The sequence below is a fragment of the Helicoverpa zea genome, chromosome 3 (genome assembly GCF_022581195.2).
Source record: "Helicoverpa zea isolate HzStark_Cry1AcR chromosome 3, ilHelZeax1.1, whole genome shotgun sequence".
NCBI lineage: Eukaryota > Metazoa > Arthropoda > Insecta > Lepidoptera > Noctuidae > Helicoverpa > Helicoverpa zea.
The window spans coordinates 6,393,640-6,463,445 of record NC_061454.1 but is presented as its reverse complement, the minus strand read 5'-3'; the positions used below and the strand labels follow the sequence as shown (position 1 = coordinate 6,463,445).

At 36.8% G+C, this 69,806-nt stretch overlaps 1 protein-coding gene across 1 annotated transcript; it reads right to left on the bottom strand.

The window, feature by feature from the left end:
- Positions 1-29,363: 29,363 nt before the first annotated feature.
- Positions 29,364-50,244, bottom strand: LOC124646032 (neuroligin-1-like). Its single transcript, XM_047186049.1, has 13 exons — positions 50,034-50,244; positions 48,583-48,800; positions 44,493-44,648; positions 43,183-43,371; positions 42,314-42,399; positions 41,789-41,953; positions 39,347-39,467; positions 37,220-37,416; positions 35,603-35,725; positions 33,840-33,985; positions 33,216-33,343; positions 32,714-32,866; positions 29,364-32,635 (listed from the first exon to the last, which is right to left on the bottom strand). The coding sequence occupies exons 1-13, from the start codon at positions 50,222-50,224 to the stop codon at positions 31,761-31,763; spliced, it is 2,748 nt and encodes a 915-aa protein (XP_047042005.1). The 5' UTR covers positions 50,225-50,244; the 3' UTR covers positions 29,364-31,760.
- Positions 50,245-69,806: the final 19,562 nt, after the last annotated feature.

Genomic DNA, 69,806 nt, shown 5'->3' with positions numbered 1-69,806 from the left:
TTTTAAGACCGGTTCGTCGAACGCAGTAAGGGCGCGGGTGCGGCGTGGGATTCTAGAAGGATTTCTATTCAGCAGATGTACCTACATATGTATTAAGGACCGTAATTCTTTTAGAAAAACAAGCCATGTAAAAGGTTATGGTAGAGAGTTTAAGAAAACTATATTTTTTTACTAAATAGTGTATTCTTATTTAATACGAGTACCTTTTTTTAAGAGTTAAATGAATACGAAAGTGTTATAAACTCAGAACCATACCAATCACTTCATTTCTTGAATTCTATTTTAGGTATCCAAACAAATGTACACAAAGTTTTCCCTCAAATCTAGCTTTGCCTTACAAAGTAATTCAATAACGGGTAACCTAATTCATTCTAGTCGGTTAACTTAAACTTGGCACGCCGTTACTTGTAACTTACTGTCGAAACTTTAGTTAACAAGGTAAATATTGCTTCTTTAGTACAAAGGCAGTTTGATCTGTGGGAACAATTCCACGCTGATGTCAAAGCAAGGAAGACGGAATGAGCTTGAAGGCATCTGGGAAGATAAACACATACAAATCGGAACATTGTATCTGCGAATATGTACATTTTATATTAGTAGCTCGTCAACACAAATAAGGGCTCAATCCCCCATACAGAATATGATTGTACATTTATCATTCATCATCCGGAAGCGGCGTCTGACTTGCGAAAGGTCTGAACTTAATAAATACTGCGGCTTCTGCTCAAATATTTGATACCTTTGGAATAAAACATTTTACTGCGTATTGCGGTGAACATTACGTATTAAGCATAGTATATCTAATCGTATCTCACATATCTTGAACTTGGCTGTTCAGAAAGTACTTCTTGATTTAGTGACGAAGTTTGAATACAAAAACAGCACGCCTCGACATTCCGACACCATTTATTTCCCACTTTGGCTGGTCTTTTTGTCATCGATAAAGGGGCACTGAAAAAGTTCAACTCGTGCATTAGTGTGTTTTCGAACGTGACCAGGAGCAAAACTCGTTTACCAAAAAAAATATATATTTTGTAGGCCTTTTACAACTTCAGTATTTGAGGCTCTATTTAGTTGTTAGAAATGAAACGATGCCGTAACTTCCATATAATATTGGCGACCTTACATGTAAACACATGGTATGCGATTTCATTTTCTTGAAAGAGAAGTTGGGACTTAAGAATAAAAATCAATGTTATAGCAAAATGTAGGTCGTATTCGAAACTATAACCGTATTTAGCACGGCTCTTACACATCTCGGGAATGAGATTAGTGCAGCTGTCTGCGCGGTCACGTAGACATCGTGTCGAGTGTCAGCGAGAGGCGATGTGTGGCGCGACTTGCGCCTCGGGCTTATGCCGGTGCACGCGCCTCGCCTCGAACGCCTCGAGACCTCGCGCCGCGCCGCCCGCCGATGGGTTTGCGACTCCCACTTCCTACAAAATTCACTTGTCAATAATTTGTCGTCGTCGCCCAAGGATAAAGTGTAATCCTGCAGAGAGCATTGTTGTCATGTTTACAGATTTTTATGTTACTTTTACCTGTTTATTGAAAGTTTCTTAACTTCAGTTTTATGCTGCACAACATTTTCATAATATTTACGGTTTATGCGCGATGTATTTTATGTTTATAGAAAATGTTATTTAAAATATTAAATATAATTACATATCTTCAAAATAGCTTGAAGCACCAATAAGATTTTATAATTTTACTAAGACTTATTGATCAACACAGCTTAATCTCCCAAATGTACATAGCATTGGTGTGGCCATACCTAGTTACATTTTCCATTTTGTGATAAAATATCTCGCTTTTCTACTTCTACAAGTGGGTATAACGACTGTATACTTACCATTAATGCGAAATGAATGCAATAGCACAAATTCGAGTAATAATACTACCATTAAAATTTAACAGTGTTGAAAATTGGCGCAATCCATTATGGTAAATGACCGCCCGTGATCAAATTGTCGCAAAATGAACATCACTAGTACATTTCATCTCCATTTTATTGGCAATTCAGCGAAGGGTGTAATTTTATCTTATTATAGAACCTCACAGTTCACCGACGCCTATCGGCAAATAACTGTTTACCGAACATCTGTGTAAATACATTTATGTATAAACATGTACCTACATTGGCAACTCCACAAATAACTACAGGCGGAGTAATCAATTAACAGCGCATAGTGTGCTACTACTACAATATCCTTTCAGATCAGTGCAACTGCCAGTCCAATCACATTAGCCGGATTCATGTATTCCAGATAAAGTTAGCAAATCGTGTAATAAATTGCAAGTAACCGCCATATTAGTCTGGGCTACTTCGCCTCTGGCTTTATCAACGTAAGTAAAATTTTAATATTGAAGCTCCAAGGTAGATGGCTAAAGTTCTGTTCATCGAAAGATGCGAGTTCTTTGTGTATACCTACTGTCTGTCACGGGAGGAAAAAGAGGAAAAGTTGACGTCCAATCTGCTGCTTACTTTCAGAAATGAGAGCGTCGTCGGCCTGAAGACGCACGTAAAACTTTTGTCCTACCTATTTGCTGTGTATTTTTTCTTTGTTGAAACGAATTTTTAATGCAAGCTACTCATCTGAAATTCAGATGTAACAGCACTCATATTATTAACTGAGAGTTAAAGTTTAACTTTGAGCGAGATTTGACCCCCAAACATTCACTTAGGCGTCGTGTAGTGAGCGTCTTTTCAAGTTTACGAGCGCAGTTTCAGCTGCGCTATAAAATCGTCTTTACGTGTTAGTTCATAGTGTCACAACGATCTCACACAATTCTCGCTTTTTACGTCATTATTTGATGAGTCGTTTAGGTCATATCAGTTGGAGGTACTTACCTACGTATATATTAAGAATATATCATAATAGGAAATACAATAAACAGATAGGTACTTACAGTTATCCAACATACTCGCCTATGTTTTGAAGTAGGTAATTCCTTCAAGATGTTCTGGGAAAGTGCAGTTAACCTTTAGCCGCTAACCCCTCCGGTCTATAATTCATGTTAACTTACTTAACATGTCTAAGAATTTTCGCTGGTTCTATGGGTGTATAATGTATAGTAATTAACATAAATTTCCGGTAAGTTTCTTCAGTTTATTTATACAAAATCATAACTTTTTGTCCATCAACTGTTTATTAGAGAATACACACAATGACAAGGAATGAAATTATTTAATAACCGCTTCATTAACATTAATTTCTTCAATCAACAAATTATAAACTGCGTAAGAATGTGCGTAGAATCGTCAATTGCTTGGTTTCTCGGTTTGTCTGAAAACTTTGAAGCGGAGAAAGACATCCCAACAAATTTAGGATTATTTGACAGTACGACAATGGGTATTGTCTATCTTTAAATGGGTTGGGCTCAAGTCTGGGACAATGGGCTCATTTATTCCTTCCCTTAGGCGTAGACACAAACTACGGCTATAGGATTAACGGGTTGAACACAAGGAAATAAAATTACTTTTCGTGGACTGCAGTACTCGTGAGGAGGTATTTATTCTGTAGCGACGTAATACAAACTACTGGAAATCTATTTCCCCGTCCCGAGTTAAGTTTATTAATTGCATGAAGTAACCTGAGTATCGGAATTTAAAGTCTTAAAAAAAAGCTTAGACTTTAAATTATGGGCTAAAGTGTTTTCTTTCTAATGAATGAGAAAATCTATCAAGAGTATTATTTAAAAAAAGCAAATAAATAAATAAAAATAATGGTGATATTTTTGTGATGCACACTAGAACTCCAAAACATTTCTTTCTTCACTTCATACAATATGTTGATATATATGTTACCCACGTTATGTATGTTCACGACGGTTAAGTAAGTGTCACCTAAAATCTTGAGCAAGCTCAGATGAGTCGTAAAGATAACTTATGTAGAAGCGAGATTCGAAGCGATGGTGATCGCTCGACTCTAGCTCATTTTGATGGATATAAACATTGGAGACGTCGATGTGGACCGACTGATACATATCTTCAGTGGGAACTCATAAAACGCACCTCTTCAGCTAAACCGTCACAATTTCTTCCATCATTTTGAGGAACCCTTGTCACTTCCATTACGTTTCCGGCGTGGGAGGTCGTTCTCAACCGGCCGTCCTTCATTTACTGGAGTTATGGCCTTCTCATATTTCCTAAGTGGCGTGTACTTTAGTCTTGACGAATTTGGAGTCTCAACCAGATCGTACATCACTCTGTGGCGCTGCTACCTCACGAACAATTCAAACAGTTAAACCGTCCGGCGGCAGCGACTTGCTGAGGCTTTACTACATGAATTAATCATGATAACATTGCGAACTCCTGCCATTCGCTCTTATGAGTCTAAGGTGGTAAATATTAGATCACGTTAAACTGCTCAAGTTAACTGTTTGTAACTAGCTACTACCGACCCACTTGGGCCTTTGTTCGCAAGATAAAGACAGATTTTACGGCTTTCCTACTCATCCTTTATAGACTTTCAACTTATACGCTTTGTTATGTGGGTAACAATGAAAGAACGAAAAAGGTTTAGACACACATTCAACTTAATTATCTCTATTCGCTTTTTTGATACTGTAAATTGTGAGCCACAAACAAATACTAAAAAATAAAAATGTTTTCACATGTAAGTAAACAGTAGACGGACACATTACTGCGTACTTAGCAAAGCTCTAAAATAGTGGTATTATTAGCCACTCCAGCTCCGAGGGGCTCACAAAAGGCGAAAGTAGTAAGTTTATCCTCTCTTATACAAGTGAGGCACAAAGACAATAATTTATAGTGAGTCACAGCGAGTACAGGCACTAAGCCGCACCAGATTAACCGACTCAGGCCAAACCACACGCGAATTTAAACATAAAGACCTCTTTGTGCAGCGCTCGAAACGTATTTATCATAACATCCAAATGGAAGCTTAATATTAACTATGCTGCTATTTAAATACCCTGTAATATTAACAATCTGTTAACAGTGTTAAGCGGCCCCTTATTTACAATTAAACCGACTTGACAACATTTATTCCGATTTCTGTTGTTTCTTTATGAATTAACGTTGCAAAGCTGTTTCGATATTTTAAATGTTGAAAGCCGCTCAGGTCAATTGGAATTATTTGCTATACTTTGAACATGCTGACTTTAACAAAGTTAAGGTATAATTTAAAAGGGTTATTTTAGCCTTTGTAATTGAGTTCAATCATTAGAGTGACTTTGATGAGCCGCCGCCGATAATGCCAATATTGCCGGCGGCGATGGACCAACAAAGCTGATGCTAATATTATTATTTATTATAATTATGTTTAGTTAGTCACTGATGGCGTCTATTTTCGCTACGCCGTAGCGGATGCTACGACTGCGTATCCTGCTATTATGAGTTAGCGTAGCCAATTATCAATTATTATGTATAAAATACCTATTATTTGCTAGTTAGTCTATTTGATGTAAGTTACGAGCATGTAAATTATAATAATCTTGAGTACAGTGTGCTGCACTCCTCACCGCTGCCACTGCGGGGAAGCTGTCAACAGCCTCGGTCACCACGGCCTGTCGTGCAGTCGGAGTGCGGGCCGCATACCACGACATGCGAATATCAACGACGTGATCCGTCGGGCTCTTGTTGCCGTCGGCGTGCCAGCCGTACTTGAACCAAATGGTTTGGCACGCGACGATGGCAAGAGACCAGACGGCATGTCGCTATTTCCGTGGAAGATGGGTAGGACTTTAGTGTGGGACGCGACCTGCGTCGACACTCTTGCGCCATCCCATCTTCCTAGAACTGCGTGTTGTGTTGGCTCCGCCGCTTCACAAGCAGAGGACCTCAAACGGCGCAAATATAGTAGCCTTATCGGGAATTACATGTTTGAGCCGTTTGGGGTTGAAACTCTCGGGCCGTGGGGTCCGAGTGCTCACGCGCTTGCGAAGGAAATTTCTAAGCGCCTTGTTGACACTTCTCGTGACCCAAGGGCTGGCTTTTATTTCGCACAGAGGTTGAGCATTGCCATCCAACGTGGCAATGCTGCCAGCCTTCTGGGTACATTACCCGGTGACAGCGATGAGGAGCAATTTTTTGATGCAATGTATTAGTTTTAAGTTGTATATATAAGTTTATTTTTAATTTATAAAATTAATGTAAACAATCTTGAGTATATTTTACAAATGAACAACGGTATATAATCATTATTTAGATCAGACAGAAAAAGTCGCGTCACATGAAGAATGTTAACAATTTCCTCAAAACATATTGAATACCAAAACCGAACAAGGCAAACATATTGAGTTCACAAACATGAGCATTGAAATATGTAAGTGAAAACCACCGGCAATCCCTTTATCCTCATAAATCTGAAACAATAACACAGTGGGTACAGCCGGTAATACGAATTACGAAATCAATTCCATTTAGGCAGGTAATCGTGAAGGAAGCAATTCTGAGTGATGTATTCGAGGTCGTTCGTTTCAGTGTGTCGATACCAAATGAAACTTACGAGTAGATACAGTTTATTGTTGCCTGACAAGGGTCGACAAGTGTGTAAAACAATTTGCCGAGTGAGTTAATTTAGAAGACGTTACGAAGAATTTTGTTTGCTTCTATAAAACTAATTAAACTATTATGGATAGTGTGAAGTGGACATGGGTATAACGTTTGAATTAAATGGCCTGCTTTCTTAAATGTTTATTGCACCGATTTGGGCTTATATAAATGTTAAACTCACTGTTAGTTCTACATTATGAGATCATGTAGTTGATACTAAAATAACTCACTACAGAATAAACATTGCATAAACTAGCAAGTACTGAAGTTACACCTGACAGGATGATATCAGACTCAAGCGTATAAATGTCGCGCTCTGCTTCGAATAATATCACTTTCAACAGTAATGATACTAAACATAGATACGTACGGTTAGCACAAGAGAGATAGCTCGCTGAATCCGAGCGTTAATAAATAACTACCGAATGAAAAGTTATATCAGAACCACATTTCGTACATAAATTACAATTTCTCGCTAAAGTTTTACGTGCACGAAACTCGTGGTAAAATACATATATACACGCAGTCATACGTACTATTATATTACGTTCTTTCTATACGTTCATTGGTTTATTTAAACTTGTCAATACGTATTCATGCCACTCCCAGTTTAATAAATAACCCATTTCAGTCAATTCAAACATATGATTCTTTGTTGTTCAGTAGTAACAAGCTTTTCATTTTTTTTTTAACGGTTTTATGAATTTCATAAAAAAACACTATATAAATCTATTTACATATATTGACATATAATAGCCCCACTTCTGAGAATTAATAAATAATAAATAAAATACATCAACTTAGGTCTCAATTATTCCATCCAGCCGCATTTAAGATCAGTATAAAGCAATTAGTAATGACAACACATTAAGCTAAACTTTGACTTTAAAATGCATAACTCACTGTAATTAAGCTGAAAATCAGCACTTTTCATCCGTTAGGGTTACAAATAGAGACCCAAAACGCAACCCTTCACCACTTCCTGTGTGTTTTTGCAACGAAGAAAAAGGTGCGCAGCAACCTCCCCAGCTTATGAGTTTATAATGTAAACACCACAGAAAGTACATACAAATGTAAATGTATGTAGAGGTATATACAGAAATATTCGTTGGACTGTAATTGGTTTTCACATCAAATAAACATGACGCATTTATTATATTTGTTATAACAATTAATAAAGAATACTATTATTTCATAAAATGTGCACAAAAGACTTGGATCCAAATCTGTAAATAATTGTTATGAAGATACTCGTCTATTATATAACTAAGCTAATAACATTTATTCAAGTACTATTAAACATAATTGGCATTTCATGTGAGAAACTAGCTCCTGAAGTTTCTTGTTACTGTACTTGTGTAGTAACGCATTATATAAAGTTCGTACTACAAATTGGTCCAAGTCCGCACTGCACTGCCGACACAGTTTCTATCGCGAGGCTACACGTCCCACTGAACACTATGCGACTTACTGCATACTCTGCACTGGACTCCCAACTATTAGGGTGCGTCCACATCAGGCGAATGTGCCGCGAATGCGTTTGCTAAGCGTGTGAGCCTCTTTAACGGAAACTCATTCATGTAAAGCACGAGCAAAAATGCACGCACACAGTCTGCGGATAGCTCGCAAACGGCCCGTGAGCTGCGCATTCGCCAGATGTGGACGCACCCTTACGGATAAGGATGAACCTACCAGAATAAATCCGAGAGGCCTTTAACAAACTCTTCGCAGTCACGTGAACAACATAGAAATATTTGGAATTCTTTTCAACGTCACCCGATACAGAAGGACCCTTGAGCACAATGGACTAGTTATAACTCGCGTCATAGAGTCAGTGGACTGCGAAACAGACCCTCATTATTGCGTTATCAGTGTCTAGTGGGACCCGGCACTATGCGGGTCAATCACAGAATGCGGATCCAGATATAATAGTGCCTTACCCAAAATACTTTGAAGAAAAAAATATATGGTCGGATTGAACGACGCGATACCCAATACGTGCTTTGATTGTCTTCCTAACAAATTACTGCGTCTACAAAGACAAACAACCCAAGTATACAAACATTTGCGTAACAGATATTTCGGGGTTAATTTATGCTTTTAGCTTTGGCTGACTTTTCTTTAATACATTTTGTAGACGGAGTAAATTGTAATTCCTCCAAATAAATTGTACGTATGAGAAACATCTTCTTGAGTTGAAATGTCTATATCAGCTTTAAATCACATCAAGTCATGTATAAACTTAGACATTTTATTACTGTTAGAGACCATAACAATTGAATCAAGTTGCAAAACATTTATAGAGCGAAATTCACATGTGTATAATCCATCAGCGAACAAGCCTAACATTATATTAATTAGCACTAAGATTGTATATGAACAACAATTACACGTAATCATTACGGGGCATATTTCTGAGAACTAATTGTCCTTATTCAATTACATCTGTTAATAGTTGAAGTAACCCATCTATTTCTCCAATAACTGGGACCTTCATCTCGTGATTAATGATAATCTACTTACGTATCGATGTAATACGTTACACAGATTATATAAACGTGACTACATGAAACACTACCTTCGATAAACCCATTCATTTATAATAATTATTAGTTTATCGTTAATCAAATTTGTAGAGGGTTCAAGTATTAGTTCTTAATTGCTTTCTATTAAATTAAAATAATCTTGTTACAAACAGTAATTTGCTTTTTGATTGTTTAATGTTTTAATGGAGGATCATTGGATGCTGTCTATTCACTTATACGATAAAACCTCTTAACTGATTTCATTATATGATCATCTTTTCGGATAATTGAATCAATAAAATTAAAACATAGATTTCGAAACAATTTACTAAGCACGTCAAAAATGGTGATGGTAAAATAATATACCTACTGCTATCAAAAAATCGTTTCAATTTATAAAAGAGCATTAGCTACTCATTGTTTTAAAATGACATAAAAATATGATACCGACCTAGATTCGTAGCTCTGAAGTGGATAAAATAATAGCCATTCAGTAAACCTCAATTTCAGGAGCCATTTTAACTAGCCACGGAGACTTTATAACAAGGGTATTATTTTCATATAACTAATGTATAATGAATAATTTAATAAAGAGAAAAGTGAAATATGACGTTGTAAAATTCCGTATTATCTCGGTCAACCGGACGAGGCATGTTTCACGGTAAAGGTCGTAGCACACATATTAACTCGAAAAAGGATCACCGTATCAACGTGGGCCGGTCAGTATCACCTTTTATGAAGCGTCCTACTACAACGCAGACTAATCGGAATCATAGCGTAATCGCCTCGCCTCGGGACAATAGGTCGATATAATCAAGATCCGTTTCCAAATTGATATGTGTGCAACAACCTTAACACGCAGCTGAGAACGGATTCGTTGTGACGTCATGCGTCTTATAGACTGAGTCACATTCTATCACTCTATGAGGCATTTAATGAACATGTTAATGAACTTCGTATTTAAACCGTTATTATTATGTTAAGGAACTCGTAATACTTTCCTGGATTTGGTTACTAGATTGAGCCGGGCCTTTATGATTTTTCCATAGAATATCCCTAACCTCGCTTACACACTAGCGGATTTACCGCTCGATTTTTCCGTGGTTGTAAGGTTTGTAAGGATGGAGTCGTACACGAGCAACAACAAACAATTCAATGGATAATTTGTCTTTTGTTTGGTGTAGAGCGTATCCCTGCATGTACGATCCGATTGGAGAAAACTAGTGGAAAATCTGCAAGTGTGCAAACGATATAGTTGGGATTAGCGCTTAGCTTTAAACTGTAGCAAAGGCAATTTAACCATTATGGATAGACCGTGCATGAAACACAGGTTGATAACTACTTTTAAACACCTTTAAAAATTAAAAAGAACAGTTTAATTTATTATGTTCATTCACAAAATAATACTCATAGGAGATTATATTGCTCTATAACTTATAAAGGGTAGGGCACATAAAAGCTTGTAGACCGGACGTTCGCCCTTTTTCGGGACAAGTCATGGAAACCGAATTTTGCTAAAATGTGGTCCTATTTCAATATTAAGAACTAGCGAGCTTAGATACGAAGGTGTGGAAGGGTTGGGGTCATTGACCGTGAGATGTAAATTCCCTGAAAGTCCTTGCTACAAGATTTAGATAGTTTATCGCTGTTTATGTAAAGAGGCACAGGACATTTTGCTGTTTACATCACGTAGTTTATATTGCCTCTTATCTATACTTGTAGAGATAATATTGATTTGTTTGTACCCCAAAGGCTTCGACACTACTGAACTGAATTGCAAAATTCTTCCACTGTTGAGACGCTAGCATATCCCCGAGTAACATAAGCTATATTTTTTCTCTTTACGTGCAGTAGCTCCCACGTTACGCGGGTGAAACCGCGGAAAAACAGCTTCTCATAAGCGCGTACATGAAATCAAAGTCAAAGTCAAAGTCAAATCATTTATTTCATTTAGGCTTTCACAAGCACTTATGAACGTCAAAAAATATAAATAAAGTTGATTCTAGTTGCCCATTCCAAAAGTAGCTCCCTATGGAGAAGAACGGGCAAGAAACTCCATGGTTACTCTTTTTAAAAATAATAGGTATTATGAAACTAGAAAGATCTGTAAAGAGCAAAGAACTATTTAAGCAGCATCAGCTAACTTACATATTATTACAGTATCAACTTTCTCCCTCATAGTTCAAGATGTTCACAATTATGAGTAAGACGAATAAGCTCTCCATTTCATACAATTTTCACATTTTCATACCCAAGCTTGGAAATGAATGTATTTAGCAAGTACTGAAAAATTATTATTTAGTAGAGAGTATTGAAATATTTATGTTTCTGTTGTTTATAAATGCATGTAAAAGCTGTGTACGCTTTTAATTGTCATTAATAATGATTATTGTATTAAAGATTTTGATATGCTTTGCTACTGATGCGGTTTATATAAATAAGTACCTTTTTTATTTCACAACGAATAACTGAAAATACGTTATAATTCAGTGTACCTCTAGATGTTCTAATACCTAAATCATCGAGCAGTTTGGCCTTATAATCACCTATTAATGGCTATTGGTTATACCACGGTGTGATTACTTATTAAAGGCAATTAGCTCTCGCAATCCGATGCACTAACTAAAGTGGATTAACGGTTTCAGATCATCTAAATTAATAAATACCGACATCGATCTCGAAGCTCTTGTAAAAGTACCAGCACACTGCAAACTTTTAGTCGGCCAATTTATTGTTTGAGTTCATTAATCAGTATGAAAATAAATCAAGATGCTTTTAAAAAATAAATTTGGCCATCAGCCGGCTGTTTAGTTTAGTTTGCACTTTTAAGCATAATAATTTAAATAGATTTACAGAATGTATAAAAAAGGTACCTAAGATACTATCTGTTTATACATACTTCTTCTATCACATTTAACAATACAACATCTTTTAGGTACTATTGGGCAAATAACCTAATATCTCCAAGTAAGATAAACATAACATGTTGAAAACAAAGCTCAAATCGGAAACACTGACTTGATATAACTGAGTAAGCATGGTTAATATTTCACCCTACAATACACCTACCTACGAGTGTTTGCTACAAGACCGAGACATTAACAGGCAAGTATTATTATTTATGACATCAAAACACCACTACCTCTTAATATCCTTTGTTACAAGACTAGCTTCAGGTACTTTTATCATATTAAAAGTTTCTGAACCTCCATAACGGACAAAACAAGTAACTTTCAATGAAAATTAAACGTTATTCAAGTTTTCTCCTCAGTTTTCCTACAACTGCGCTTATATCACTTGAAGAGTAAAAACTTCAGAGTTGGAAGTAGTGGGTGCACTATGTAAGACAAATACGACGTACAAGTGTTCCGTTGTTGTTCTACTTACGTGTGAACTTCATAAATAAAATGATAACCGACTCTTAATAATAATGGCGTCCACGACCGATTTCGGCCACGGCGGCTGTTCTCATTTTAAAGAGATCAGCCAGCTGCGCAGGACATATTATAGTGCACGAGCATTTGCGCAGATACAGGTGCACTCCCTATTCCTTCACTCTCGTAGCCCGATGGGACGGCAATCCGACACGACCGGAAAGAGGTCAGGCGCAGGATCGACATTTACGTGCTCTCCGGTGCACGGGTGAATCAATCACCAACTTCCAGACTACGGGCTGCTTTGTATCTTAAAGTGGAATCAGCAAACCATTACCTACTGGCAAAAGGAATACATGTAGAAGAAAAAAAAGTATTCACCTTTCAACTCTAAATGCTTATCAGATCAGATAAGGATCCACTTACTGACAGTTCATACTTATGTTTATGTACATCATTCGCTTTTAAATCTCAATAATGGCGTACGTGTGTGACGGCCAAAACAAAACAAGGATAACTCAAGCATGCTTACCATGTAACTCAAGATTTCATTCGTTTCGTTATTACTTCTTTTTATACAATTATTAAGTTATTCTTAAATATATTTAATACAAAACATCGACATAAACACGCGAGTGCTGCACGTCGATTTTATAAAATTCGAACAACAACTCGCATTTCACTTCGCTATTCACTCTCACTTCGCATTCGATTCAGAACGACCTTGATTTTGCATTCTGTAAACATCACCTAATCACTTGCGAAGTGAAGTGAGCTCGACATCGACCAATGCTGTGCTAGTGACTTCCCCACTCGACAAAATGTCAACCGAGATTAATCAGTTTTTAATTTTATCAGTTTTTGACACAGAATTTTAGCTAAATATGATGTTTTAATTATAATTTCTTATTGTACGGAATTTGAGGCAGCTTTTAAGTATAAAATAAACAGAAATCTCTAAATTCGTGCTGTGAATATAATCTATGCTTACCCTACGAAAAAAAATACTGACGGCGCCAATACCATTATTAATCTGTGGACAATATTTTCTTCTCTTCTGTCTTCGTATTGTGTTTAAGCTTGTTTGTTTTTGCCAGTTTTCGCCGTAATTGTGATAAAATCATGAAGTAAGTTTATATTTCTTGTTATAAAGTTAAAAATAATATTAATTAAAGAAGTGTTTATTTTATTAATCCAACAATAATTTCAGAACTTAGAACACTTAGAACTTTATTTAAACACTATTTTAACTATAATTTATTCTATTTTCACTCGTAAAATAGATGTTTATAATTTGACACTTTGAATCGGGTTCGAGTGCGAAGTGAGCGTCGAAATCACGGAGGAATTACCTTATAGAATGCCACTTTAAAGTCATCTCATACTTTATCTGTCAAAATCTCGAGTTCAATTTAGTTCCACTCGCAAACACGCTCGCAAGAGTAGCGCTAGTGTAGATTCAAATTATCAACCGAGTTTTAGAATGCCAATCACGAAACTCACGGCGGATTCAGATTCGAAGTTCAAAGTGAAGTCTTATAGAATCGCACTGCTGGACAGTAAAATTATCGATAAAAAAATTGAGCGCTCACCACTCTATCCACTAACAAAAATAATAATTATTTTTGCTTTAATTTTCGCACAAATTGTTTGTGTAGCCGAGTTCTGGACGATATAGAATGTTATAATTTAATAATAACATAGAAACAAACGGTTAGAACCTTTTCAGGTATCCAATTATGAAGTGCCTGAGAACATAAATCAGAATTATTTACCTATTCTTGTTGTTTTCCAGCAAAATAACCGTAGAAACGAAATACATATATTGCGCACATATAAAACTCACCTTTTTTATTTATTCCATTGAAAAATTACTGAAACATTTTTGTAAGTCTTTCATCATTAGAATACATTATTGTCGAGTAGCACAGGTTATATTAGGTATATATTTATCCGGGTACGGGTAAGTGTTATTCTCGGGACGCAGTAAAACGTGTGCGTCGTTGAATTTAAAGATTTTAATTATGCAGATAATTAGAATAAGACATTCTATAATTGTGTATGGTAAATAAAAATTTGTGTATGCAGCCATTGTGGAGAAATTCACCAAAAACTGATTCCGCTGGGCGAACGTTGTCCTGGCGGAACTTTTTTTAATCCATAGACTTTAGAAGAAAAGAGATGTGTCCAAAAATTAGTGTGTATAATTATTTATGTATGAATGAAATCAGTGCTTGCATAAACTTCGGAAAAATTCAAGTTTCCGCGACGCGAACGTTTGGTCATTAGCTAGTTTTCATATAAAGCGCTTACATAGAGAGCTGTAGATTTTTACATACGTTGTTTTGAATTTGTTTATATTTGTTTAAAAAACAGATTTAGAAAAAGTCGTAGGGTTTAAAAGATAAAAATATAAACGTAAAATACACTTATTAGGTCTTAGTTCTTAAAGTATGCAGTTTGGAGTCTAGATTTTCACGGTTACACAAACCTTGTAAGTGTCTGCAACATGTTGCCAAGTATCAATGATGTTCCGTTAGTAATTAAAAAGTTATACGATAATTTACCATGAATAGATCACTGTTTACAAAGCAGTCGAATATCACGACGTTCTAAAGGAATTGCATGGTAAAATGTATGCCAATAATTTGTTTAATCATTCAACTATTCACTTGCAAAATTTCATGTCATTAAATTCAGTAATTAAAGAAAGACAATTATAATACTGACGAAGCATCGAAAACCTACATAATCCGACCAAGTTCGGATAGCTATAAAAAAGCTGTAACTGATTTATTATAAAATGCTTACAACTATGGCTTTAGTACAGCTGTAAAATTATTTTGCCATAATTTTTGGTCCATGACAAAACATTGGTACCTAATCAAAAATCATAACATGTAACATTGTTTATTGGGGAAATATTCACACGCACGCCTTAAGTATTAAAACGCTTGTTAAAGTGCATTTAGCGTCGGGAAGATGAGCTCTCAGGGTCAACCGTATTGCGGTTAATGTTGACCATAAAACATTCCCGCAGTTAGGTTGTGTGCACCCCGCCCTTGTGATTCCCGCTGATGTATTTACGTACCACGAATTATATGGAAGCTTGTTTACATTTTAATGAAAGGCGTGGGCTTGTAAATTCTCTGTTTATGCCCGCACTCGCGCCTGATCCCACAATTCCTCGTAGACTCGCGCGCTCAGTATTAAAGTTACGTCATGTGTAGACATCATGCCTCTCTAATTTAATACAATATAGTCTCAAGCTATTGACTATTATATCGACTTCCATAAAGAAACGGAGTTATTGAAAGGCTCCGCAGTAACAGCGGGTGAACTTAAAATAGAATGCGGAATATCTTGCCCCGTGACCTTTTTTCAGGAATTTTATTTCGAAACCTCAAAGGAAAATCAGTAAGAAGCACATTACCGATAACTGTCGGCTTCGTTTCACAATAATACTGGTTTCCCTAATCTGAATATTAGTCTGTAGCAACGTCAACTATATCATAACGGAAAGGCACTTTCCGTAATGCACAAACTTGCCATTAGAGAACTTCGTAAGAATAAGATTTAAATGGAAGCCTGAGAATAAAGGGTGTTCTTAAATCACTAAGATTAATTTTCTGCGCACATAATTTATATCAGCAAACCAGGACGCGGGTCGACGAGACCATGAGGCAATTTACAAACTCGAAAATCGCGGAAGTTCGTTAATTATTCGGCGGGAGCGGGCTGGGGCGCGCCGGGACTCACGGTTATTGACAATTAAGACAAGGCCCGACCGCTTCACGCGCCTTATTGCTCTGCTTGCGGTCGCCCACTGCTACCCGCGCCCAGATATTCACTATTCAATATAGTGCACCTATAAACTATGAGGATTTAGAAGGGTCATGCCACTATGCTCTGCTTTACAACCATTCTCAATATTAACGATTATTATGACATCAACTTGATGTAGGCTCTTATGGACCTACCTTGATTACCTTACCTTATCCTGAGATAAATTGTAGCCTAATTAACACCTTCCACAAAGCAGACTCTTATACACCGCCAACAAGACATGCGAAATACGGCTTAATTACATCCACGTCGACATGAAATAAGCATTTTCAAAAAACTTTCACAAAAATGAGTCGTCGTCTCATTCAGTTCCCGGTTCAGTGTCAGCTATACATTACGCACACAGTAGGCCGTCGACTCTCGCTATAAGTAAGGGAAGCAGGAAACTGGTTACTGGCGTGCGGTAAACCGGTAGGCCACATTTAGGCTCAACATTCTAACGCAAATACGTCGCGAAAGGTAGAATCAATGGTAGAATATTTATTATTTTTTAAATATCTATACTATGTATATGGTATTTTATATAGCATATATGATAATATATAGAACCGGTAAGGGTCTTCTTCATAAAAAAATAGATTTTGAGAAGCAATGACTTTTAAACTAAATGTGGCATTACACTTCCACAATTAAAATGATTATTTTTGACTACAAACAATTTTAAGCATTCAGTCATAACGTGTCGATCGCCGCTTGACTGAAAAACACAAATATGAGAGGCGAGCGACGCTACAAACGCACGAGACACGTAAGTTCAATGTAAACAACTAGCGTGGCTCCGAGAATCCCTCTCAAAGTAGGCCATGTATCGTATTATGGGTGGCTCCACTCTGTATTCATAGCGAATCTGGGACAGCGAACAAGCCAAAATGGCGAATATAAAAATGAGTTAAGTGATAGTAAACGACGCTCTGCCTCCAGATCCGATATTATAACTTCGCTGTCTAATAGATTCTAAAAAGAAACTTAAGACGAACATATTTAGTCTTGCCCTAAAAGTTGACCAACTTGTGCCATTTGTCGGCAGAAGGCTTCGGTAAATGTTATCTGTCTTGTTTATTAGTTACATTTGTACTAAGTATATTAATCGTAATGTGTTGCCATGTCGCTCTCGCAGAGTAAACAACATTATTTCGTTTATATCACTGCAGTGTTCGCATTTGAAATGGTAATCATCCCGTCGAGAGTTAAAAGAACATGTAACAATTCAAAATTATAGGGAGATTCTCAACATTTCATGTACATAATTATCATTCATATGCATACATTTGCCGCGAAATGTGAAGGCGCTCTTCAAAGTACTATTTTAAGCATGGAGCAATAAAATAAATAAGTAGAAGACAATTTCGCTGGGACTGAGCTTAAATCAAATAGGAACGGAACGCATAAGACGGAAGTTTATTACACAATTGACAAGTGAAATCGACGCCCATAAAATGTTACAACGACCGTAAAGATGTGTTTCAAGTTAAGCTAAAACTGTATAATGCCGAGGAAAATACAATGTCTACTTTAGTATGTACTAAGCCTGATAGTTTCAACCCTAAAACGGAGTTAAATGAAATTAACAAGTTCACGACGAGATTTTATTAATAAACAGGTAACGCCTTGAATTACTTACATAAAACGAAACTGGAGCCCTTCAAAAAAATTGTCAGTTAATGGTTCCAATAAAAAGTTTTTCGCAAAGCATGAATAATTCAACTCTTACATTTTGATTTTATAAAATTTGCTCCCTGAAAGTGTTCGTATGTATTGTAACTTATTATTTTGTACTATAATGGTCGATTCTGCACCCTTGCTGCTATAATGCCCGATTTGTATCATCACAGATCGCATTCTAAAATATAAAGAGCTTAGGTGCTTGTTCTTCACAATTACCTGATTTAGTTTATAAATCCGTAACGCAATGATACAGGGGATTTTTCCCAGTGAGGGAGAACCTTAAAAGAAATGTACTGTATGCTAACTATTGTTTTTCTTGATTGTCTTAACCTGTAGCAGGCCTCTGTCACTCGACGTACTTGCGCGCGATAAATGCCTACCGCTCGCTGGGTTACCGGTAGCCCCACGCGGCTCAGGGCTTTCAATAGTCACACGCGCCGCGCGCGTTCCAATATTATTATTTTTATTTCGTGGCATGTTATGCTGTTGGTTTTTATTAGGTTTTTTAAGCTACCTAACAAACTGATGGATTATTTTGAGTTGTGTTGGTTTATATCTGACTATTGTAAGATTTAGAAACATTTTATATTTATGAACTTATCTAGTAATTCTATTTTTTTTTAATAAATTAATACTTATCTACTTTATGACTTTAACAACAGAGATCATTAGGTACTTATTTTACTTTAGATACCTACTTAGTTATATGAACTGTATTGTGAGTTTTGTAGCTCAAAACACATCTCGAGTGTAAGTAGGTATATAGTTCTGGTCCAACTTAATGACGACTCGGAACATTACGCGTGTCGCTACGCAGAAACCAATTTTAGGTATGTATCAACACTCGACGGAGTCGTACCATATGGGGTATGGCCAAGGGCGGATCCAGCTTCGGCACCAGGGGGGAGTCACACAGTCGTGGTCAAGTCACAAAAAATATTATATTGTAGCGTATAAATACAATAAGCGCGATCGTAGCGAGCTCGAAATTTTTACGAATGTGAAGAAAAGTGTTTTCATGTAGAAAATGGCCCGAGCAGAGTGAGCGCAATTTCTCGTATTTATACTACACACACGTGCTAAACAAAAAAGCGCGAGCGAAGCGACCGCGAAAATTTTTGTTCAGGTCGAGGACTAAGGTTAAAAAAGTGTTTTTATGTAGAAAATGGTCCGAGCTGAGCGAACGCGATTTCCTGGATAGAATCACAGACGTGAAATTGAAAAAAGCGCGAGCGAAGCGAGCGCGAAAATTTTTTTTCAGTTCGAGGACTAAAAGTAGATGAAAACGCTTTCTTGCTGTATAACAAATAGACAGCACAAATACAAGAAAGTGCGATCATAGCAAGCGCGAGAATTTTTTCAGGTTGAAGACTAAACGTTTGCAAAGTATTGTGTACGTAGAAAAGGGCGCGTACGTTTTTTTTATTGCAGCAACAGTAAAACATTTTCTGTAAAAACTTCAATTGTCTTACTATTGGTAAGGGTTCATGAGATCAGGGCCGTCTCTAGCTCATGTAGCGCCTCGGTGCAATCATCACCCAAGCGCCACCTATGTATCTATTGAAAGGAATATAAATAAGAACGTTCGAACGAAAGTCACTTTTTTGGTAGGTAAAGGACTTATAAAAATGTTTCCGAATCATTGTAGGCTCAAACTGTTGGCCAGATTTAAGTTATGAAAGTCGAGACAGGACTACGTTATTGTAAAAATTAGCGCGAGCGAAGCGAGCGCGCAAATTTTTTAATTTTGGGACACAAAAAGTTCATAAGTTTTAAAAAGCGCTGTAACAAGCAGTCGGAAGCGCAAACTGTTTTGTTTTTGAGGACTCCATTAATATTGTTTTTTGTTATATTTGACTTATGAAGTTATCAAGGCAAGGTATATATGATATTGCGCGAGCGAAGCGAGCGCGAAATTTTTTGAGCCTACGACACAAAAGCACCTGATTAAATACATTGTAAAGCAACAAGTAGCCGCGACCGCAGCGAGCGCTCTTTTAAATTATTTTTTTAACTTTTTTAAATTATTTGTTTGAAGACTCACAAATCAGACTGGGAATTACGTACAAATAAAAAGGAACCGTGATTAGAGCGAGTGCCATTTGTGTTGGTTGATTCGGTGCGTCATTAAAAATAATAAATAATCAGAAATACAGTACAGACATAGTCATTTACTCGCGAGCGTAGCGAGCTAGAATTTTTTCACTTAGTTGGAGGATGTTAAAAGTTAAAAATAATCAAAATGATCGATCCAACAAAGCGAAGGCGACTTTTTTGTCAGTATCATGATACAATGTGGAACTTCCTTATCGAACGGGTGTAATTTCTTCGAAATTTCCTGGTGGTGGGGCGTCCCGCGGCGCCCCTGAGACCGAGGCGCCCGGGTTATTCGCACACCCTGCACCATAGGTTAAGACGGCCCTGCATGAGATACAGCATGTAATGTAGACAACCCGGACAGCGGATTCTTAGTAACAGGGTCCCGTTTCCTCCTTTTGGGTACGGATAAAGAGTAAATAAAGAATAGAGAGCGAGCGTTGCGAGCACGAATTCTTCAGCAAAACTACTCTACCTGTAACTATGTAGGTATCTACCTATTCACTCGGAATAAAAATTATCTTATACTTATAACAAAAACTGAAAACATCGTGTTTAACCATTTCAATTATTGGTCCTCTTAGGTCCTGAACCTGGCCCAGGGGGGGGTCATGACCTTGTGACCTACCCCCTGGATCCGCCGTTGGGTATGGCACTTGTGCTCGAAAAATAGTTGGAAACCGCCTTTGATTTTGACGAAAGCTTTACTTACCTATGCTTACGTATTAGGTAATATTTAGTAATATGTACCCATACTCCATTTTAGTAGGCAATGCAATAGTTAACTAAAGAAAAATATTCTTGATATTACTTTTTATTTAAAAACTCAGTTTTAAAAAAGGCTATCTTAAAATAAGCGTAACTTTGTTTTCCTACTTAAATATTAATAAATTGTAAGAAGCAACCCTAAGCACGGCCACGGAACGGTTGCGGTCACTGAACTGTGCGCTATCGCATTGGAATAACGATCAAGCGCTCGAGCTTTTAAGGTTCATTTTATAACGCAGCTAGGAATTTGTAGGTAGTTGGGGAACTTGTAGGTGCTTATAACAGTAGGTATGGACTTTTTTGTATGGAGTGATTTATCTGTTACGTAGTAACTATTATATAATCTGTGCCTGTAGTCTGTCACTGTACTTATTAAATAAATAAATAAATAAATAAAACAGTTAATATTTCACTTGTGTACAGTATACCTGTATTATTTGAATACTAAATTCAATTTCCTGTAGTAAAGAAGACGAAATTATTTACACAAGTAGAAATAACTTGGTGTTTCAATTATTCTATTTCAATTGTCGAATAAAGTCATGATATAACCTGCGCCCGAAGCAAAAAGATTAATATAGACTGGATGAAGCCAGATAGCTGAGTCACAATCTCCACTTTATAAGGACAAGGAGGGGTGGTATTGCCTCACGTAATTATGTACCCTACCTACGTACCTACGTGGTCGGATTATCTTGGGTGGAAACACGATTATTTTGTCTTGAAAATGTGTAGATTAGATCGCCCGATCCGTGAATACGTACTGTACGTGGCTTGGACGCATTAAGGTTACAGCTGATATTGCGCAGAGCATCTATCTTATGTAGATAGTAATATAGATTTTAATATCAAGGTCACACTATCACAAAGAATTTATTTAATCAAAGATCATCCCTTTCTTTCATGCAATATGGCCCGACATACGACGCGTAAACAACCAACTACGATAGGGATAAATTCAACGTATAAAATATTTACGTTAATTAGGGCGTTCTTCAATAAATAATTCGTCTCCGCAACTTTCAATGCATAAATTAAGTCGGTCGATAATGAAATTATAATGATTTCCAAAATGGTTTTTGGAAAATTTGTCCACCGTCCACCCCATCATTAATACTAAAATCTTAATTGAAGTCACGTAGCTTTCGACACGACAAAGTGGGGATTTCATTAAAAATAAATAAAAAGGCACAAAACTTTCTCTTTTTATCTTATTGGATAGGAATTTCTGGAATTAAATTGAATGGTGTCGTGTTCATCATTAATCACGGGGGCTCTGGCTTGTTCGCGATCCTCTCTTATGAACTTTTTCTTTTTCATAAAAAGATATATTCTTGTTTATCAGTTTTTTGTGTGAATATTATGCTGTTTTATTTTGAGCCGTGTAAATCTGTAAAGGGAAATACAAAAAGGAAGTTATTTCGACAAAATACATGTATGTCACATGTTTTAAACATTTTGATGTGAGACCTAATAAATTATGCACTCAGCCGAACCAAACGATACTGGTATTACGCGAACGCGACGACATCAGCGGGTGGTTCTATACAATATACTTGTGTGATGTGTGTTATACACATGACATGTGAAATGATGAGCAAATACTAGTTTCAGTTCATGTCAGCAGAAATAATTTATCACTATTCTCATTTGTGTTTCTTTCTCATATTTATCTTGCAATGACGTACTAATACTTACTCGATTATTAATAAAAAGTTTGAATCATAAAAGTTATTTATGTATAAGTCATCTCGATTCCCCGTAAAGCGGATTAGGAAAATTCATTGCAAAATAAAACTGTGTTTGTATTTCATAACCATGATACAATCAGTTACATTTGTAATACTTCCAATATTCACTTATACCAGGATATTGCAAAACTAAAATCAACATTCAAATATTACTATATTCAATAACGTTTTAGTTAACTATGCGATATTGTCTGTTTATTTGGCTGAAACTAGTACTAAATTGAACAACCTATATAATATGCAATTTGTGCTGTTGTAATTATTGTTTGGCTTTTGATGCAATTTTATCCTATTACGATGATATTAGCTGTTCAGCGTGTTATTGCGAGGGTAGCATTCAAATATTGCGCTGAAGTACACATGTAATATCAAAGAGGTAAGTATACGCTGCAGTATTTATATCATACTAGCTTTTGTCCGCAACTTCGTTCGCGTGGAATAGTGACTACCAGCAGATTTTTGATTTGACCAATAGATGGCGCTATATGTCCGGAATAATTTTATTTTTATTTTTTTTTTTGTAATAAAAACTATCCTATGTCCTTTCTCAAGTTTCAAACTATGTCTGTACCAAATTTCACGCAAATCGGTTCAGTAGTTTAGGCGTGAAGAAAAGACAGGCAGACAGACAGACAGACAGAGTTACTTTCGCATTTATAATATTAGTTTGGATAAACAGACAAACAGACAAAAATTTCAAAATGGTGGAAATGGGTTCTGTTAGTTATCTTTTAACATGCTGACTATTTTTTTTTGTCCATTTCTTCAATGTACAAAAATTACTATTCTACAGATTTATTATATGTATAGATTGTTATAAAAAAATTATAACATAAATTCCAACGTAGTTTATTTTACTAAAAATTCCCAAAACCTATCAAAAAATCACAATACCCTTATTGTATACACAATATTGACTGAACGTGATTTCTACTTCCAATTTCATATTCGGTGAATTGAATTATTGCATATTTTAAATACGCACATTCCATTTACATCCTCAAATATATTTCAATTCATTAAAGTTATCTATCTGAACAAACAATAAATCAAATTCAGAAATCAATTATAGTTTTATATATTACCTACATACTAGATACTTATGTTTTTAATTTTCTTTCTTTCTCAGAGAATAATACTCGTGACAATATAGTTTTTATTAGTTGAACACAAAGTGCGGTCCCGATAGGTATTTTCTAATGAATATATTACAATACTGGATAATGCGGTTTTATGTATTCATGCACAAAAGTTATTGTACTGGGTAACTTTACTATTTTATTATTACGTGACTTTTGTTTTTCTCAGTAGGGAAAATGTACCTCTGGTATTTGACAATCGTAGATTTTTGCATCAAGGATAAGAAGCGTACCTGATATTCAGTAATACCTACATAGTTATGTTCTTGAGAACGCCTTTTCCAGATTAGTTAAATATTCTAAAATTAATAGTTTACTCCTTGATATAAAATAAACGTTTTTTCAAACTTTCTAGCAAGATCGTGATAATTTCATAAAACAATATTCTTCGTCCTTCGTCGGCTATTTTCTATTAATAAATCCTAGCACTTAACACTAATCCCGGTTAGATGTTTCTGTCATAACGTTTGAACAATTGTGTCCAGTCCAAGACCTTTTAAGATGGTTCTTATTTTAAGAATAAATATAGAAATATTTTAGGGACACAAATTCCGCTCAACAACAAGCTTCGTTCACAGTATTAAAGAGTCATCCATGTGTTACATCTAGTTTGTCTATTTTTGTGATTCTCAAATCGGATCAGAATCTTTCCCCTTGCCAAGTTTACTGTTTATCCTTAGCAACAGCAGTGACAATATACAAACGATATTCATTTGTTTAACGGCAGTTCAAAAATTTGGAATGTATAGCTAAACTTATGCACGTGGTACGAAGGTGGGTACCTATTTACCTTATTTGACGTTAATTGTCACCTAGGGCGACTTTAAGAACGAAAGTGATAATATGGAGAAAAACTATTTTCCAATGTACAAATTCATGGCAGAAGTCAATGACCTTGAAGTGTGATCCAAACTCTTGAGCGTAGCGAGTTAATCTCATCCGAGCGATAGTTCATCAGGATAGCCATGAAACCAGGATCCGTTCTGAGATTATCGTTAAGAAATTCAGTGAGGCGATAAAGCGGTCAATTGTCTTCTCGTGGCTCAGCCTCGTTGAAGGCGCATCACGTAGGGTCGTATGCCGTGATCAGTTTTCAGCGCACCTGCAACCGCCGCTCGCATACTAATCCACAGAAATATTCATATTACGTGATAAAATTACCTTCAAAACTATATAACGAATAAAAATATCACCTAAACATCTTTTGTTCTAAAAGTGTCACAACTTTTATAAAACCAAACAATAATGTTCCGATAGTCATTGTCAATGAAATACAGAAATGTTTTTATGTCTTTTGTCGTATTGTTTTCAGCTATCCGATAAGTAGTAGGATTATCCTTATCAACAAAAGCTTATTAAATATTTTATGACAAAGTTACCTATAATAATATTTAGCGCAAAATTCGTTACTGACAATAAATGGTATCCCGTCTTTGATGTAATTAATCTGAGAAAGGATATTGTTATTTATTCATACCTTTTACAGAAAGAAGCACAACTTCACCTGTAGGCAGCTATAGGAGTTTTAAAGTAAAAATTTTAAAACTCTCTACAAATTCTATCTACTTAACTGTTTATTTATTCAATTTGAAAGGATAACCTTTGTTACGACGATACTTGAACAATTTATGTAATTTGATATAGGCTGAAAGAATAAACAAGTGAAAAACTTTTAGCTCGCCTAAAACTGGCCACGTCCACCTCATTTTGGGGCTTTTTTGTGAATCTTGGGCTAATAATAGTACCTACCTAGAATGAATCTGCACGATTATTTTTTATACTGAATACATACATGGCTGGACCCTACTAGATTTAATTTAACTTGGAAAAACTAAAAATATGGCTCTTGCTAGTTGCAAAGCTCACAGTAAAATGGATTAAGTGTTTTTCCGCAGTCTGTGAGTGTAAGTGAGTGCGCGAGTGACTTTCAGTTGACACAGTTAAATAAAAACACACAATGTTAATGCAATACTGTCTCTCGCGCTTTGTAAATAGATCGCTCGCAAATTTGTGAGGACATCAAAAGCGACGCGCGTAACCTGTGAAATAAAAGTGAGTGTTTGAAGAGCCGTGAATTATGTAACGCGCAGCCGCCTCGCTGTCTTACCTGCACAGTACTCATTTACTCGCATGCGAGCAAATGGCTCGTAATGGCCGCTTTTTTATACCTTCGCCTTACTTTAAGTGCAAATTATACAAATTAAAAAGATCTAAAGGAGAAACGTTTGACACGTTCTAATTATCTTACCTGAATGTGGTGGGTACTAGGTACGCATTTACAAAACTTAAAATTAATGGTTTCAGTATTTTGGGTGTAATATCAATTAATTTTCATGAATTCTCATTAAATTGATCTTTAGAAACTAATTATAGAATCAAACTTGCCATCCAAAGTCAAAATAAATAAGTACCTACTTGTGAAGTATAAAAACTTAAACAAGTCTATAAAAGTCAGCCTATTAGTCCGAAAAGTAAAGTACGAAGATAAGTGGGTAGAGGTACCTCCTTACGCGAAACATCTTATCCTATGTAATTGCTGAAGAGAACTTCAAGCGGTGCAGAACTGTCCTGATCAGGAAGCAAAAGTCTTTAGACACTTTGCAAAGCGAAGCTTTTTTGAAATTCTAATGCGTTGCCTAGTCTTTACAACTTTATTTCAACGCGTTGACGGTCTTAAGCGTACCTAGTTGGGGAACACTTTACAACTATTTTATCTTATTGTCGCCGCTCCAGTGTTTTGTATAAGTGCGCCTTGCCTTCAATTTGTGTTCCGATTCGTTATTTAAATAATAAATCAAGGTATTCTATTTTCAAAGGTGAGTTTCTATTTGAATTAAAGCCACCTTTCGATTATCCTCATAACATCGTACAGCTAAGTACACTTTACAGTTCAGGTTTTCCTGAACGTGAAAGCTATTTGTACCTACTAAACGTTTGTTAGACATCTTAAATGCTTTTCGACCAAAAATAAAACTGGGGCTTTCATCGCGTTTTATATGAAAGTAACTCGGACGAGGAAGATAAAGATACGAACTATTATTTTCCCTCCACCTATCAAATCGGAAACGATGGAAATCATCTATCAAACCTTTACATTTCCAAAATATATTTTTCCTTCTTATATCTCATGAAAGGGGTTACGTCAGGATAACAAATCTGGCAATATAACATCCTTCAGAGTTCAAAGCTCAGATACATGTTTATTTATTTAAGTTAAAGTTTCACAAAGGCACTCGACGACTTAGGTAAATATCTTTTCTAGGAAGCTAAAGTTTATTTTCACATGGTTTAGGTCACTACATGTTTACTATATACGTACCTTAACTTCTGTGCTTTGTCATCTATATACACGTGGAATCGAAATAGTTATCTTACCATCCACATTCGTATAATTTGTCTGCACTCAAGTGTGTAGAGCATTTGAGAATTGGAGATAACTGATATTCGAGTGAAATTCCAAGAAGGCGTGAAATAGTTCCACGAAATATAAAATACCAACCTTACCTCAGCGACCTACTTACTTACGAACATGGAAGAATTTGACGCTCCAGGAATTAAATCGTACAAAATTAAAGATATCTCTTAAAGCTACCCGCGATATTAAGCTCTTGCGGATCGGCAAACACAGGTATCGAAACCTATCACACATTCCCGTTAACAGAATGTGAACCCAAAATAAAATCATTGCAATTTAGATGAAATCTGTTTAAACCTCATCTCGGATAGGTAATGGAATCGAAGTTTTTATTTTAATGCATGGATGCAGTAGATGCATAAATAATTCATCAAAATCCCGTTCGAGGTCACAGTGCGGCTGGCAAAAATCGGTTTACGAGTGTGGGAAGTGGCGGGCGGCGGCACGGGGCGGGCACGCGGCGGGTACGCGGCGGTAGCGCGCCGGCACAGCGACGATGCCGCGTTGATATAACCCGGTACAGGCGGCACCACCGCGCAAACAAATTGGATGCTTAAAATTCAATTTGAAGGTTTCGCGGTCCGCTTCATTCGCTCTCCCCGTTCGTTACAAGCTGGACTCGCTCACATATACAAATGGAAACGCAATTATTTTGCCGTAATTTGGTATGTTTAAATGTTTATCGCTGTCGAGCACACTGCTTGTTTATATAATGCAAGTTAGCTTGTTTACATCGTAATCAAATAAATTAATAAAATCCTAACTCATCCAAGGGCATAAAACTGCCAAGTACTAATTTATATGTATTACTTACTGTGTGTGTGTTATGAGTAAGCCTGGTTAATATGCACATAATCTTATAAGTATTCAAATAGTTCATATTTTAAAAAAATTGCACCCCTTTTAAAACTTGTACTTAACTTAAATTCTATTAAAGTTATAATGAAAATTTGTATAATACAACATAAGCACTTATTGTCGTGCTTAAAATCGCTGTGTTGTTATAGAAACTTCAACAAAACAAACTAAACGAGCTCTTAAAATAAAGCGTGGATTGTGGTGGGACTATCCCGAGAAGAATTTGAAGTTGAAATAACTACTAGACGAAGTTTCCCTTCTTCAGATTCACGAAAGTTTTCGGAATAAATTCAAGTTTCCTCAAGCTGAAAATTGATGAGTACTTCTATGAATTTAAATATTACCCGCATAATTTGAATTAGCATAATAGCAATAAATCCGTCCGAAGCCTTAGTTACGCCCGCTATAAATACCGGAATCCGACCAGCGCTGACAATACAATAAGCATTCACAAACTGGAAAGGGATGTAGGTTGCTCTTAGATACCTACAAAGTTATAAGTTGATGTTCCGTCGTCTCAGTGCCGTCTAGAACTTTTCTAATCCTGTATTCTTCGGAAAACTTTTCCAATATTGCGAACATAACAAGCTTGCGTGTGAGCCTAATCCGACAACATCCGAGCAACGAGGGACTGCACAGAGTTTCCATGAGATTAACTAATTTATTCATATTACCCGTCTGGAGCATGTATGGATATTTTTAATCCAGGGGATAATTTATGTGTTTGAATAAGCAACAAGTGATGTGCGCTCAGAATTAATGGCCTTTGATTCCGCTCGTCATACATCTCTCTGAATAGTGGAAATAGATTTAGTCGGTCCACCGTGAATTAATCACTCTGGGTGTGTGTCGAGGCAAATTAGAACACTGCAATTCCAAACACACCACCTCGCTTTGTCGCAAAGTAACTGAATGAACTAAATGAATGATCACGCGACGCTACAGCTCGGGAATCAGCACTTTCATTAACTTCCTACCTTGTAGTTCTCTCAGCATTTTCATTTATTCCTAGCTCAATTTATTCTTAATCCTAGTCGGTTGCGTGAAAGCAGCCGTGTTGGTTTAGCTCAAAATGAAATACTAAACTAGAGTTTTTGATATATATCCACCAGTTTATTCAGCAATGAATACTCATATTTCATTTCCTTTTGGCAGGTAACTAAAATAAACTACATGGACTTACATCGTAATAATTAAAAACCACTTTGAAATCGTGCAAGTTTAAAGCTGCTTTTCATTTCAGGATGAACGCAACACCAATTAATGTATTTTAAATTATAGTGCTCGGGTTTTGCTTTTATAATAGGATTCATAAATTGCGTTTTTACAAGAAACCCTGATTGGATTTCATGCTAATTATTGTTTGCTAGTCTATCTACAGGTATTTTGAATAAAAACATAGTAATAAATTTCAATTCTTTATTCGACACCATATTTATGCATTCCATTAAACACCAAATTGTAACAAAATGTTGATGTTCTGCTTAGAATCTTTCAAACTACATATTTATGTTAACCTAATTGTTCATAACAAATCCATAAAATTATAGCAACATTATTTAATATGTTATAACAACTTAATTATACAATTCCTCTAAGGATGTCAAATGATGGTTTTTCTTTAAGTATTTGCTTTAAAACACAGTCATAATAATTTAATATCCATTTTTATCGATGTGTAAAAACAATAATTCCCTAGTAACGAGTATTATGCGGGTACTCACAAATAGCATCAACATAACTGATGCTGCAACTATGTATAATTAAAATAATATCAGATATTAAAGAGCCCGTGACTTAAATCTTTAAGCTCTACAACACTTGAGTTGAAAATAAATACCTTTATATAAATATCCATATGAACATGCTAGAATATTAATAAATATCCAATCAAGTTCATAACTGAATTACTTACTAATTATTTAATTTCAGCATACCTATTTTGTTCTTTTGACGATGCCAAATTAATAAGTTCGTAGGAACCCTGTTTGGCGTCCATTTCAAATTGACTCTTCCACTGGAAGGCCGCAAACTTAATAATATGTTTGCATGGACTTTGGCACGTGATAAATTTTTGGCATTTCATAATTCGTTAAAATATAATTTAACATAGGAATTAATTCAATTTAAATAACGGTCCCCTACACTAAAAGTCAATTCCAGTTTACCTATATTTTAATTTGTTTCACAATTCATCAATTATACAACAATGTAATAAATATAAATAAAATTTAATTTATTAAAGTTCACATTTTGTCACAATGAGGAAAATGGTGTAAGTTTAAATATTACTCACCATTAGTTAATCATCATCAATTCCTGTGAAGATAAAAATATGGACGAGTACTAGAGAATTGTCTAACATTGAACAAGATGAGAGTGTAATATACTGACAGTCGGGAAGTATAAGCGAGTTCAGCGCTTTTATATCAATTTCCTTGAATGCGTAATCATAAGAAAATCTCCTAACACTCTTTTGAAGTTTATATGATTCTTTGTAGATTACGCACGATCGTGGGTAATAGAGTCATATAAAAGAAATGTATTTCACGCACAATAACATTTTAATTGGTGATATCTTGAATTTCGGGCTCTGTCGTTTGATATTTTTACGATTCGATGAAAATGATTGGGGTCATGAAACGAACCCTGGCGATACGAATACGTGCTCCTCTGTGTTGTACAAACCTCCGGAGAGATACTCAGTGGGGCTTACTTTTAGAGGACCGAAGAGTAGACAATGTCGTCTATTACCCTGATTACCTTTTGAGACTTGGGAATAAGCGTGGACTAATTGCAATTAATGTGTAGAAACACTCAGTGTACTCGTCCATTAAGTAATAAGTTTTCAATATTTACTTATCAAAAACTACTCAAAATCAATACACCTCACTTAAAAGTAACTTTACAAAAAATTACAACATATGCGATGTTTTTTAAACAATTTTTATCAATAGTCATTTTACCCTACATACCTGAAACACTTCGTTTGATATAAGTATGTACAGCTAATGTCGGTTGGTTGTTAAGTCTTTTGTCACTAATTTATTGTTATATTCACATTTATTAAATACGTATATATTCACAAGAGCCTACAATTCCTTCGTTCTATACCCGACAGTAGAAATAAATTATAACTGGTATATTATTACCATAAAAGGCAACCTGTATGTTTATAATCCCTGTCGAGTCATATAAACAACACAGGCATAGAGTAGGACCCGAGCCAAGTTTGCCTTTCACAGTGAATATAGACTAGATCCCTTTCACACCAACATCATATCCCATCATCAGGAAATAGGCCATCAAAATGACTGTTTCAATATATCGCAGACAATAAATTATTATTATAATCTTCAGCCCGAAGTTTGACATAGTCAAACAGAGATTGTCCCATTCAGCTGAAAAATATTCGTGTAACACCAGGTAGGTACCGCATCTATTCATGGCATCGGTAATGTGAAAATGTTCTTCCATTATGAATCACATCACATCGAGCGCGACGCTCACTTTACCCGATTTTAATATTCTTACACACTCAATCCTTCGGGAAATGAAAACGTGGTCGCTATTACTACGTCCCAGCACGTAACCATAGAAAAATACGGTCTAGTCACAAGGGCCCCGGTTATTTTATTCGTTCGCACTCTTAAAATAATAAAATTAATTATTAGATACAAGTATATTTACACGTACACCAGATGAGTTCACACAAGTTCCTATGTACACGTTTGAATAGCTTCACACATCACAACTTAGTTCGCTTGTTGACTACGACCTCGGCGGCGGCGTCAAGGAACCCTCATACAGATATCTCCTGTATCTGTACACGCTTCTTCATGATGCCGGGCGGCGCGGGGGCGGCGGGCGCGGGGGGCGCGCGCAAGATGCCGCCCCCCTCCCCCTCCGCGCCCGCGTCGCCCGCGCCCTCCGCGCCCTCCGGCCCGAACTTCACCTGCGTGGAGCTGTCCACCACGCGCGGCTCGAACGTGCTGGTGCGCCCCACCGGGTCGCCCGGCCGCCCCTCCACCTTCTGGATATCGGGCTTCTGAGTGTCAATACATACCACACTCCCCGCCTCAATAGCGCTGCCCACACTCACGTCAGGCATGGAGCTACGAGCCGCCCGGTGCTTCTCATCGTAACAGCTGTACTCGCCGAATGTCGGTTCACCGCAGTCCGATAACGTCCGCAGGTCAAATTTAGAGCCCACACCGCGCGGCACATGCGCAGATTTACATTCGAAACCAAAACCCTTGCCATCGAACGCGCGCACTTCATAATCAAGCTTGCCATCGTAGTTATCTGACGACGAAGAGCTGCCAGCCTCAGCCAGGTCATCCTTAGACCGACGCGGCCGGGAGCCACGCTGGTGATAGATCCCCGCGAAGATGAGCACATTCAGGAGTAAGAGGAAACAACCCACGGCGATGGTGACGGTGAGCGCGGCCGTGTACGACTGGTAGTGGGAGGAGGCGAGGCGGCGCAGCAGCGCATCATCAGGGTGGACAGTAGGCGCGGTGGCGTTCGGCGGGCACTCGGTGGAGGGCGGCGCGGAGGGCGCGGGGCGCGGGGCGGCGGCGCGCGGCGGCGCGGTGCTGCGCGCGCGGGCGCCGCCCTCCAGCTCCACCACGTGCGGCACGTGCGCGCGCGACATCGACTGCGCACGCACTGCTCCTGCACCGTCACATTATACATTAATTATAGTATGAAACTGAAACGATTAAGTATTTAAAAATAAATGTGATGATATACCCTCGTAGTAGTTGGCGTTGTCCTCCTGGAAGTGGTGGTGGCGCATGGCGGCGTCGGGCAGGTCGGAGCCGGGCCGGTGCAGCTGCGGGATCAGCGACAGCCACAGAGACATCTTGTGCCCGCGGTAGTGGCTGCGCATCTCCGGCTTGCCACCTGCGCATCGCCACACAATTGAAATAAATGAGTCCGACCCGCAGCCGCAGCTGTCACCAGACTGACCCTAAAGTTTCAAATGTGTAACTCCAAGCGCCTAGAGGCAACGCTAAAATATTTACTAATGTGTTATTTTGTTGTGTTTACAAAATGCTGATGTTTGCAAATGCTTATACAAGGAAACTTTTAGAGTTACGATATATTTTAGTATATTACTACGACATCGAATAGTGAGGCTATAAAAGAAAATCGGAGGGGACCATAAACTAGGAATCCGGAGCATACTATTGGATAAACTAATCAGGAAGTTTTTGGCCGACATAACAACAATGTATGAGGAGTTACTCACTGATCTCCATGTAGAGTTGGTTGATGGTGTCGTACGTGTCCCAGTACGGCGTCTGGTCGGGGCCCAGCCTGGGAGTCTCGCCTAGCATCGGACTCGGAGGTGGGGTTGCCGATGGGTCATTTGGATTGCTAAAAATGATCAGCTTATTTATTTCCAAAAAACAATACATGTAATAACAGTAATCTTCATCGTCAGCCTATTTAATACTTAAGCTACTTTAAGACATAGGATACCTTTAATTGGCAAAAGTTTGAACGAGGTACCACGGGTAAAAAATCGAAACCGTATATACAAAAATAAAAGTACGTCAAATACTATTCCCCATGAACGATTGAATGCAACTGTAGCACATTAGAAACCCATCTTTCTCATTATCTTTCTAGCTCAAGGCTAAGATCCCGGAGCGTCCTCAGCTGTATTGCTAAAGACTTTCCACTATTGCTGTGAACACGATTGCCACGATTGTAAAATGTTTTTGTGTCTAACTGGATGAAGGCAGTGCACTATTATTATGACAAACATGTAAAACAATTCTAATGTTTGAAGTCTACATAATGGGAATCCTATAAATAAAATTATGGACCCTGTTTATTCGAAACTTCATTTAAGAAAGACTCAATTTACCCATATCTGACGAAGTTGGAGATGTAATGGATGCACAATTTGGACACTCGCTGCTCCTGCTGCGTGAAGTTTTGCTGATGATGCGTCAGAGATATTGGGACACCCAAGTAGTATGGCAGCTCCTCTCCATGCACTGATCCTGGTCTCTGTATAAAATGAACCATTATTAACTAATATCTTCTGAAGACTGCTCTTTAAAACTTGATCCGTATGTATAAGTTCAAAGGTCGAAATTAGAGTACACTATGACGTCTTCCCCTGCCCCAGCTGGTCCCCTTTCATCCCGAAACCAACTGCAAATGTGAACTCAAGCTAACATATTTAACAACGCTTGAAACAAGATAATATTCGTAGTAAACTTCAAAGTGCCACCACAATTACGCGTATTATACTCACCACTCCGCATCAAACTTGACCCCAATCTAAACCAAAAGCCCGCATAGCTCTATTAACAAGTCCACTGAAGTGCTAGCACTAGGGTTGTCGAAATAACAAACAGGTGTATAGAGACAGTCCAATTCACCGCGACCGCACGTGCGTCGACACGTTCTGACAACCGCAGCCCTGTCAACGGCTGCTCTAACAACTAGTGGCCCTTCCCAATATTCGATCTATCTGTTGATTTGCTGACAAGAGATATAATTTTGACATTAGTCCCATACAAGAAATGTCAAAATCAAGCAAAACAACAGATACAAAGATACTATATATAAATTGTGTACCTATAGATATACAAGGTGTTGATTTGCATTTGTGCCATAGTTCAGGAGGAGGACATACAATACGTAAATAATCGATTGGAATTACAGTAGATGGGAAATAACTAATATGCACTGCTTTTTTTGTCATTTTAATGTCGTGGTATTTTCGAAGTAATCCAATTTTATGAATGAAATTTATGAGCGATCGTTGCGTATGCTTTGTGTTTGCGTTTGTGTGAGGGCGCAGCACGGTTTTAACGCCACTAACATACGCGCCAAGTTTAAATAAGGCTAGATGACATTTACGGAATTTCGAAAAAAAATTAAAGAAAAAAAATTACGTACCAATTTTTTTATTGATTTGGGTCGAGAATCATTAGCATAATTACCTCCTTGAATATGGCACGGATGCAAATCAACAGCTTGTATAGACTCATAGGATTCCTGAATAATGTTATACAGGTAATTTGAAAGCAAAAGGTTATTGGAGTACGTCAACCTGCACTCAAAATCAAAATCAAAATCAAAATAATTTTACGAAGTTTAAAGGCATACACAAAAACATGAAAAACTTTTTAGAAAGAACTAAAAAAAATACGTTTTGAGACTCAGTACGTTGTATTCATTATATTGACCGTCCACGTCAATCAAACGACTTTTATCCGTGTTTTTAGAAATGTTGTTTTCCAAAATATAACTGTTTGTTTGTCCATTCGGTTTAGTGAATCTTTTCAAACCGACTTTATGGCCGACATAAACGAAGATTAACCACTTTGGAGAAGAAAAGCGCTGCGCCACCATCCCGCTTGATAAGCCGTTGCCAAGATCCACGTTATGTTGAGTGTGCATGTCCACTGTATACATACTATACTTCTACATTATACAGTTTCTTATTAAAAAGAAAACTTTAACAAACATAAAATTAGATATGAAAACTTGGAATATTGCAAATATTTTCTTACATTTCTGCAAAAACACCAATCGTGTTTCTATTTAGCTAAAAAGATTCACAAAAGTAAAAAAAACAAAGCAGATCTAAATATAGCTCTGATATTAGCTTACTTGCGGATAATCCTTATCTTGGGAGAGATGGTGGAAATGCGTGAAGTAAGTGGTGCCACCTCGCAGCGCGTGTAAATAGCCCAGCCGGATTAGCGGCGCCGCGGTCCGCCCGTCACTTAGCACCTGTATTCAATTAGAAATTCGTGTGAAAACATTTTTAGAGGTAGAAATGTTCAGCTAAAGCGAAATTTTTATATAATTTGGCTTTTTGTTTAATAACTATTTTTAAATGGTAATGCTACCAGCCTATTGGGTTCTCTCTCGGTTGGCAACGATGAGGAAGAATTATTTGAAGCGATTCATTAGCTATGTTTTTATTTTATGTGAATAAAAAATATGTATAAATCACAGTTTAAATAGCCTGAGGTCCGTTAAAGCTATAACACCCTAACGATTACTCAGGATTTACAATAATAACCAATTTGCATACTAGAGGTACAATTTGCATTGGCTGAGACAAGCAATGCCGTCTGAATCATAACAATGTCTCGCTACTTATTAGGCGTTGCAAGTATTTTCCAATAAAGCCTTTCAACGCGCCCATCGTGTATTCATCGTGCGCGGGCGTCATTAACTCCCTTTGTACGACGAAGGAGCGTTCGGTGAGTAGCGAAAACCACTTGAGGCTTAAATTGAGATCGTCTGCGAAGCCGACGGCGCCAGGCCGCGCCGCTCCACTAACGTCAACTCAACCGACAGTTATCAACTTTCAGCAGTTTCCCTATCGATGATGCTAATCGTATTTTGTTCTGTTTTGTTCACAAAATAGAAACAAAAACAATAAGGAAGTAGGAAACTCCTCGCTCCTTTATATTCAGAGGGCCCCTAACATAACTGCTATTCTTATATTCAAGCCTACGTGCACGGTTAACATCACATTCTTATTTCTATTTGTGCCAACTGTATTAGCTAAGCTTTTCTCAATTACGTTCGTAATGATGTTTCAGCTGTTTTCCTCTTCGAACGAGGCTTTTAGGGAACAAGTGCGTTTTAGTGTTGCCACGGTCCTTAGTGATGTTTTTGTTTTTAATAACAACATCATTACTTTGTAACGAAATCTCGGTACACAAGGATAATTAACTTAAAATTAAACGATATCAACTTATGAAGGACACACAAACAGGAACAGACAAATTGTGACATATTTCACTTATGAGCAACACCTGGGGCCCGATTCTCCTAAGTTAATAATGTCAAAATCGAATAGAAATCGAATCGCAATATGATCGCAATAGCAGTTTTAACCATATCGGGCATTCTGCTACCAATAAAAGACCAATCGTATTCGATTGACATTTGATTGGTGTGCGATTGGTCTGCTATTTTGGTGATTTTGGTCTATACGGTAGTTTGCTGTACAATCATTTTGCAATCATAAATCATTTGCAGACAAAATGATTCATTATTGAATGACAGAAAAGGATAAAAACGTTTATTTCAAAGAAAAAATAACGGAATGCCACATACGCTTCAATCGTAATCGAGTCAGGATTGGATCTCAGTCGAATCGAGTCGAACGTGAATCGTATGACGCTTAAGTAAAATTAGGAGAATCGGGGCCCTGGTGTGTTGTGAACAATATTACAGGGTGTTAGAGTGCAGTGTGCAGTGAGTTACCTCGAGCGTGGCGTCGCGCACACTGAGCGGGTTCTGCACGGGCTTGTCCCAGTCCGTGTACTCGTTCTTCAAGGTCGAGTAGATCTCATTCAGGTGGTAATAGTACGCGTTCCGGACGAATGTGCGAAGAATGCGATCCCGTCGGCTCTCGTTGAAGCCAAACTCCAAGTCTTGGGCGTTAAATTCCAGGTAAGATTCTGCAAGGAAAGCATGCCTCTCATTTGCATTTATTTATCATACGCTTCGGGAACCTCATTCAATTTATTCTGAAGTATTTAAACGGCATGTGAATTACAACTTCAATACTTAGGACTATAAAACACAAGCTATAAATACAGCTTGTGCCGTTAAGTTAAATGAAACCCATAAAGCGAATTAAAATAAATAGTCTAATTCATAAATTTGAATGGAGACGTAATTAAGACAGATATTACCGCCGTACATTACGCCTGTTTATTTGTACACCGAGTAATACATCTGGTACATAATGAAGACGGCATTACATGTGTGAGTACATTTGTGTCTTACGGTAACAAGCAAGAAGTTTCAGATATCATGAAAATGAATCAAGTAGGTAGTTTGAAGCTAGAAAGTTAATATGTATATGTCACCGTAAGATTACAAACATCGTTAGATTACAATCTATCTCGAGAGATTGTAAACTGTCGAATTATTGTAAACCGTAACACCTGATTGCAATTTAACGCATTATTTTTCGCTATATTATAATCTATCGATGAGAAATTGTCAAATTGTCAACTGTCCGAAAGCTCTCCCTGATTGGTCAGTCTTTTTGTAAGATCGAGAGCGATGTAGAGCGGTCAAATTGTCAACTGGCGTAGAACGGAATGCATCTTGCGCGCTGATTGGTAGAACGTCAAAAAAGACAAAGTTCTTTGCAACTCCCGGTGTCACAGCTCTTTGACGTGCAAAAATAAGTGACGGTTTAATTTTTTATAAAATCAAAAATTGTACTTAATTTTTAAGACTCAAATTACACACAATTAAAAATTGTATTAAAAATTGAAGTTAGTGACGAAAACGAATCGCTGCAAAACCGACTCCACGTAGTCTTGTCTGCCCTACCCCTAGAGTGCAATTCAAAACCGCGTAGGCGCGGAGGGGCGAGGCGGCCTGCGAGCTGAGGCGCAGGTAGTTTCAGCGCTCGCCGCCGCGGCTGAGGCTGGCCGGCGGAGCCGGCCAGCAAGCCGAAGCTGCGGTGGTGAGCGTGAAAACCATCTGCGACGATAAGCTCGCATGGGACCGCCGGAGCCCCGCAGCGCCGGAGCCGTGACAGAAGTTATGCTTGCTGCATGTTGCATGCTTACTTCCATGCTGGGTCAATTAATATGGGATGTGTTATATTTTAAACAAAAAACTCAGTAGGTACGAGTTAAAAAATTAGAAGGTAAATACTTAAATATTTTTATGATGTCATTTAATAGTATTTAAGAAGTTTACTGTTAGAATGCATGCTACAAATTTAGATGCAAAAAAATAACCATCATGCTGAGTTGTATTTAGAGTGGAAGATAACTCGTGGCTAAGATAGTATTATTTAGATGCTCGACGCTTTATTAATTGTGGCTGACTTAGTAATTTAGAAGGCAACATACATTTTTGGGGGCGAATAATGATATTAAAAAGAAGCCTGTTTAATTAGCACCCCTTTTATTTTATTTTTAAATATTAGTTTGTATTTGAAGACAAAATACCTAACTGTATTTTTATAAGAGTTATTTTTATATAAATTTAATACTTGACGAATTTTTGAAGAGCATTTATTTTATTTAACTGACACCTCTATTTCATTCCTAACTCTACGGGAACTCCATGGGAACAGAACGGCTGGTCGTGATTGGTCGATCTTACAAAAAGACTGACCAATCAGAGAGAGCTTTCGGACAGTTGACAATTTGACAATTTCTCGGCGATAGATTATAATTTAGCGAAAAATAATGCGTTAAATTGCAATCAGATGTTACGGTTCACAATAATTCGACAGTTTACAATCTCTCGAGATAGATTGTAATCTAACGATGTTTGTAATCTTACGGTAACATATATAAGGAACTCATGTATATTTTAACAGTTAGGTATGTCAAGTAAATTGTCTATGTTTGTTACCGGTGGTAGTGAGTCCGAACAAGAGTTCTCTGTGTGAGAAGTCGGCAAGTTCATGTCCGGCGGCGTTGGCGACTGCTGCTGCGCCGGCGCCTAATCGGGAACTGTCGGTGGGGGGCGGGGCCTGACAACATAAAGTATTAATATCGTAAAGGAATCGAATACTACAGAATCAGGATTTAATCTTTGTTTTGTTAACTAAAAACCTTAAAAATAAAGGCGAACATTCATTTTTAACATGAAGACTATTACGTGCTTTTGGTAGTCTTGGCAGAATCACTGGGCTATCAATAGAAATTGTACTTATATTTATTTATTTTTACAATAAATTTATGTGAAAAAAAAACAAACATGTGTAATCCTAAAAGCATTGATGCAAAAGAAAAAACAACTGTATTTTCAAGATTGTGTTCTACCTATGCAGGTAGGTATGCTCATAATGCTAACTTGTGATAATTTTCATACAGTCAGTAGGAACTGTAATAGAATTCAAAGTGTTCTATAACTTTATGCAGAAACTTCTAAATTTTAAAACATTTAGTCAGTTTTACCTACAGTCAACTATAAAAATAGTTCATACAATCGAGTTTACAAAGTTTCTGGGATTTCATATACCTACCTCACAAAAACAGATCTCAGATAATAGAAATATTTGCACTGGTAAAGAAATAACTATTCTGGGCTTGAATTGATAACTTTTAATTCCAGTGCTTATACTAATTATTATCAGCGATACAGGTTGGCTGCATCGCTAATGCAAGGACATAACAATGAGATTCAATTATGCACACATAATACCAATTTTCAACACACTAATGGGAATATTCGAACATAAAAAATTATATTGTCATCACAGAAATAAAAGCTTTTCCTTGTGAAATAAGGAAAAACTAAATGATAGTAACAGAAAAGAAAGCTCGTGCAAAATTGAAATTGTTCATTTAAAAAGCTGAAGCCGCATTTTACGAAAGGATAGAAATAGTTGATTCCTTGAAAAGTGCTTTTACGGTGATATTAATGTTCTAAAACTGAGAATCTCTTAAACTATTTTTAGTCACAATATACGTCAGGTGATTTTCTGTTGTGCAAATCTATGCTATAGAAAATAATTTCTACGGTTTAATAAAATACGATAATTAAATAACCTCAAAACTGAAGTAACGTCCACAAGATCAAGGATAACATATGTGGTCGACCATCTTTATACTGTAACGATTACGAATTTAAAGCCCCTTAGCAACATCTATTTGACCCAAACACAAGGTAGGAATTTTGGGTCAGACACATTCAATCTCTATAATACGTTCTCATAAAATCAAGATGGGTAGCTCTGTATCCCACTAACATTAATTGAAACATATTAACATTAAGTATCCACTAACATTACAGATAGTGAACTCAAATTAGTATTCGAAGGCCAATTGTTAGGCATCAAATGTTATTCAGGTAGACCGTTATTAGGCCATGCCTGGCAAACTGTGGCAATCATGTGATATTCTAGACGCTTCCATATTCTAATTGGCTCTCGATGTTGATTGAAATGTAAATCCACAATTGTATTACCGTTACATCGGAATCAAAGTACGTCGCTTTAATTTTATTTGGTCAGCTTAATTTATACAATTTAATTAGTGTGTTTGTGTTACTTTGTTAAATATTTTAATGTTTCTCCGTATTTAGGTTTATGAATTGAAAATAAATATTTTTTACAGTACTATACGATAATTACGCCTACAAACCAAATGTTAATTGGGTCCCAAATAAACAAATATACAACCCAAAGTCCAAATAATACCAAACAGTAGTACTTATAGCCAAAATGTGAATAAAAACAAAGAGAAACGTTCACACAATCAAGCGTCATATTTTCCGCAACATTGATACTTTGACGCAGGTGTGACGTCAATTTATTAACGAAAACATCCTGTTAATTTCGTCAAAGGGCTTGTTCGGCCGAAGCCAGTACATTAATTAGCGATGAATTTTGCGAATGCGGCGCAAAAGGAAATCGACCGAAATACAGCTCGGCCGAAGTTGAAAACAGGCACGGTGCGACGCTGCCGGTCATAAAGACTGATAGATTGAAAAACATGTTCAAACTCTAATAAACCAGATTGTGCGGTGGAAGTTTCTATAACATAAAGTAGAATAAAACAATTTGGCACACTTCGTTTTTCAAATTGTTTTACAATTTGGCATACTTAGTTTTTAATTACGAAGCAAAAAGTGCAATAGGTTTTGAAAATGCTTCAGCATGAAGTATTCACAGTTATTTTATACTTGAACTTTTAGGAGAGATGCTTAGGTACAAACCCTACTTGACATTTCCCCTCACATTTTTGTTTAAAATTATTCCAACTACACAACCTTATCCCCGTTTACCACGTATAAAAAAAATGAAATTAAATATTATGTAAGTAAAAGTATATTAGATGTGAGACTTACGGAAGGGTTAACGATAACAGTGCCGTCGACGAAAGGCGCGAACCCGGGCAGAAACCGCGGCGGGTCGAGCCTCACCGCCAACAACTCAGCAAGTGGTTTGTTGCGCAAGCACGGAGCCAGGTCATCCTCCAACAAGTCCCCATGACACCCCGTTTGTTCCGCCACCTAAACAGAAAAAAATTCTAAACAATTTGAATTAGGGACTTGAACTTCCTTCCCTTTCCCTTTTTAGAGTGTCACCTTTTTGAATTTCAACCTTCGTTTCCTGAATGCTTCAGTGGCTAAAGCAAAATAAAAAATGTCGCTTTTCCGGCATTCAACAAATTACATTGTAAACACCGACGAAAAGTTATCCTTACGTAAAAAATATATAAAAATACTTTCACTTTTTTCGCTCCAAATTGGATAAGTTGAATGCAAGGAAACTTTCCTTGTCTGTAATATGGGGTCCTTATTTTTTGAAACAATATCAACTCGCCGGTTACAAAGGAAGCTCACACCCGATATTCTTAAACGTAACGATACCTTTCTTTTTATCGTGAGCGGTTCCCTCTGCAGCGCCCATGAACTCAGCCCCGACCCACTTAACAAGATGACGCGCTTCAGTAGTTCTGAAACAGATAACCTAATTTAATTTTGTCATTTTGAACAAGGATCACCCAGATAATGAAATCTTTTATAAAGAAAAACATTTTTATTTCTGTCTCCGTTTGTTGTTGTTTTTTTTTTTTAATATAATGAAGAACTTTTTGAGACAAGTATCCTGTCTTAAACACGAGGATGTAACAAGCGACTTAAAGTCGGTCTAAAATTAAATGGCGTACTATCCACAGTTATGAACAAAGGGATTTTTTTAATTTGTCTGTCGTAAGTAAATTAAATTAAAGAACTTATAAGAAGAGTCTCAAGTGGGATGTTGACCTTATTTTCAAATTACGCGGAGGAGGATTTCCTCTTGTGCATGTGTGTCTGATGTGACCCTTTTAATCGCATTAAGTGACGGAGGATCTAAACGGGATGGTGACACGAAATAATGAAATCTGCCCGGAGCGGTATAATTACGCACAATGGCTGTCCCACGCGCGTACGCTCGCACGTGAGCGGGCGCCACGCGCAACCCGCGCCTTACGAACCCTTCCTGTTTACGCTGACAGTTCATTAAAAATATTCCTAATTAATTTAATTTTATGACGTTTTGGGATAATTCAATATAATTACGGTCAGTATAAAATATGTGCAAAATATAATACCAGCAACAGTCGTTCCACAATGTTTTTTCGCAAGCTGATTTGACGAATAAAGTTTGATATTTTTAGTATATAAAAACACAACCCTTCTCGTTATTCGGCCAAAAAGGGACAGGAACCTTAAATGATTTAATGAGCAATTCATACCCCGGGCGACAGGCGAGACGGCGAGGAAGTTCGCGAGCGCTGCTCCCGTGCCGTGGCCCATGAGCGTAACCCGCTCGGGGTCGCCCCCGAACGCCGGCAGGTTCTCCCGCAGCCAGTGCAGCCCCGCCACCAGGTCCATCAGACCGAAGTTACCCTGTGCCGACCCCTTAGCACCAGTCTTTAAAAAACCTTTAACAAATAACCACCACTTAAAAACTTTAAGCAAAGTGACATAATACCAACGATAATCTCCCGCAAATATACACTATTTCATAGTATAAAATGTACACATAAATACACATTACGGCGATGCCTTGCAGCTGAGAAATAGTGGCTCATAATGCAAAATATTTCACTGTCGCCTAGCGGAACAAGAGCTGGAAACAGTACGGAACCACTTCAATAAATTATGATATAATGTATTTTTTGCGCGACACACGAACATACTTGCCTAAGAAGATACACTTCAGTGGATAGCAATGCTTATGTAAATACGAAAACTTACATATTTCCTACAATCCCCCAGATGTGTCATCGTTATTCAAAGTTTCCTCTCACGAAAATTGTTCACAAGTGAATCAATATTTTCTATCACATCAATTTCGAGTAGTGACTTGGAAAACAAATATTTGGAATTGCGTGTAGGGTGTATATCATTTTGGTATTTATGTTATGACATTGTCACGTTCGTAAAATATTGTCCAGCAAATTGGATTAAAGTCGTGGGTTCAATGCATCTACTGAATTAAATCGAAATTGATAATACAAGCTTGAATTTCAATTAGAACTTAAAACACTTAGAACCTACCATGAATATACTGTATTAAAAATCCAGCACACATTTTTTTTTTCATTAAATCAATATCAGTTTACGACTTAAAAAACGGTATAAGGAAAAATTTTATTCGTCACTGTGAAACGCAGAATTTTTGTTTTATTGTTTTCGAAATCGTCTTTTTACAGCTGCATCAAATGTCGCTGGCAACTGTAAAATATAAAAATATAAGTCCACCTCTCCTAAAATACGATCATAATATTTTAAGGGTATATTTTATGTTTATTTAAAAAATCTTTTGCAACTCATTGTATCGTTTCATGTATCACGCAAAGCAAAGATTAGAAATGCGCTTGTCAGCATCATTATGGTGGTTCAGTAGAGCTATCCATTTCTTATTTATTCAATTTGATTTGATATTTTATAGATGTGGAGGTTTTATATTGATAACACTGTCCAGTATCTATTTAGTACCATTGAGTACTGTAATCCCATTAATAGTTCAATTTCAAGTAAAAAAGTATCATCAACTTACCCAAAACACCTAACCTAAAATTGATGGTGACGACAACGATGTTGCCATTGGCCGCCAGCGTGGTGCCATCGTACGCATTCCCGGAGCTCCATTCATAAGACTCGCCATGCACGAACACCAAGCACGGAAGACCGCCGCTCTCACCCTCCTCACCCCCTGCGCGCGCAAACATTCATAAATGCGAGTTCAGACTAGCACATATATGACAGTAGCGAACCGCCCCGGCTTCGCACGGGATATCCGTATTTCCCCACTATTTGATGGATGTAATTATACGTATAAACCTTCCTCTTCAATCAGTCTATCTATTAAAAAAACTGCATGAAAATCAGTTGCGTAGTTTTGAAGATTTAAGCGAATAAAGAGACAGGCATATAGGGACAGAAAAAACGACTTTGTTTCATACTATGTAGTGATGCAAACAGTCGTTTTGGGATGCACTAGCTATAAATACGCACTTCATAGAAAAGTTCTCGCTTACGACGCGACGAGTAGTGCGTTATGAAGGATTTTTGCGAACTTATAAGTGCATCAAGACTCGTAAGAGTTGCGATTAAACGCGTACTTGAATAAATATATGCAGTTCCCTAACGATCTTATATGCGGGTACGAAACACTTGTCTGGAACGTTATTTTGGGTTCTTGATAGTATATTTAAATGTCGGGACACCTTTTCACACACGGTCGGTTAGCCCCATGGTAAGTTATTAATTAACTTGTTTTATGGGTGCTAACACAACTGATAGACTACATATAGTTACATATATACATATTTATAAATACATATTGTAACACCCAGACCACGGCCAACAAGCATGCTCATCACACAAATGTCGACGGAACCGGGAATCGAACCCGGGACCTCAGGTACGGCAGTCCGGTATGGTGACCATTGCGCCATCGAGGCCGTCAATATTTAGTAAAGGTAAACCTAAATAAATTAAACATATGAGGAAGAGAAACATGATTTGTAATTAACTAACAAAATTATCAGGTAAATAAAAAGTAAATATAACAGTTGATGCTATGTATAGTTTCGCATTTTCCTTGTTTATCATCTTATTTGATTACGATACCCTAAAAGCTCCAGATTATTATCACGAAGGAAGCTCCTCGTGGCAGCTTCTAATAAATTACGAACCGGTATCTAATACTGTTAATTAACTATATTATTAGCAAGTAATCTAATGAGAAATATGAGGAAAATTAAACTTTAATATAAATTAATTTCTAAAGTCCAAATAAAAAAAAAACAAAATGTCTTTGTCTATATTGATCACTCAATACTTTTGAATCAAACTAAATAAGAAATGACTACTAAAATGAAACTGTGTTCACTATTTCGTCGATTCGATATACCCAATGACTTGATGGCCGAGAGATTCAACCAATACGGATCGCGTAATCTAATTGTTAGGAGGTTTCTCTCTGGGGCTCCGATCGTCTCAGTAATTTGGACAACACAGTCCAATACGAACTGCGATTTCGTCGTATCATTCCACATCTTTATTTAAGGCCACCTAGGAATGTCCTCTCCAATATTAGGGTAAACAAACTAATAATTTCACACTAATGATAAACAACATGGTTTCACACACAAAAGCCTAACAAAACCACACTTTTTGTAACAAATACACACAAAGTAAACACTTTATTCGGTTGAAAGGTTACAATACTATTTATAGTTCGGCCATTCAGAGAATGCGTTCCTGACACGTCGCGATTGAACTGACGACGTAACTACATTCATTGATTATTGATATAATAATGTTGTTTTAATGCTCCTCAATTGTTAAAACGGTAAACAACCAGCAAAAATATTTTTATCGTAACTGCAACGCCATTGCAAAGTTACGTCGTCAGTTCAATCGCGACGTGTCAGGAACGCATTCTCTGAATGGCCGAACTATAGTTCAAATCATAATTATTTGACCGCAAACAATAAAACTTGTGCATTTTGCAGCTCACAGTAATATGTCACAATAACAATAACGTTGGGCATTATACTCACGACTCACGGTTATTGATGTGACGAGTTCGCCGGCTGTCGACTGGTGGATATGGGGTGTCTCAGCCTCACTTCCGCACTGCTTGCAGGGGGCAGGATGCACTGCAATGCACTACGGAATTGAGGCCTCGACACCCTCCGCCGCGGATAGACCCCGCTTCCTCTTCCCGATGCATCTTCTGTGTCATCTTACGCGTTCCCGTAAGTGCTTGCTTTCATTTCCACACAAGTGAGTGCTGACGTATTTGCTTATAACCCGGGAAGCGTTAAGTGCTCCGCAGCTGAACCGGCCTTGCATAAATTATAGTCGTGTCAAGTTTAGACGGAGGTAACTATTCAAACTAACCCCTTAAAATGGGCTCTCGGGCTAAAATTTTGGTTGGTACATCAATATTTAAGTGTTCTTGGCAAAATATATAAGTACACATTCAGGACATGTGTATCGATAAATTAAGATTGATATCTTATTGACTGAAATTTTTGTATACTTATTTCCTATTATATTTAGGCCTGGCTACCGAATTCATCGTTATCATCATTCCATCTAAATTCCGACGTTGTACCTGCTACATGATTGCCTACTTTAAAATAAAATGTACTATTTAGTACAAACTAGGTCGCGCTTTGTTTTCAGCTTATTTCGTCACTCTTTTTTGGTTGACTGAGCGAAAGCCCTTTTACGTTGACAGCATTACAAACTAAGTGGGTAGACGTGCATTTTTCGCACGATTTTAACTACAAAGGTGCTAGCTTTCATATCGAAACATAGTTCCCTAGCGAATGGCTTCCCGTACCGTGGACGGAATTTTTAAGAAAACGCTTGATGCCAGGCTCGGAAAATAAACAGAACAAACTAGCACTAAAGGCATTATTCTCATAAGTAACAAGCCTTAGACACTTTGCTTTCATCTTACAAAATAAAATCGACCTAACTTTATTTTCTTATTTACAACATTAACTATTTACACATTTATAATATTGATTAAAATACATACACTGCTTAACGCATACATTTCAAAATATCTTTCTAGATCTGTTGAAAGTATCTAACCCAATAAATATCTTTTACTTCGTGATCCCCTATATCAAATAAGTGGTTTCTAAAAACACAACTACAATTCCAATTATTAAACAAGAGACTTATGTTTGCTACGACGCTACAACGCTACAGTGCTACGAATGCTACGAGTGCTACGGCTACAAATATCGAGTTCACCAAATAAACAAAATTCACTAAAGTTAAACATTCTAACTCTTAATTACCACCGTTATCATCTTTCTATTAAGTACAGTACTTGTTTGCGTATGACATATTCATTAACAAAGCTAATAAAACGCTTAATAAATCCTGCTCAGGGCACAGAAAACGTATCACATAAAATATCTGGCTTAATACATTTTTAAAGCGACATGTTTAACGGACAGTGAATTAACTGGGAAATGACGTGAATAAATTATATGAATAAACCGCTGGCAAGGATTAATGAGCAGCGAGCCCTCGTCGCCGTGGCCGCTCTATTATGTTGATACCATTGTTCTCCTCTATTAGACAAGTGCTACACGAGAAAGAAGAGGAAAAAGGCTTGGTGCACATTATATAAACATACATTACTTTCGCGTCGGTAATCCCCAAGGATTAGGCAGAGGTATTTCACTACACTCAGAGTTCACCGACTGCGATATGAGAGTGTATGCGAAGAGGGCAAAGGTATCGCCATTCACTGGGCACGCTGCCAACCGCGGAACTGTATTTGAGAATTTCCTGACTGTAATTCTCATATTTCTGGAGCATAATCCGCTAGTTTAGGGTAAGACCAGACGCTCTCGTGTTGCGGGTGTTGCACACGCTAACATACGACGGCATTGCAAGACGATAATCAGGTAAGTACGTGCTTACAACTTGATTAATCCTACTATTGAATTAGCCGTTAATTGTCACATCTGCATGTAATCAACATCCATTGAAAGCAATATGGCTTTAAAGTTTAACACTTCTCAAGACCTCCTTAAAAGCGAGTTTCCTTGCAAAAGACAGTGGTCTCTTACCCTGAAATTTCCAAAACACACAGCAACAAAACTTACCATTAACAGGCACATAGAGGTTGACATACAAGCAGTCTTCGCTCTGGTTGGCGAGTACTGGCAGCAATCGCTCAAGCTGTCGGATGCGCGCGCGCGGGTGCAGTAACAACGCGTCATCGCGCGGCGCGGCGGCGGGCGGTACTTGCGGGCACGCCGGCCCCGACGCGTCCGCCAGCCGCGTCGTCCGCCACTGCGACGGCGTCACCGGCGGCATGTATCTACGTCACAATCGTATTGTTAATTGTCATTTTCTGTTTCAAAGTTTATTTTTAAAGGATTTTTTAATGCTTTTTTGTGTATTTTAAATATTGACGAAAACATGGTTTGGTTTTAGAGTTAGTTAGCATTTTATTTCGTGAAAATCAGACGTTAATAACTCCAATCATTGATACACCAATATTCCGATTTGTAAACCATAAATATTTAGATTTCTATGATAACAACCGATTACCAGAAACACCGACAGCACATATTTTTACACGGCATAAATACGAAGGTATGTATGCACTCTATAAACGTATAACACCGAAAAATCGTTGCATTTCGTTTCATGCGAAATATGTATTTTTAGAATATTTCGGCGTAAAGTTGACTATGTAAGCTCGGTTGCCTTCTCCTGACCATTACACATAAAGCTAAGTATACACTGCCGTTGAGACGAATAGTTGTGTTTATGTTAGAGTTTCACTCGCTGGCATGTTTCAAGATTGCTCAGTTTCAAGTTCAGAGTTTGTATTCATCAGCAGATAACTAGGCGAAATACACGAAGTTCGCAAAGTAGTTCATCTTAGCTCATCTACTCTTATGTATATTTAGGAGTTTATACATAAACTTAGACTCATTTATAACTGTAGGTACTATATCTATGTAAAATGGGTATATTAAAAATAAGGTAAATATTTTCACCGCAACTCACATGAGTAACATTTGGCGAGTATACAAAGGTTGCCTTCTTGTTAGAAGCATTGATACATTTTTAGTTTTCAAACTAAAAATTAAACATGCCTCGACACATCTAATCAATGTTGGTATCTAGCAACCATTCCTGAGTATTGCCTTTCACATGAATTTTTACATATTAAACCACTATTCATAGTTTTTTAATCAATAACTCGCGAAGGAACATGTTTAATTTTAAAATTACCTACTTTTAAGCTGGCTCATGAAAAGAGGGGTCGATAATACGACTAACGACTACAAGCACCGCGGTCATTACCAATTTGCAATTTGCATACTTCATTAATCATCTCTTGCATGTCGTAATCGTCTTTGCAAAATGAGTCATCCATAACGATGAGTCGTCGCTTTGGAAAATAATTTGTAGATATTCTTCTTAGTTCTTATCTCATATTACTTGCAAATTTAAACATAATTATGCTTACTTAATACTACGTCTTGTGGTACACTTATGTCTACGTAATGTTTGAAAGCAAAAAAGAGAAATGAATTACCTTAGACTACCTAAGGGCGGTGTAGCATACGGCACTCCGAGGTAGGCCTCGACCTGCGGATGCGAGTGCACGACGATGCCTCGCAGCGGGCCGTACTTGGTGCGGACGACGCGCGTACTGTACTTGTGCGAGGAGAGTGCGGCCGCGCAGCAGACGAGCCACGCGAGCAGCGCGGCGCGGTCCGCGCGCATCACGCGCTCGCGGCGGGCGCGGGCGCGGGCCACGCGCCGCCGGCTACGCGCGCGCCGCTGCGCATCACGCGGCCCGCCGCCCCCCGCGCCTCCAGCTCATCACACACCCGCCCTCACGCGCCCTCGCACACTGACATTACATAGCGTTACGCACCAACATTCGGTAACACTGTTGCACTATTCAAACTACGAACGACACTTACCCGAATCATTGTTTTGTAGTACTGCCGAAACTTTTGCAAATGTTAACCATTTGCTTAACCTGTAACAATAAAAAGCTTCGTTAAAGATAGGAACCTGAGTCACGGTAAAGTAAAATAATTCGTAAAAGGTACCTAACACTCGACTATAATATAGTAGAAGCAAATTTTCATGAAATCTCCATTTTAATCAAATATGAGCGGAGTAAGCCGGACCGCGGACAATGGAGTAGGTAACGGGAAATGTTTACCTAACGGACCTAACCCGACGTTTGTAATTTAATGTAACACAAACACGACAACAACGTCGCATTTCTAAACGAAATTTGCCGTTTCCGTGGCGGGCCCGCGCCGCGCCGCGCCGCGCCGCTCCGCCCAAACACCGCGCACAGCGAGCCCGGCTCGTGCAGACGTTCACTTCCGCTTCATTTATGTAACCAAAGACTGATTTTCATTGCAATTAAATGTGAACACAATTCAATGGGGTCTTACAAGCTCAAGTGTTTACGTCGTACATATAAATAGACTTTGTTTTATCGTGCAATTTATTAGTGGTTCTAATAGTTTGCCGTGGTTTTATTGTTTACTTTAATTGAATTCTTGGTATCCTCACACTCTATATAAAGAAACATTTTATTTAGTATGCAACAACGTATTTATACAGAAAGTCAGTGGGGTTGAGGTACTCATGACACGCCCTTATCCAGTAACATCTACCGATAGCCATCCAAATTTTAAACGTTCATCAACACATAAAGAACTAAAAAATCTTTCAATTGAACATCACGTTAGCGTGACATAACACGGAGGCTACACGACGGACATCAATTATATGAAAGCAGACGTTTATTGGTGACACAGTGCTGGTATTTACGGCCGCATTTGGTTGCGCAAGTGGGCCACAAAGAGCGTACATTGTAGGGCTGTCAACCATTCTATTATGTCTATTATAATTATAAGCCGTAAACTAAAGTATGTCTATAAAAAAGACATTGTTTCTAATCTACTACATAGGTTCATAAAATTAATCTATTCAGCCAAATAAACAAGAACGTAACCAAAAAGCATATCTCAATTTAAAAATATAGCTATATCCGCCCAAACTATCCCAAATACGGTATCTAAAGATATATTTTTGAACGTTCAACTGCTCTATTTTGCAGTTCCCAAAACGCTATTTCGGATGTAAACAAAATTGACAACCCTAGTGGCTAGTGAGGCACACAATCAATCACCCGCGTGACATGCAGAAGCTTTGTGAGCGACCCGCATTTTGTTGCACGCCTATTGATACCATGTCACCGCTGACCTTTCAATCTGAAATATTTTAATAAATATGAGTGTCTTTTCAACCAGTAAAGGCAAAATTTCATGATAAAAATCACCCTCCAAAATAGGTGCGACCTTTTAAAATTCATAACGGCTATCCCATGGACATTAGCCGCACCATTATGAATCTTGCAAAAGTCACCGGCATTAACGAAACCATTACGAATGTTTTCATCAACAATGTGTTGTTACCGAAGTGTTGAAAATGGAATTTTTGAATTGAAGGAACTGGGGTTTCCCATATATTGTCACAGTCAAGTAATTAAATCTTGTATATGTTACAGCCAGTTTCTTCATCAAAAGTTAAAGCCAAAGTAAAAGTCAAAGTAATGTCTAAAGTAAAAGTAACGGTCAAATTCAATTTTTCTATTAGTTTTGCTGTCACTTTAGCCTTGAAAAAACGAATTTGACCGTTACTTTTACTTTAGACATTACTTTAACTTTAACTTTTGATGAAGATACTGGCCGTTAATAAATCAAATAAATATTAAATGAAATGAACTGATAAAATCGTTAATTATATTTGGGCAGCAACAGACATAATTAATAATGGAAAATATTACAAAATGAACAATGGTTTACAATTACTACATTCCACGTGAAAGCCCCATTTCGTGGAATCGAGGTTGTGCGTCTGATCCCTAAACGTTTCATGAATCTACGGGTTTAATTAAATAGATACTCCTTTTTAAAATAGAAAGAAGCAATATTACTGGGTGAACAATTACAGAAATACACCTTATTAATCTATATCTATCAATTGTTCGCAATACGGTCATTACATGTTCATTAAAGTCATTCAAGTACTTATTTCTAGGACATATAACGAAGGACGTGCTTACTTCATTTCAGTAATAGGCAATTTAAAAAACTGAACGAGCGCTCTTATTGGAAAGCTGATATACTGTTATTAATTGCATATTGTGGAGCTCTAAAATCTCGACGCGACGTTCTATTTTGGAAAGTGTCGGCATCAATCTGCGGGTAATATGTTAATCTTTTTAAGCGTGATCGAGCCCTGGGTGTCACGCTGCGCTCAAGATAACACGCCGATTACCTAGCCCGCGCTCCCGGGATCACTTGTGATCGATCGCCTGCCTACTCAACCGGTGCATAAACGTTATAAGCGATAGCGAAAATATTACACTTACTTTAGGGAATTTCGTGAGTAGGTAACGTACACGGCGAGCGTTAAAGAAAGTATTTTCCCTTTTCATAATTCAAAACATTTCCTTTTAATATTTTATCCCGTTTGCCAGTTAATAGAATGTTAAACTGTAAGTACTTGTTTTAACAAAGTAAAACATTTCAATTCAAAGTATACCAGAACGTGCTGCGACCTCATAGCACACATTTGTAATTTGTGTTCCAATTTATTTGCCGAAGTTTCAATCCTCAAAGTTAGATTATCTAACTCGTCGCGCAGGTGTTCACAAAGTGTTAATTAATTTATATACACAAGAATTTATTTCGTGAAACATTTCATTGATAAATAATGAAAGAACACGTTGTTAATGATTATGTAGCGTGAATTTTAATTGGAGTGGATAAACTTTTGTAACTTCGTAATTGATGAAATTAACAAGTAACGACATTGAATTGTTATTGGTAGAATTACGTATTTTCATCGGAATGGGTCGTTTTCGAAATTACTCCAGCAATTATGTTTGACACTAACAAATGCTTAGTTGGTTAATATTCATACGTAGTATGTAGGTACATACATCACTTACGAACATCTACGGGCACTCTTTCTTCGCTAACAATCAATACAGAAAGTAAATTTGAAAATAGAAGTTGTTTTTATTGCAATTACGCTCTAAAAACCTAGCAAAAACGCTATATTCAAAAAGTTCTCGCAGCTAATTTATTCTGCATTAAAACTATCAAAATTCACTATCATATTTCCCTAATTTGAAATAAAAAATGACCAATTAAATGGAAGGGAGCGTGCCAAGTCGCATAACGACGGTAAAACGGGAACGGCGTGCGCGGGCCGAGGCTGGACAAGTGGCGAATTGGCGTCATCAATCACCGCCGTCCGCCGCACAGCTTTAATGGGCACACGCTCGTCTTCCAGCCACGACACGCTCCTCTGATCAACTCCACGTCGATTACTTCCGCACAACATTCCGACTAACTGCCCAGCTACGTCATAAGCATTTAGATACTCAATTGCTGCAATGATCATAAAACGGTTCAGATCCATAATTTTTTATTCCTCCAAGTTTTTCTCCTTTCAGTTAGAAATTGAAAGGGAAAAAACCGCGTGAAAAATTTTAATTCAGTTGGCTATATTATTGTAAAAGTTCAATCTACACGATCTATCATTAATTCTAAGCACAAATTGAAATAAAAAACAACCAATTTTTATACCTTTGAGAGCATGATAAAGTTGAGAACAGAAATATAACATTTTCAAAAATCTACGTCAATTCCTACCTCCTACATTTGCATTGCAAATTCAGATGGAAATTCAAAGCGTCTCCCGGTTTAACTTTAACTGTCTACGGGATCTTAATGGACGCAAAAGTGCTAAACCTTGGTAGCTTTGAGCATTCCGCAACAACCACATCGGTTACGAGTTGACGCAATCTTATTTGAACGAGTAACAATGTTTATTTAATAGAACCCCTATATACATACGTGAGATGCACAAAATCATAGCCTTGAGATTTAATGTTCTTTAAATTTTTACTAAATAATATTGAAGAAAGAGTGATTATGGGTCAAACACAAAAGGAGAAAACAAAATGTTCATACAACTTAAAAACCGTTTTTTAAATATCATATCAACATTAAATCTCTTTAATAATTATTTCGCCTGGAAAACTTTATCTGGATCATAAAAAAATCAGCTTAACCGGAATTTATTTAATTTTTCTCGCTTTTGAATCTGAAAAGATCTCCTTCTGTAGACTGTTCGGATGGCAAGTAGTTGAGTTCAAGTGATAATTAAAAATATATACAGATACTTTTGATACTTTTAACTCATTTAATAACATCAGTCATATTATCAAATATTCATAACATAACGAATAAAAAAATATATAAAACTTAATTTTGAATTAAACGTTATAAAAATGTTGTTCACAAATTTTGGGTCTACTTCTGTAGACAAATAAAATAAGCCTAAATTTTCTAAAGATGAACGCATCGTTATTATTTTGTCTCTTGTGTTGGTAGCATTGCATTCTCTATCATTTGCTCGGTTGTAATTTTACGTAAAGTGCGCGTGATAAGAGAAACTCTTTATATTATTCAACTACACAAGTTTTCAGTCGAGATCAGTGTGTCTTTCCTGTGACTAGGATACCTGAGTAAGTAACCTTTGCAAATATGTAAGCACACAGATAGTAAGTGCATATGTGGGCGTGGTTTGCAAATATTATATTGCTTAAATTCTAACCTCTAATTGAAGGCTACCATCTTTGATTTATAAAAAATTGTCTCTCCTGTAGACATCTTTACTGTAGACGTAGTGTCTACAGAAGGGAGGTATGTCAACAGAAGTGAATAATAAAGAACTTTGACTACCGACATTCGAAAAAAAACAATTGTGTTAATCACTTTTAGCTGATTTATAGATAAGAGAGGTTCATCTTAATTCAAACAAGATCTGATGATGATTTTTTAAGATAATTTAAATAAGGTTTTGAAAATATATATTTTTTGTGTTTGATATTATTTAAGATTTTAACACCGTTAAATAATTTATTATATAGATGCTAATGTATTTGTGAGCAAAATAAATGATGGTTTTGCACTTTTGTCTTCCACTTTTTGTGTTTTGCTCTGCATTGTGTTGCTTGCTTGCTCTTAGCGCATGATGGTCCTTGTTTTTTGCTCCAGTTACTATGCCACGAACAAGTCGATCAGGGAGCTTTTTGAAGAAGAATAAAAGAAACGCAGACGCGAGCAGAAAAAACTTAGTATACGCCGTGCGCGGGCCAAAATGGATGACGCAGCTCTCGAAGAAAGAAGAAGGAAGGGATATTAGGGATTCAATAATGCCTGGCACATCTAGAACGATAGGCACTCCTGACTCATCCTCATACAATTTGTCACCTGATTGCCTCGAAAGATCGGGATCATCAGGCTCCTTATCTGAGCGTGATTTTGAAATGGCTCCAGCCACACCTGATGCTTTAACTGAGCCAAATTCACCAGGACTTTCAGATAGACTGACACCAGATCTTTCTATCGAAATATTTAACCAGATGCATAAACCCCAGAAGAAAAGAATCAATTCAGATGACTCTGAAGCTTCTGAAGATTCACCACAGAGAAAACGGCCGATGAATTTCATGTGGGACGATTCTGATGAGGAAAACATTTTTTAATATTCTGTATACTAAATTATGTTTTCCTATTATTGAAACATATTTTACTACACATAAGGATACGTCCACATCTGGCGAATGCGCAGTTCGCGAAAGGATCGCGATGAGATGTTAAATATGTTTTCATTCTAGTAAGTACGTCTACAGAAGCCGATTGTCTGTTCTGTGGACAAATGTCAAATATTTTTTGTACTGAATTGGTATACGTTTTTATTATGTTTTGTTTAGGGATCGAGGAGAACTCCATTTTAAGTTTTTTTTTCTATTTTTTCTATTCTTGACCTTATTAATATGATTATAATAAAGTCACATTTTGTTCCCTTCTGCAGACAACACAATCTCTTCTGTGGACATGAAAAAACAAAAAACGTGTTTTTTTCCTAAAATATCCAAGACTGATCTCTACTGATATTATTGTAAGAATATTAATATGGAACTTTAAATAAATACAACATTTTATAAAAAATAGTGAAGTTTTATTATAAATATTTTGTAATGTTCACTTTTTGTGTATGACCCTTATGACCTATCCTGAAGGATTGTCTTCACTACACAGTATAAAACAAAGTCGCTTCAAAACTACGCAACCGATTTTCATGTGGTTTTCTGTAATAGATAGAGTGATTGAAGAGGAATTATATGTATAATAACATCGATTAAATGGTGGAGAAATACTGTGCTATCCGTGTGAAGCCGAAGCGGGTCGCTAATTTTCCATAAATATGGATTGCAAAAAGACAAGTAAAACAAAGTAACATAAATGCTGTTCCAATTGAAAATGAATATGTTTTATGGGCAAGGGGATTATGATGTATTATTTTCCAACTTACCAACATAAGAGCTACTACCAACAGCTATTATTGTTCATGTAAAAGAAACCGCAAAGAAAATGTTACAAACGGCACTCAGTGAAATTGCCTCAAAGCTATATTTAGATACGAAAGAAATTCTCCGACGTACTAATCAATATAATATTACCAGAATTCTTAACAACAAAGTTCGTTCCGTTTAAATTCTAGCGTTAGTGGTTACAAAATGTTTCACATAAACAACAAACTTTCGCAAATTCTTATGAAATAATAAACCGACAGTCATCGAAGGCTCGTAAATCTTTTTTTTTTTCTTCTTTTCTTTAGCGAACTTTTATTATTTGTCACCAAATTAGTTTATCATTTAATCAATTAGCTATGAAATTAAATGAATTACTATATGTTCTCTGAAATTGGGACACAAATTTAGCTGTGCATTCATAGTTAATTAAATACTATTTATTTTGAAATTTTTGCGCTTACCGATTTCTATATTATTAGAATTCCGCGAAATAGCTGTTCTAAATGAAGTGCCATTAATCAAATCTCAAAACCAACGGCCGTTTACATAATTCCAACCAACCGCTCCGCGCCGGCCGCTTACGACCGCTCCTATTGTAGAAGGTAATCCTTGATGCTGTATGAATAGACATGTGCGGATAGAGGCGCTTATCGTTCAAATTATACATCTGAAAATTCATAGAATAATTTATACGTATTGTAAAGATTAAAACTACAAAGGTATATTTCAGCAAAGCCGAAACAATTATGCTCATTTTGAATAATTGAAAATGTATCGCGCGTGACGCATGTCTTTTCAGTAGATGGACGAGGTGAGACAGGGTTTGCCTCATAAAGGTGGAGAGGCTCGGTCGATATCGGCTGTCGGCTCGAGTGGCTTGTGGGAAGAAATGCGAGGCTATTTGTGCTAGGCCTGCTCTCGCGTCGAGCACCCTCCGGTTCGACCCACCGCCTCACCGCACAAACTAGATTAACCAAGCGACCTTATAGACCCTATGTCCGGAATTACTATATTATACAGAGTATCTCATAAAATTGAATGGAAAGTCGCTTGTGCAAGTTGAGATAATGATATTAGAAAGTTGGATCTTAATTTTATGAGAAATTTTATACGTAAGATACCTTACGTAAGATAGCGTCTTCATCTCAGTATTTACCTTCATTTAGTTTATGCAAAATTAATACACGTTCTTGAATATTAAAAGGTTTTCCTCGCTTCACATTTCATTAAAGCAAATATGGAGAGTTAAGTTATTTTACACGTAAAATAACTAATAACCTGGTAAAACTTTGTAACACGTGAATTTAAAATCAAAATATGGCCGTGCCTACTTCTGCCTGGCTATAAGCTATCCGTAATAACGTGTATCATTTTATATCTACGCGTACTAAGGAAACAAGTTTCCGACCGAGCCCGAGCACGCTATTAATAGAACTCCTCACTTAAATATGTCGGTTTCCCTTGGACGTAAATACCTATTTATAAAAGTAACAGTTCGACGCTAAAAGGTATTTGCTAAAGGTCAGAGTAAAAGGATTATGTAACCCAAACTTTTAATGAAAATCAAATGTGGAGCGTGTCACTGGCCCTTTTAGCGTAATCGAGCCTCTGCACGACTCCATGGACTTTATAATCGCAGTTCGTACTGTAACTGTTGTTCAAACAAAAAGAAACATTCATTTGTTTTCCCCATAGTGTGTTTTATCTGAAAACGGATTGAACAAACTGTAAATAAATTGGAAAAACAAAACATTGCTTAGTAAATCCCAAGTAGTTGTTACATTCTCGGGGCACAGACGCTGAGAACCGACACAAGAGCGGGCGGACCAACAAAGTCCGCAATACACGTAAAATCAATTTAACAAAGCCACTTTGAGCCGCACTGACCCTTCCACGCTTATTTACAAACACCTACGTCTGTCTAGTCAATAGTGAAATCTATCACGACTTGCCCATCTATGAGAGAGGATTTACACCTAAAACCATTTTTAAACCGGTTTTGTTCTTGATTTATTTTAGTTTTCTCTCTATACATATATATTTTTTTAATATTTCTACTACCTTCTCTTATAACGTTGCCAATGAAAAAAAATTTGATCTAAAGACAATTTTTAATCAAAAAACAAAATGTTTGTAGTAAGTGTTCATTGTTGTTTTATATTCAATAACTTGTATTCGGCCATTTACTCACCTTACAAGATATATTTCACAGTACCTACGTTATACAAACTTCACTTATAATCAACTTATGAAATTCCTATTATAATAACATAACCAATAGTAGCCGAAGGCAGCATATACAATATGAATTAAATGAAACGACTTCCCGCCAAAACCGAACTCGTTTCTGATTTTAAATGTCACATAAAATTAGACGACGGAATTCGGCGTACAGCCTAAATATATATTCATTCTTTTTTGTAGCTTGTTTTTCTTGCCATTATTTCTTTTGTCTTTGGTATAATATAATACTAGAATGACAAGTTACGAATCCCTGGCGAATGAAACAAGCAATTCTTCCTGTTATTTTTACCTTTCAAGAGCCCAAATATTTGAAATGTAAAAACAATATTCTTACCTCAGGATTAAGGTCTCTGCTTTTATATTTGAAAAAAAAAATCTTAAGTAACATTTGTTTTGTGGTTCATACTAGGAGTTTGTTTTTGGTTACAAATACCTATTACTTGTTTTTTATTATATGTATGGACATAAGATAGGTATATTCTTGTAAGAAACTCGGAACTTTCGATACTAGATATATTATTGCAAGGGCTAGGAAATAGGCAATGGCAGTATAGGCAGCTTCTATTGGTCTGCCATGCCAAGAACGATAAAAAATATCAAATCAAAGAGTAAGTATTTAATAAACCCCGCACGCCCTTTTTCGTTGCAAATTCGAAAAACGTAGTAGCACTCAAAATACGATAGGAAAAAACACAAAAGTAAGTAAATCCCATTCAGGGTGGTACCCACACTCTAAATACTCCAAATACGTGTAAAACCTAAAGAAATGTGTAACAGGTCAAAAACGTTAATATATTGCGCCCTTACCATGACGAAGAAAAAAGTTTTTAACAGAAAACACAGTTTCCATTTCTTTTAACCCTGTAATTCGACACAGCTCAATTAACGCTTTAGCCTTTAAGAGTTTACGAGAAGCCAATTGCTAGAACCCCAATTGATGAACCCATTCTATTACCTAAACATCCATTAAGCGAACAGACGGATAAAAACAAACTTTATTTAACGTGATGAGGAAAAACAATTAAAAGCTGTAATTACTATTAACCCTTTAAATGGCAGCCCCGAGTTAAGTAGTTCAAGTAATCGTGCCCGCGACGCCAATGACGTCTTCGAGAACCGTAACTTATGTTTGAATTATTAAGAACAAGTTGTGCCGTGATTCCACCCTCACTTAATGACTCACGGTTACTTTAGACGTAATAAATGAACAGGTAGATAGTACTTTATGGCCAGTTTATGAGAACCTTTTAACAAATTAACCTGCTAACTATTTAAGTGATGTTACTAAACACGTTGCGGAAATAAATGGGAAATTATTTTAAGCACCTTCTTGTGAGAATGGTGGTGACATATGATTAAAGTAATAAATCCTCTTAATAATAAAACCGCATGGGCGTGTGTTCTCGGGGCGGCGATAGGTACCGACGCGTGTCACGTTGAGCTGAACTAACCGCGGCTGAAGCTGGACACATTGGGTGTCAACCCTTCACCACTGCGATTTACACTCCACTGAGTATTGTCTGTGATCCCGCTACTTTCTACTAGCAATTTTATAAATCCTATTTCAGAACGGTGAAACTGTTTTGACCTAAATTCTTTGACAGCCAATGTTAAAAATTCGCGTAACTGGATTGTTATTAAACCTTTATTTGGTTACATAATGCTACAATTGACTTTCATGAGTTGGATAGAATATGAATATGGATAACAATTCAGTTAATGACATGACAATAATAATGTGAGGTTTCAGTATTTATATACACGAATTCATTTAACAAAAGCCATTTAAAGCAATGTAAAATTGGCTAAAAGATTGGAGTCTCCGATCGGCGATCACATCTCTAGTCAATCAGCCTTGCAATTCTCCTAATGGAAAAACTATTACTCTCCCGTCTTCCGGGAACAATAGAATAAAAAAATCCTCCCCGGTAGATACTTACTATGGTAATCTGTGTTACGATGTGTTCCACCGTGTCGGGCAATTTTTTCTACAAATGGTTTTTCTTTGGTTACTTATAATTATGTGGTAGAAACGATTACGGCACGTTTTTAATGGCATTTTATATTTTAACTCTGAATGATAAACTTACAATATGGACTCTATATAAACTTTGAAATCCTTTACCTTTTATTCCTCTACCTTTTATTGCGGAAAATACATGAAACATAAACTCAATCGAAACTTTAATGTTTATAAGTATTATAATATAATTGCAAGCTTCTAAAAAGGTTGTATTTTGCAGTGGTTAAGTCAAGCGCGGCAAAAATATTGCATAAGAGAATTCTTGTAAATAACCACGAACAATATTGGCTAATGCAGTTTCTTTTCAAGTCTCATCAGATTCACTTCGTTAACAAGGACACTGTAGCTATTGTTTTAATAAGATTACTTCTCTTTTCGTTCAAAATATGAGCAAAATAATTCTCATTATTTTTCTGTCATTACTGTTTATTAAAATATGTTTTTTTCTTTGTATTTTTGACATGTATTTAGGTGAGAGTTGTTCAAATATTTGATGTTCTTTGTTTTTGAAAATGATTATTCTGGTATTAGTTGTATACTTTACGATTGGTATGTTAAAATTATTTTATACAAATATAGGTACATCTCTATGAAACAAAATGTCGATAAGGAAAAGCAATGAACAAAACATTAAAGATGCGTATGTTTAAATAAAAAAACTTTTCTTACGTTGCGAATTGTACATTTGAATAATAATACGAGTTTATTAGAATTTACATAAAGTTTGACAAAAATGCAAATGGCTCGAACAAGCTTCTGTTGTTACTCTATCTACAGGGAGGGAACACGCAATTCCGCCATGAGAAAATTACACGCTTGTATTTACAAAATAAGTATACCATTCGTCTTATCCCTTGTATATCATTTAAGCAATGATTGAATGATTTATTTACGTAGGCTATATTATTTTTAATATCATTCGCAAAAGTTTTGTACTTTCAGGGCAGTCTAATTTAAGAATTAATAAAAAAATATTTTCTCATCTTTAAAAAAAAACCTTGTGACATTTTCGAACTTTTAAAACTTAACCTCTACTTTTATAATCTAAAATATAAATTTTGCTAAATATAACTTTCTCCTCTTATTGCTTTTGACTTAGGTAGGTATACTTCCCGAAACATTAAAAAATTAAAGGCGAACTCTTCGTGATTCCAATGGGACTGGTTTTAAATTAAACCCGCAGAAGTCAGAAAATAATTAAACAAGTTACAGAATTTTTACTTTTTTCAGGATATTACGAATTTGGAACGAGAACAAAGGAAGACAATAGCTCCGAGTTAAACTCGATTAAGCAAATCTGTCAAAAGTACTTAAAAAACGTTCTAAGCCATTCTCATTCACTTGAATAATTTTATGAAAAATTGTTCAATATAAAAAGGTTTGAAAGATACTCTGACCCCAAACGGATCTTGTATTAGTTTTTACATAACCTACACATATACGTACGCACATGGTCGTATAGTTCGGCCATTCAGAGAATGCGTTCCTGACACGTCGCGATTGAACTGACGACGTAACTTTGCAATGGCGTTGCAGTTACGATAAAAATATTTTTGCTGGTTGTTTACCGTTTTAACAATTGAGGAGCATTAAAACAACATTATTATATCAATAATCAATGAATGTTATTACGTCGTCAGTTCAATCGCGACGTGTCAGGAACGCATTCTCTGAATGGCCGAACTATAGTGCAAACAATACAGGGCAACCTTTATCTGTCCAATGAGCCCCTAAAGTGGCGAGCTTTTCATGTAACAAAAACATTCCGTATTTATCTTATTCTTGTGAATAACAGATGTTCTGCGTCCTTACAATGCCATTTATCAGTGTCGCTTCTGTCTAATCATTCCAACGCACATTTATCACGACATTTATATGTATATATAGCATTCCACAACATCTTACCGTCATCATAAAAATGTGACTAATAGTCCTCTTTTAACTTTTTTATTATTAAAAGGTTTTGTCGTAGTCTCGGTGTACTGTAGGACATTGGGCTAGCTTGACACAAAGTATTATCTCCTCTGACATAAAAGGCCGCGCCACACCTTTTCGTAAACAATTACTGAGGCCTTCCGTATACCGTCTTTAAACGCTACTGACAGATTTATCTTGCTTACAGCCTGTTTACTTACCTGCCCGAATTTATTTTCAATAAACATTTCAGGTTTCGCTCGCATAAATCTCTATAGAATAGTTTTGTCTTTAGAAAATCTTTAGGCATTTAAGAAGTACTTTAGTTAATAATAGAATTGAAACTATGACTCCTAGAAAACAATTTCTTTAATAAAATCATGGCAGCACAGCTTAAGTCTTGGTGTATCTGGATAAACTCATACCAGCCACCCGGCGAGTCTGCTACTTAGAGCACTGCGAACGCTACAAAATGGAGTTTTATTTTTAAAATCCCAAGAGTTTTTCGATATACCACGGTACGGTAAGAATTTCATCCCTAAAATATGTATTTTGTTTCGAAAATTCTCTCCTCTTGTTCAGAGAATATTTTACAGTATAACAAGAAAGTTAATTTCATGTTGAGGAAAATTACGTGCAACTAATTGTGATTGCAAGGAATATTAAATGTCATTATTTTAACCCTCAGCTATTCTAGTCAGCTAGGTTCTTTTTCTACATTCTTAGAAAAAACCAACCATTGAAATGTTGAACATAATCAAAAGTTAAGTCGACCTTGTTATAAATAACTCGAACAAATCCCAGATAAATAATAATATAGGAACGTACTCGTACAAAAAAGTTGAACTTTCCACAAATCCTTATGACTGAAACTAAGTACCTACCTGCTTCATGTAATCCAGTTTCTTTGTCGTCGGATAAACGTAGAAAATAAAACTTCCAAATCCCTAGCAATCCTGACGAAATAACTTAAACTAAATGTGAAGCAAAATCAAGAGAAGGTCAACACGGGCTTATATGAGAGTGTATCTTCTTAAATTGTCCTTGAAGGACGGCCTAACATTGTAAACATTAAACGGGTCGCATGACTGCATAAATTGACCATTAAATCATCCTTAGCAAAGTAGTAAATATATGTTTTTCACAATCTCGCTACCGAGATATTGTATCTTGAGCTTTCTACTCGGTGTATGATTTATTACAGCTAGTTTATTCTGCAAACTACATTTTTTCAAGTAACTGGATTTAATTTTGTATATAACTCTACTTACTTGTAAAATACCCCTAAAATTAATTAAATTATGTAACATTAAAATATACATAGATGTATATGACTTACGTTTATGATACCTACTACCTACGTGTTAAAGCCATTAGGAACAACAAACATACATTCAAACAAAACAGGTAGATTAGTAGTAGATTATCGGAACATTTCTGGAAAATATCGGTTTCCAATCGTCATAAAAAGCGTGCTTCATATTTACATGAAATGACATATTAAGAAATGTTTGAACATATTTCTCACTCTTACAAATTCAAAGAAAAACCATTTCAAACCACAAACATTTTTATGTTTAACTTCGATATAACAAAAACTCAAAAAGGTACTATTCCTGATTGAGTTCTGATTGTGCGCCGTGAACAATGGCTTTATCAGAAAAAGGCCTTTATTTTTGGGCTAACAATTGGTTGCTGGCATACAATCAGAGTTTATTCAGGCAGGAGGCGCCTAACAGGACTAGAAGTACGGCAATAAGAAACTTGTTATCTTTTATCAATCTTTTATCAAGTCGCAAGGGATTTCGTAAAACCAATTAGGAACACAGTCATGCTTCGAAACAGTATACTGCCAAATTAGGATGCTGGACTTTAGGACAGCTGTCTAAATTAGGCGACATCACGGGAGAAACTGTGTCCTACGTGCCTCGAGCGGAACAACACGATACAAACTAAAACAGCTTCATTGCATGTGCAGCTAAGGTTGCTCAAACATAGGGCTCGTTTACTCGTTATCTAACTTCCAAAAACCGCATGCTCGCTAGTCTAACTAATAACATATTGTAACTTTTAAATGTAACTGTAAAATGTAGTTTTATTGTGAACATTTAGGGTAAACAAACCACGTACTACTCTCAAAAATGTTACTGTATCCGCTGACTTTCGTACATAATACTCTACGGATTCAGCTTCCGTAGAGCTGTATCGCAACTCAGCAAACCCTATAATTGTATTTGCAGCTGAATATAGTTGCGTATAGAGAGGAGGCCACACAATGGCGATAAATATAAACACAACAACACGCCCACGCTCCCGTGCCTTGTTGCTGCGATTTTCAAATGTATATTCAACTTCACGCAAAATTGGGCCCTATTGGTACACATAAACAACAAGTTCACAACAAAGTTGCGGCTTAAATTGAATACTCCTACAACTTTGCATTAATTTTCCACTGTGCATATATCCGCATTATACTCAGGACATATTACATTACTTCTTTATATTCTTTTTTGTACACTGAAAAGTGTGGAAATAATGTAAACACTTTTCAGTTCTTCAAAATCGGATTGCAAGAGAAAAGAAAAGTTCTTTGTTTCCGCAGTTTTGTTGAAATATTGAATTCGGGACTTTTCGAACGTATTACCGTTCATTCATCACACGAAGAGTTTGCTGAAACAAGTGAAAAAATACAAAACGTGTTCCTCTTGGCTCGTTCGTGGTCACTGGAGCCGATAAAGGGCGTAGTGATCTTTTTTCAATTTTTGTTTTACCTCGTAGCAATCCCCTGAAACTTTCGCTTGTTTGCATTTTTATGAAGCCAGAGTCACATGATTTAGTTCCCTTAGCTACATCTGTTTCAGGTACAATTAAAACTCATAAGAATAATCATTATTGTTATTTTCAGAATCATCAATCATTATTGTTCATGAAAATCATTATTGTTATTTCACAATGTTGAATAAGTAAATACGGTTTAAAGTCAGAGGATTTTCTCTGCGACAAAACATTTTCCAGCAAATGTTACCACAACGTTGTGTGTAGATACGGTGCAAATTGTATATTATTACAGTAAGTTGGTAGCATCTGACTCGCTCTGCTAATTGTTATGTTATATATAATTATGCTTGCATTACTATTAATTTGTCAAATGTTACTGTCGTGGTATTATTGTGAATTAAGATTCATTTTACATGGACATGTGTTTATTATGTTATTAAACGATATATGGGAGATCGACACATCACAATCAGCAGATGTCTTACATAATCTCTATTGATAGCTACCATAACTAGGTGTTGATTTCCTTTTGCATATTATATCCCATTCACCTTCATACAAATGCTATACCTACATACCTACGTAATAACTAATTGATGTGCCTATAATTACCTCTAAGTTCTTAATTTTCTTTACATACTGAAAACCAGATCTTAGGTAAAGATCCATCCAATAGATATCCCGTCGTAGATAAGTACGCAGTAAGTTAACGTCTCAGCGCCAACTAATTACGGCGCAATACAGCAACATGTTTATTTAGGTAAGTACACAAGTTTACACTCTCCCCATCCCACCTTCTTTGTGTTACAAGCGCTTTAGAAAACAAATTCTTATCTTAAATTAGCCAATTACTTCTTGCGGCACTACAAACTCCCTGGCAACAAGCTTTTGTTACATCATTTTGTATAATTAGGTGCTAACGTAATTAATAATATTCTTTGAAACGATCCTAAACGACTACACATACAATTTATATGTGTTTATACCCACGAAACATGGGTTTATCCCATAGACCGCTACAATCAGCAGTCTTGTGGGATAATACTGTAATCAACATGCTTGGCACGCGAGCTTCTAATTGTGTGTAGCATGATGGTCATGAATATATACATAACAGTTAATTACACCTTTAACCTAAATAAAAACAGTTGCATTTAGCAGCAAATGAATAAAATAATTAACTTATTAAAATCATTCACCTATGTGAGTTTAATAAACGAAGAAAGCGTTGATAATCGCTTAATCCGAATTAATCGAGAATCGCGATTGTTTCCCCTACGTTGTTGATGTTATCTATGGAAATAAAATCCGGCCGGGTAATTACTGGTAGCCGTTATCCGCATCGATACGACCGCGGTGGTACGACCTCCGCCGACTGCGCGCCGCTGTTTATTCGGTCGCACGACTGAACAACATAATGAGTTGGTATCAGCCGAATGCCACCAAAAACGTGCGATTGCTTTGACAGCGATTCAACTGCCTAATGTACCGTGGCGCACTGATGACTTCCACTGACACAAATCAACGGAATTTACTCCCACCAAAATGTACCGTGTAAGTTGCTTTTCTGGAAGTAACTATGTTTATTTTCGATTATAGGTAGGCATATCAAAATCAGAAATGACATCGATCACGTAAGTTTAGCCCGAAATAATAAAAACAAGCGAAATGGAGCCATTGCGACATAGTTTATTGTCATTGTTGTGGAAAGCGTAATGGGGAAAACTGTTCGGTTTTCGGTATCACGGTCATATTTCGGTTAGATTTTTCTGTACTTTATTTCACCAAATACATTTTTGATATTTTGTGAAAGCTATTGATATTGGCTTTCAGTTTCGGGATCGGATTGTTGGTTGTTTAATGTTGCTTAGAATCCATGTTGCGTTATAACAGCCAGTAGTAACATTTTATGTGTTACGTGTGTGCGCTGGGTAATTGACACTTTACCGCACAATGCTGATAGGCTCGCGTGATAGTTTGTCATCACGCTGTTAAAATTAGCTTTGGCCGGCAAACAGCCGAATCGATTACTGAGCTTTTAGTATCTAATCAGTGACATTCATTTATCTCTAGTGACTGGATCCAAGCGCCATTTACTGAGTAGCCACTTTATATGTTGATTGGGTAATTTAACCAAAGCTTCGCTTGCTTCAAACGATTTCGTCCCTCGATTTAACTTTTTTTGGATAGCCACCTATTTATACTGATGTGAGAGATAATATTAATAAATCAAACTTGAGATTATTGCACGTTTGACAAAATGGAGGATTCATTTTCAAAATGGCATGGTGTTAGTATTGGTATATGAGTGGAACACGACACAGAGCGGGATTCGAGTTTCGTGTAAAAGGGAATGGCAACGAGGTCAGCGTGTCTTCAGGGCGAGACCAATTAGGTAAGTACGGTACGACAAATACTTGTTGCAAACAAAAAACATCTGTCAAATACGAATTTGAAGCAGACAATGTCCGGATTACTAGCTAGTCGCACAAAGGGTAAGCTAGCTTAGAGATAGTTCTCTTTGAAGTCGCCGGACAGCAAAGGACGTTTGAATAAGCGCGGGTCAAAGGTAAAAAGGGTCGTAGACATCAAAGATAATTGAGAACTTGTTAAAAGATTTAACCGCACCCCGCAGAACAATTGTTGTAAGCAAAATTCTGAATAAATTATATTATTAGACTGCGAGATGCAATTTTAATTGTGCTCAGTGAATTTTCTTGACAAGTTCAGAAGATCAAAGATTTGTTTTAACGTCATTGTTTTAGTTAATGAGTTAATAGTTTCATGAATATTAACCGAGCCGATTTAACTTGGCAAATTGTAGCAGACAAAACAAAAGCAATATCTTGAACCCATTTAACGCCTGACATAAGGAAAATTATTTTCTGGATGAAATGCCCCGCGACCATACGAAGTGTAACTGTTTTACCAACAATAGTGTCGAAGTTTGTTTGGTCAGGGGAAAATAGGGCTGTCTCCGCCTGTGAATTAGATTTCCTCTATTGTCTTTGCTCACGATTCTCTGTTATCTTCGATGTGATATTTTTATTAGGAGACGTGATCTGCATACCGACTGTTTATGTTACTGGCAGATATAATTAAAATATTTTGATTGTGAATCAAGATTGAATAGATGAATTATGTATATTTAAACTGTTAGAAATAAAGCCACTATAAAATAAATAGAAAGTAAATATTTATCTACTTTAGTAAACTAACATTCAAATTACACAAATTTGCTCAAAATAATACAAACTTTCATTCATAAACAATAACTAAATAAATAAATAAACTAAGTTTCGTGCGCACATAAGCTCACTCTATTTACAGACTTGCACTAAATAAGCATTGACTGTCTCATCCAACATTAGGTCTCGCCTCTGAGACGAAGGCGTTCACTTAGGGGGAAGACTAATTGACTAATCAAACACAACATCGAATTTAATGGACCCTGTCGTATAAACTTACCCGCTTCTCTACAATTACTAAATAGTCAACTGTAAATAGACATATTTCAGAGATCTATATCCTACACATACAGAACTAAGGAACAGTACAATATGAGCCATATTTATTGCAGAGGTATCTACACAAACCGAGGACTAGTCGTAAAGTTTATACACACACAACTATAAAATGCACTATCAAATTTTATTACGCTTCAAGCAATCTATACTCGTACGCCCATTTTCAATGTAGGTACGTCATTTTAAACAGCTGACTTATACAATCTTAAATAGTGTTGATAAGATTGGTCTCTCTGAATTTATCCAGAATACATAGTTACAGCCCGGTCCATGTCGACAACGCTCATTAAGCTAAATGTTCTATAGTAAATACACAGATGGGTGTAAGGGAGTCAGTAGCAAGCTTAACGGAACACGGTAGCCGGCGTGTACGGCGGCGGTGTCGTGACTGAT

Excerpts from the sequence above, each read along its gene's own strand:
- LOC124646032 (XM_047186049.1), bottom strand. The coding sequence starts at position 50,224 with ATGCGCGCGGACCGCGCCGCGCTGCTCGCGTGGCTCGTCTGCTGCGCG. Across the intron at positions 35,726-37,219 it reads TGCGCGACGCCACGCTCGAG|GTGCTAAGTGACGGGCGGAC; the intron begins GTAACTCACTGC and ends AATTGAATACAG. Across the intron at positions 33,344-33,839 it reads TCCAACTTCGTCAGATATGG|CAATCCAAATGACCCATCGG; the intron begins GTAAATTGAGTC and ends GATCATTTTTAG.